The sequence below is a fragment of the Haematobia irritans genome, chromosome 4 (genome assembly GCF_050003625.1).
Source record: "Haematobia irritans isolate KBUSLIRL chromosome 4, ASM5000362v1, whole genome shotgun sequence".
Classification (NCBI taxonomy): domain Eukaryota; kingdom Metazoa; phylum Arthropoda; class Insecta; order Diptera; family Muscidae; genus Haematobia; species Haematobia irritans.
In genome coordinates this window covers 57109097-57181185 of record NC_134400.1, presented here as the reverse complement: position 1 = coordinate 57181185, position 72089 = coordinate 57109097, and the positions used below count along the sequence as shown (strand labels likewise).

Sequence of the window (72089 nt, the reverse complement as noted above, 5' to 3'; positions counted from 1 at the left end):
GTTAGAATATATTATGTTTGAGGCATGAATGTTTCATGAAAATAATGTGTGTGAATGTAAACATATATAAATTTACAAATTTCAAGTACACCGCACACTAGATATGCTAGTGTTCTCGAGACGTCAGATATCATTCCTGATATCTGCTATAACGGGTCGCTGCCTGATAGGCGATTTTGCAAAAACTATAGGCGCGAAGTATAATGACTATTGTATGAGCTGTCATGATGCGGAGGAAAAGGAATCAATTAAACACCTCTTGTGTGAGTGTCCTGCATTTTGTATAAAGCGCAAGCAACTTTTAGGAGCATATAGCTTCAGATTACTGGCGGATCTGGAAAACGTTAACTCAAGCAGTCTGCTAATGTTTTTGGAACAATCTGGTTGGTTCAACAAAGAAAAATAATCAAGAAGGTTCAGCGGTTAAAACTACACCCTCAAAAAAAATCGCCTCTTTAACATATGTTCCAAACATATTTTGCAGGAAGCACATATATTATTGCATACTGCCGAAACATTAATATGTTTGTTTTATGTGAACATATTATATGTTTGGAAGCATTTTGAGCCAAAAATATTATATGCTTGGAAGAATTTTTCCCAAACACGATTGTGCTCATTCCCTAACATACTCGTAATTTTCAAATTTTTTAGTTATTGGCACCTTTTTCTGTAATACAAATAATGTTGAAGAAATTATTCAATTTTATAAATTTTTTAAATTTTACCTTTCGCCTGCACGGAGAATCGAACCGAGGACCATACAGTTTGTAAGCCAACACACTATCCACTGGGCTACGTAGCTGTTATAGTCACCAGTAGATAATTATCGTTTTAAGTTACATTTATATAGCATAGTTTGCAGCGCCCACGAGCCCATGCAAACATTACATTATTTAACAGAAACATACATTTGTTTGCCACGTGGAGCAGTGGTTAGCATGTCTGCCTTGCATGCAAAGGGTCGTGGGTTCAATCCCTGCTCCGACCGAACATTTTTTTTTTTTTTTAATTTACACATTTATATTTATACTATATTAAATTTTTTTAAATGAATCTTCGAAATGTGCGTTATTAAAGATTTATAGTCAGTAACAGTGCTTGATATAAACGAAATTGACTGCTTTTTGGATAAAATATTATTTTTTATTGCAAAAATAACAATATTGTAATAAAAAACTGTTTTTGGACAAAACTTTAAAATTTGGAAGGAATTAAAAAACTAACAAAAGAAGAACGTGGAGTCGAGTATAAACATACATACATAATTTTATAATATAAACATACATTTATTTAGGAGTGAACAGTTTTTTACTAGCATTTAACACCATCGCTCTAAAATTCCTTTTATTTTTCTTTAATAATTCATTTTAAAGAAAATAAACTTTTTAAATTGTTTTAGCTGTAAAACTCGAACTTAATGCCCGCTTTTATATTTAATGGTGTCCGTCAACTCCTCGTGGACTACTAAAGAGGAACTAAAGTTTGTTTTTTTACATTTTACTGTGTAATTTTTCACTATTTCCTCCTTATTTAATTTTACTGTCCCAACTCTAAAAAGTGTATAATGCCCTTTCGCTATTTTTATGAAGACCCCTGATTTCTTTTAACGAACCAAGAAAAAAATTGTGCCCATAATGACAAAATGATAAACAAAACACATGTCCACACATACATAAAATGCTGCTCTCAAGGCGAAAACATATGCTGTTTGTTTTTCAAATGTCTATTCTCTTGGTTCCGAATGTCTATTCTCTTTATTCAAATTAAATAATATATAGACTTAAGCATATCAAATTTTTGGCCTTATCATAAAACAGTTTTCCGAAACAACATACAAGCGGTTTCACAGAAATTGTTCTCTTTTGACTCTTTTGCTGTGTTATATTGATATCTTTCGTCAAGTCTCCCGGTTTCCATCTCTATTTCTCTCTATACTCTCTCTCTGTCGCTTTGAATAAAATATCACAACATACGTATGTTTAGTCGAAATTTGTAAATTTATATATGTTTGTATTCACACATATGATTTTTATGAAACATTCATGCCCCAAACATAATATATTCTAACATATTAACATAGATGTCCCAAACATTTAGTGTTAGTTTAGGAACATTACATGTTCGCACTTAAATATATTGTGGTTTAAAATCGTGCCCGAAACACATTTTGTTTATATCGGAACATATGAAAAACATATTTTTCTAACAGTGTAGAAGTGCCCATATGTAATAGGTACTTTTAGTTAATGTGGTATCACAATGGACTGAATAGTCTAAGTGAGCCTGAATCTTAATCGGGCTGCCACTTTAACCTAACCTAACCTAAGTAAACATATATATGTTGTGATATTTTATTCAGAGAGTGACAGATAGAGAGAGTATAGAGAAACAAATATAGCTGGAAACCGGGAGGGTTGACGAAAGATATCAATATAACACAGCGAGAGAATCAAGAGAGCAATATTTGTGAAACCGCTTGTATGTTGTTTCGAAAAACTGTTTTATGATAAGGCCAAAAATTTGATATGCTTATGTCTAAATATTATTTAATTTGAATATTAGAATGAGTATTTGGAGTATATTTGGAGAATAGACATTCGGAACCAAGAGAATAGACTAAAAAAAAAACTTATTATACCCTGTACCACAGTAGTGGTGAAGGGTATAAAAAACAGCATGTGTTTCGCCTTGAGAGCAGCATTTTATGTATGTGTGGACATGTGTTTTGTTTATCATTTTAGCATTATGGGCACAATTTTTTTTCTTAGTTCGTTAAAAGAAATCGAAACGTACGAGGAATAAGTCAAAATATTCAGGCAAAGGAAATTAAAAAAACCGGTGGAAAATATACCAAAACTAGCGTAACTCGGCCCGCTTCGCTGCGCCTTCCGAAGCGTATTTGTAGGAACATTTTGCGTTAACTTAGTCAACCATATCCTTCGTGCTGAAAACAAATTCGAAAATATTGGAATTCTTTCAAACAAATCGGACTACTTGCTTTTTCGTTTATAGGTACAAATACGACGGATATGCATATGTAAAACGGTTCGTCTTAAAAAATGTCGAGGAAAGGGTGTACCCTTTCCTCCAAATTTTTGAAATAATGTTCTGTATTCAAGTAGTTTGACAATCTTTTATATTTCTTGTGAATTTTAAGTGTGGTTTGTCAAGGAAAGGTATCCTTCTCCTCAACATATCTGAATATTAAGCACTATATTATAATAACATACAAAGTATTACTGTTTCCCATCCAATAAATCGGAAAAAGCAAAAGTAGTAAAAAATTTTACCACATTAACATTTGCTAAAATGACGCACCCTCTACGTTGGCTGCCAATTTCATGTAAATTTAAGTTCTTTACTAAAAAGAAGTCTGGCAGAAGCCTGTGCAAAAATCATACAATTATGTACCGAGTTCCCATTTACGGACAACCCTCTACTTTCAATTTAAGAAAAAATAACGGACAAAAGGGAATCTTCTCCCCACCTTCGCTCCACTCCGACCTGATATCGGACTATCACGTACCCTATATTAATTTCACAACTACTCAATGGTCCCCATAAATTCTATAAATTACAAAGGGGTCTTCATAAAAATAACGAAAGGGCACTATACTCTTTTTAGAGTTGGGACAGTAAAATGAAAAAAGGACAAAATAGTGACAAAAGTAAACAGTAAAATGTATACAAAGTTTAGTTTTTCTTTATTAATAAGTAGTCCAAGAGCAGTTGACGGACAACTTCAAATATAAAAGCGAGCATTAAGTTCGGGTTTTGCAGCTAAAACAATTGAAAAAGTTTATTTTCTTTAAAATGAATTATTAAAGAAAAGTAAAAGGCAAAACAGGGTTATTTTATACCGATAATGCCAACTTAATACCGGCCTTAAAGGTGAAAATGAATTTAAGTACAAACCACGATAAGTTTTAAATGCATTTAAAATGGTGTTAAATGTTAGTTAAAAACTGTTCACGACTAAATAAATTTATGTGTATATTATGAAATTATTTTTGTATGCTTATACTCGACTCCATGTTCTTCTTTTGTCAGAATTCCAAAATTTCAAACTTTTGTTACAGAATTGTTATTTTTGCAATAAAAAATTAATATATTATCCAAAAGCTCAGTCCATTTCGTTTATATCAAGCACAGTTCTTTTCTGACGGTAAATCTTTAATAATCCACATTTCGAAGTTTCATTATAAAAATTTAATATAGTATAAATATAAATGTGTAAATTAAACAAAAAAAAAATGATGTTCGGTCGGAACAGGGATTGAACCCACGACCCTTTGCATGCAAGGCAGACATGCTAACCACTGATCCACGTGGCCAACAAATGTATATTTCTGTTAAATAATGTCATGTTTGCATGGGCTCGTGGGCGCTTCGAACTATGCTATATAAATGTAACTTATAACAATAGTTGTCTACTGGTGACTATAACAGCTACGTGGCCCAGTGGATAGTGTGTTAGCTTACAAACTGTATGGTCCTCGGTTCGATTCTCCGTCCAGGCGAAAGGTGAAATTTAAAAAATTTATAATCTGCCTCATCATAAAACACCCCTGCAGTCGACTGCTTTTTATACCCTCCATCATAGGATGGGGGTATATTAACTTTGTCATTCCGTTTGTAACACATCGAAATATTGCTCTAAGGCACCATAAAGTATATATATTCTGGGTCGTGGTGAAATTCTGAGTCGATCTAAGCATGTCCGTCCGTCCGTCCGTCTGTTGAAATCACGCTAACTTCCGAACGAAACAAGCTATCGACTTGAAACTTGGCACAAGTAGTTGTTATCTATGTAGGTCGGATGGTATTGAAAATGGGCAATATCGGTCCACTTTTACGTATAGCCCCCATATAAAGGGACCCTCAGATTTGGCTTGTGGAGCCTCTAACAGAGGCATATTTCATCCGATCCGGCTGAAATTTGGTTTATGGTGTTGGTATATGGTCTCTAACAACCATGCAAAAATTGGTCCATATCAGTCCTTAATTATATAGCCCCCATATAAACCGATCCCCCGATTTGGCTTACGGAGCCTAAAAGAGAAGAAAATTTCATCCGATCCTGCTGAAATTTGGTACATGATGTTGGTATATGGTCTCTAACAACCATGCAAAAATTGGTCCATATCAGTCGTTAATTATATATAGCCCCCATATAAACCGATCCCCCGATTTGGCTTACGGAGCCTCTAAGAGAAGCATATTTCATCCGATCCGGCTGAAATTTGGTACATGGTGTTGGTATATGGTCTCTAACAATCGTACAAAAATTGGTCCACATCGGTCCATAATTATATATAGCGCCCATATAAACCGATCCCCAGATTTTGCTTGCGGAGCCTCAAAGAGAAGCAAATTTCATCCGATCCGGCTGAAATTCGGTACATGATGTTGGTATATGGTCTCTAATAACCATGCAAAAATTGGTCCACATCCGTCCATAATTATATATGGACCACATATAAACCGATTTCCAGATTTGGCTTGCGCAGCCTCAAAGAGAAGTAAATTGCATCCGATCCGGCTGAAATTTGATACATGGTGTAGGTATATGGACTCTAACAACCATGCAAAAATTGGTCCACATCGGTTCATAATTATATATAGCCCCCATATAAACCGATCCCCAGATTTGGCTTGCGAAGTCTCCAAGAGAAGCAAATTTCATCCAATCCGGTTGTAATTTGGAACATGGTGTTAGTATATGATCTTTAACAAGCGTGCCAGAATTGGTCCATATCGGTCCATAATTATATATAGCTTCCATATAAAACGTTCTCCAGATTTGACCTACGGAGCCTCTTGGAGGAGCAAAATTCATCCGATCCGGTTCAAATTAGGAACGTGGTGTTAGTATATGGTCGCTAACAACCATACCAAAATTGGTCCAATCACACAAAAATTGGTCCATATCGGTTCATAATCATGGTTGCCACTAGAGCCAAAAATAGTCTACCAAAATTTTATTTCTATAGAAAATTTTGTCAAAATTTTATTTCTATAGAAAATTTTGTCAAAAATTTATTTCTAGAGAAAATTTTGTTAAAATTTTATTCGGTTCATAATAAAATTTCCATCATTGTCAAAATTTTATTTCTATAGTAAATTTTGTTTAAATTTTATTCGGTTCATAATCATGATTGCCACTCGAGCCAAAAATAATCTACCAAGATTTTATTTCTATAGAAAATTTTGTCAAAAGTTTATTTCTATAGAAAATTTTATTTCTATAGAAAATTTTGTTAAAATTTTATTTCTGTAGAAAATTTTGTCAAAATTTTATGTCTACTTTGTCAAACTGAATTATATACGTATTGGATCGATCTTTTTTGATTTAATATATACCACGTATGGACTTACATACAATTTAGAAGATGGTGTTAGGAGGTTTTTAGATACCTTGCCATCGGCAAGCGTTACCGCAACTTAAGTAATTCGATTGTGGATGACAGTGTTTAGAAGAAGTTTCTACGCAATCCATGATGGAGGGTACATAAGCTTCGGCCTGGCCGAACTTACGGCCGTATATACTTGTTTAATTTCGGACCTTGAAGGGAACTACGATGTTGGCTGAAGTCATCATACCAACGATAAACACTGGTCCTTGACGGAGTTTCATCGGCAAAAATTGAATTAGTTCGAAAGTTATAAGAAATAATCGCACCAAAATGTTTACGATTTAATTCGACAAAAATGTCAAGCTTTACGATAGAGCTGTCAGTTGGCAGATTGCAGCACTACCCCGCATTTGGACGTGTAAAGATTTGTATCTAGCATTTTTTTTCGATGACTCATTCAATTAAGCGGCTTAATCTCCTTTGTTCAAAAACGCTCGATAACTTGTTGGCATTTTAAAGGTAATTTCATTATTCGCAAAAAATTGAGAACCAAATATTCATGTTCATAATAGAGGTATACATGAATCATATCTTGCTCACGCCCACTCACGATGCAAAGTTTTTAGTCATACGTGGGTTAAGATATTGTGGCAGCACGTTATTTCAGGCTATATTAGACTAATCAGTTCATTGTGACACCAAAATTGGTGATTTTCTCTCTTTTCAATGAGTGCTGCCCGACTCTATGTTTACCTCATTGATCAGGACCTAGTTTTTATAGCCGAGTCAGAACTGCTTTTCACATTACGTTGAGGCCACTTTAGGTTAGGTTAGGTTAGGTTAGGTTAAAGTGGCAGCCCGATTAAGATTCAGGCTCACTTAGACTATTCAGTCCATTGTGATACCACATTAACTAAAAGTACCTATTACATATGGGCACTTCTAGTTTTAACCGCTGAACCTTCTTGATTATTTTTCTTTGTTGAACCAACCAGATTGTTCCAAAAACATTAGCAGACTGCTTAAGTTAACGTTTTCCAGATCCGCCAGTAATCTGAAGCTATATGCTCCTAAAAGTTGCTTGCGCTTTACACAAAATGCAGGACACTCACACAAGAGGTGTTTAATTGATTCTTTTTCCTCCGCATCATGACAGCTCATACAATAGTCATTATGCTTCGCGCCAATAGTTTTTGCAAAATCGCCTATCAGGCAGCGACCCGTTATAGCAGATATCAGGAGTGATATCTGACGTCTCGAGAACATTAGCATATCTAGTGTGCGGTTTAAGTTGAAATGGGGCCATATTTGCTTGGTGTCGTTGCAACCCTTGCAATTCTCCCATCGAATATTTGCCATCATAACAGCCTTCTCACGCAGCATGAGCTTGCAGGTAGCTAGGGGCATACCAACAAATTCTAGTTCCCCTGGAATATGTAAGGTAGTCCCTAGCCTTGCCAACTCATCCGCTTCGCAGTTCCCCGGTATGTTCCTATGGCCAGGCACCCATATTAGGTGAATATTGTACTGCTCAGCCATCTCATTGAGAGATTTGCGGCAGTCGATGGCCGTTTTCGAGTTGAGGAACACAGAGTCCAAGGATTTTATTGCAGGTTGACTGTCTGAGTATATATTAATGCCAATATTTGTTGGAACATTACTTCTCAGCCAATTCGCCACCTCTCTTATTGCTAATATTTCAGCCTGAAAAACACTACAGTGATTAGGTAATCTTTTCGCTATTCGAATTTCCAGATCTTTAGAATATACTCCGAACCCCACTTGTCCATTCAATTTGGAGCCATCAGTATAGAAATCTATATATCTTTTATTCCCCGGGGTCTGTGTACACCACGCCTCACTGTTGGGAATTAGAGTTTCAAACTTTTTGTCGAAAAGTGGTTTTGCCAGGGTGTAATCCACTACGTTAGGCACATCTGGCATTACTTTGAGGACCGAACTATGACCGTACATTTTTTCCGACCACAGCGATAGCTCGCGCAACCGCACAGCCGTTGTTGCAGCTGACTGTTTGGCCAAAATGTCTAAAGGCAATAGATGTAGCATGACATTAAGGGAGTCTGTTCCTGTCTTACTAAATGCGCCTGAGATACATAAGCTCGCCATACGCTGAACTTTATCTAAACAAGTCGGTTTCTGAAGTGCCGGCCACCAGACTACAACACCATATAGCATTATAGGTCTAACTACTGCAGTGTATAGCCAATGCACAATTTTTGGTTTTAGTCCCCACTTTTTCCCTATTGCCTTTTTGCACGAGTACAAAGCTACCGTGGCTTTTCTCGCCCTCTCTTCAATATTAAGCCTAAAATTCAGCTTCCTGTCCAAAATAACGCCAAGGTATTTTGCACACTCACCAAAGGGAATTTCAGTACCCCCTAAGGAAATGGGCCTAACCGTGGGAGTTTTACGATCTTTGCAGTACATGACTAGTTCTGTCTTTGCTGGATTTACACCAAGACCATTATCTTTCGCCCATTTCTCAGTCATCCGGAGAGCTCTCTGTATAATATCTCTGATTGTGGATGGGAATTTTCCCCTGACTGCTAGCGCCACATCATCTGCGTATGCCACCACTTTTATCCTTTCTTTTTCTAGGGAAACCAGAAGGTTGTTTATAGCAACATTCCAAAGAAGAGGTGATAGAACTCCTCCTTGGGGAGTGCCTCTGTTCACATACCTTTGTATGTTTGCTTGCCCTAGTGTGGCTGAAATACGTCTCTTTATTAGAAGTTCGTCTAACAGCCTAAGTATACCTGGATCAACATTCAGAGTTGTCAGTCCATTTAATATCGAGCTCGGATGGACATTATTGAACGCCCCTTCGATGTCTAGAAACGCCACGATTGTGTATTCTTTGACAGATAGTGAGCTTTCAATAAAGCTGACTAGTTCATGCAATGCGGTCTCAGTAGACCTGCCCTTCGAGTATGCATGCTGTCGTTTCGAGAGCAAACTTGAATCCACGCTAGTTCTAAGATACATGTCTATCATCCTCTCCAGGGTCTTAAGTAGGAATGAGGATAAGCTGATTGGTCGGAAATCCTTCGCACTCGAGTGAGAGGCTTTTCCTGCTTTAGGTATGAAGACGACTTTTGTTTCCCTCCACTTTTCTGGAATATATGCTAAGTTTACACATTGTTTATATATCACCGTCAACCAGGGGATAATTCTTCCAGCCACTGCCTGTAACTCCGCCGGAGTAATTCCATCAGGTCCGGGGGATTTGAATGGTCCAAAGCTATTTAAAGCCCATTTTATTCTAGATTCCGACACAATTTCCTCGATAGGAAATGATCGCTGAGCCTCTGTTACACCGCCGGAACATGGTTCAACCGTCTGATTTCCAGGGAAGTGTGTGTCCAAAAGTACCTCCAACGTCTCCTCACTGGACGTTGTCCAATTTCCCTCCGATGTTTTAATGAAACCTGGAGCGGTGTTAGTGGATGCTAGTACCTTCCGTAGTCTGGAAGCCTCTGACGTATTCTCAATACTGCTACAGTAATCATCCCAAGAGTTTTGTTGAGACCTTCTCAGTTCTCGTTTATATTCTCTCAGATTCATCTTGTAAGTGTCCCAATCCTCCGGAGCTCTTGTGGACTTTGCTTTGTTAAAGAGCTTCCTGCAGGATTTCCTCATATTACTTAACTCCGTAGTCCACCATGGCGGCCGATTTTTTCCCCTTGGCTTTCCTCTAGGGCAAGCAGCTTTCAGTGAAATGTTGAAGGCCTTAGTAATCCGCTCCACTGCGTGTTCGATATCTTGCACAGTGCTCATATTTGTCTCCGGCATTTCCGGTATCATCGAATTGAACGATTCCCTATACCTATTCCAATCAGCTTTCCTAACATTTGGCGGAAATATGGTCTTTGAAGTACGAACAGCCAATCTGAAACTGATGTAGCGATGATCTGAGAAGCTATGTTCCCTCAAAACTTGCCACTCAGATATCTTATCATTCAGTTCCGGAGAGGTCAACGTTACGTCCAAAACCTCTTGTCTGTTCCTGGTGACGAAGGTTGGTGCATCTCCCTTATTGCAAACTACCAGGTTAGTACGCAAAATAAACTCTATTAGCGAATCTCCCCTTGCATTAGTATCACTACTTCCCCAAATACTATGATGTGCATTTGCATCGCATCCCATAATGAGTTTTGTCTTTGTTTTTAGTGACTCCTCAACTAAGGTCTTAACGGCACAGGGTGGCATCTCCCTATCATGTCCCATGTAGACCGAAGATACCCAATATTTGCATGTGGATATCTCTAGACTGGCTACGACAGTGTCTGCATTGCTCAATGAAGGAAGCAGAAACAAGTTTAGTTCGTTTTTAGCAATTATACATGCTCGATTTATATCGGTACCGGTATTATGCAAAAGTTTGAAACTCGGAGTGCTTAATTCACAGATCTTGTTCTTATATATGTATGGTTCTTGAATAAGAACTATATCTATGTCTCCTTTCATCAGGAGAACTTTTAAGGCAGCACAAGCGGCCTTACAATGGTGAAGATTTATCTGGAGGAACCGTAGAACCATCCAAATTTTCAACCACCGTCACATCAGCCGCTTCAATTGAGTCATCAAGGGCTTCCTCTTCACAGATCTCGGTGACTCTCGCAACAATCCGCGGTTCAGTTTTGGTGAGGCTTGAGCCTGTAGAAACTTCCCTCATATGATTTTCGCCATAGTCTGCAGGTTTTATGTCTCCTTCGGCTTCGCTAGGAGATTTTTCCACTGCTGACTCTACCGGAGGCTTGTCCGTTTCGGAATCCTTTGGCTGATCGCTTTTGTATACCTTCATATGGATATCATGAAAGCCATAACTTACGCGTCCTTGGGTATGGGCTAGATGTGGCAGCGACTCTATGTTTAATATAAACACCGCATGCCGTCTTGGCCCATCCACCTCATCCAAACGACCAACCTTCCAATCGGCGGTTGGAAGATCTGGGTTACATTCTTTTAGTCTCTCTAGTATTGACTCAGGATCAGGAGGGTTTGCCGGTATCCATGCATGTGCTCTAGGTTTAGCCGGTATGTCTTTTTTATCGACTAACTCCAAAGCGGCTCCTTCCCAAACTTCACCAATTAGCATCAATGCAGCTTTAAAGCAATCCATAGACCTCTGGTCTGCAAAAGCTATTAACTTATATCGTCCTTGATACCATCCAGCATCTTGCCGTCGAGGACTTGGTCCGGGAAACTTTTTTCGCACCTCTGAGTAGACACCAGACATCGCGTTCTCAATTTCCCCCCATTTTTGCCTTGGAATCATACCGTCCAATGCTCCTTTATTAATAATAGCCATCACAAGGCTGTCTTTTGCAACTGAGGCAAACGATCTTTGATCCCGTTTAGAGGATGGCAGCTCATCCGGTGATCGTTCCCTTTTTCCAGCTTCAAGAATTCCTTGAGCCCATTTTAAGGAATCGCTTTGCTTAGCCGACAACGTGCTTGGGTCGACTGATCCTAATTTCTTTAGGATAAACAAAGCATTTCTTCTTTCCTTGAATCTCTTTCGAGAGGGATTGCCTCCTTTTGATGTCGTCACCTTAGAAAAGGTTCGACTTGCCAAAGTGTCACCGCCAGTCGACCCGTCTACAGGTCGACTAATTGGGCCTGACTCTTGGTCGATGCCCAAATTTATAACTTCAGTCGTTACCCGTCCACTGGGCCCTGAAGTTAGCAACCCAGTGGATGACTTTGAATTTCGCTGCATGGTGGTTTATTATTTCCACCACACGTGAAATTCGTAATAAGTACTTATTACGATGAAATACTCCGCTATTAAAAAACACGTCCGTTCAGTTCGACGGTTGAAGAATTAAAGGTCACTTTGAGAATCTGTGAGAAAGATAACTCAACACTTGCACTGGAAAAATATAGTTTTGAGTTATCTTTCCCAATATCTCAGTGGGAAAAAAATATAATTTCACATATTCATGAGTTTAACTTGATGAGGCCTGATGAAGTTGATACTTTTTTGTAGTTATTGAGCACCGTGGCACGTAATCGTAATAAGGCAGGACTGGCACTTTGAGAATCTGTGAGAAAGATAACTCAACACTTGCACTGGAAAAATATAGTTTTGAGTTATCTTTCCCAATATCTCAGTGGGAAAAAAATATAATTTCACATATTCATGAGTTTAACTTGATGAGGCCTGATGAAGTTGATACTTTTTTGTAGTTATTGAGCACCGTGGCACGTAATCGTAATAAGGCTGGACTCGAACCCATCACCATGGTTACAGTACACTAATAGAAAAAGTTTCGTTATATTAACGAAATGTGTCGTTGAAAGTCAGACAATGAAACAAATTCGTTAATACAACGAATTTTTTCGTTAATATAACGAATTTTCTGTCAATCAATGTAACGTTTAGTACTATTAACGAATATTTTCATTATATTAATGAAAATGTCGTTGGCTGACTTTTAATGAAATTTTCTTTGTGTGTAGGCCATGCTAACCAAAAGACCATGACTTCTTAATCTTAACAGTGAAAATAGGCATTGCTTTGCAAAAATGAGCGTAGATAAAGTACCTTTTGAAAATTACCTTCGCGAAGGGGATTTAGTATGATTTCTTTTATACTATTTATCATCCCTGCTCTATTATCTATATATTGCGAAACTTCATACGTTCATTGCTATTGACTATGTTGGCCAAAGAAATTTACACAAGCCCTCATCCCAAAGCGTTATGTGTGGCACATTCATTGAATGTGCTGCAGTTAAAAAGTTATCGCTAATCGTTTATGATCATGTAATTAACAACTTTTCAAAGCCTTGTTAATAAGACTTTTGTTGGCCATTTAAAATCTTTTGTTTGCATTGGAAAACACACAGTTCTTGGAAACCATTCAACATGACCAAAATACCAATTGGCAAACAATCTGTGGTTGTTCTTTTGTTATTGATCCATTTAGCTGTAGTTTCTGGGTCAATAAGGAACAAGCGTTTTCTCATATTCCCTCAGGGAGCACCCACAAGGCATCAGGTTAGTACACAAGGCCAGTTGTAGTTAAAATAACTTGGAGCACTGTTACATCACATTGACAGTTTATTGGTGGCATTGGTATACCTGTGGATTTGGAATATGAATCTTTGACAAGTGGCTATGTGCTGAAAGCTATGTATTGGCTACCCTATAATGAGACACATTTCCGAGAAAATCCTTATTTGCCAGAGTATAAAAATACCTTGACCAATGTCAATAATCGTCAATTTGCCAACCAATATCGGGTGAAACGTTCCACATTACGTTGGGATATCTATGATATTATGATCGAACGCTTGAACAGGTATTTGGAGTTGCTACATATTGGGATCATGGAATTTTAACGAGTTTTTTTTTTCTTTTACAGTTATGGTTACAAGGGACAGGAGTGTGTAATGAAAGCCATATGTGAAGCAAATGCATTAACTTTCATCAGGCGTTATGATGTTTTCGGTGAATTGATGCACATATTATTCAGGTAAAGATACGATAGACATGTGAACAGAGAATGAAGCCGCCGAGTCGCACCGCCGATTTCAGTCGCCGCCGATCATTTTTCGCCAGTCGACGCCGCCGCCGCCGAATATGTCGACTCATCTCGACTCAAATTTAGCCGCCAATTAATCAAAAATATCGATTTAAATCAGAAAAATTTATATATAATTGTCGTATTTTTTCCAAAATTTTGAACACAACCAATCATTTAAGCTGCTATAATAATTTAGCAAAAATTTAGCTCAGAAATTTTTAACGAAAAGTAAATTTGTTTGTAAGATAGGTTGTACAACTAAACTCATTACCATTCAATTAACTTTAAATTGATTTTATAATGGATAATCGTCCGCCGCCGAGTGAACAAATTTGTATCGGCTCAGCCGCCAAGCCGCCGCCGCCGGAGGTAAAAATGGGTCGGCTTCATTCTCTGTTCGGATAACATCAAATTGATTTTATTACGGATAATTGTCCGCCGTCGATAAGACAAATTTATATTATTTTTATTTCAACCGTCGAACGGAACGGACGTGTTTTTTAATAGCGGATAAAATCATCGTAGTAAGTACCTACTACGAATTTCAAGTGTGGTGGGATATTAGGCCACCATGCAGAGAAATTCAAAGACATCCACTGGGTTGCTAACTTCAGGGCCCAGTGGACGGGTATCGACTGAAGTTATAAATTTGGGCAATGACCAAGAGTTAGGCCCAATTAGTCGACCTGTAGACGGGTCGACAGGTGGCGACAATTTGACAAGTCGGACCTTTTCCAAGGTAACGGCATCAAAAGGAGGTAATCCCTCACGAAAGAGATTCAAAGAACGCAGAAATGCTTTGTTTATCCTAAAGAAATTAGGATCAGTCGACCCAAGCACGTTGTCGGCTAAACAAAGCGATTCCTTAAAATGGGCTCAAGGAATTCTTGAGGCTGGAAAAAGGGAACGATCACCGGATGAGCTGCCATCCTCCAAAAGGGATCAACGATCGTTTGCCTCAGTTGCTAAAGACAGCCTTGTGATGGCTATCATAAATAAAGGAGCATTGGACGGTATGGTTCCAAAGCAAAAATGGGGGGAAATTGAGAATGCTTTGTCTGGCGTCTACTCACAGGTGCTGGAAAAGTTTCCCGGCCCAGATCCTCGACACCAAGAGGCTGGTTGGTATCAAGGAAGATTTAAGCTAGTCGCATTTGAGGACCAGAGGTCTATAGAATGTTTTAAAGCTGCTCTGATACTAATTGGTGAAGTTTGGGAAGGAGCTGCTCTAGAGTTAGTCGAGAAGAAAGACATACCGGCTAGACCAAGAACACATGCGTGGATACCTGCAAACCCTCCTGACCCTGAATCTATTTTAAATAGACTGAAACAATGCAATCCAGATCTTCCAACAGCTGATTGGAAGGTTGGCCGTTTGGATGAAGTGGATGGGCCAAGACGGCATGCAGTGTTTATATTGAACACTCAGTCTTTGCCACATCTAGCAAAGTCCCAGGGCCGTGTATGTTATGGCTTTCATTATATCCAAATGAAGGTTTATAAAAACAATCAGCTAAAGGATTCAGAAATGGACAAGCCTCTGTCTGAATCAGAAGTAAGCGGATCCTCTTGCGAAGTCGAGGGGGATACCAAGACATTTGAAGACATGGATAGATACCGTATGCGTGAGGAGGCTTCTACTGCCTCAGAACTCACCAAAGTTGAACCTATGGTTATTGCGAGAGTCACCGATATCTCTGAAGAGGACATTCTTGATGACTCGATTGAAGCGGCTGATGTGACGGTTGTTGAAAATCTCGATGGTCCTACGGATCCTCCAGATAAATCTTCATCATTGTAAGGCTGCATGTGCTGCCTTAAAAGTTCTCCTGATGAAAGGGGACATAGATATAGTTCTTATTCAAGAACCATATGTTTATAAAAACAAAATATGTGAATTAAGTACTCCGGGGTTCAAACTATTGCAGTATACTGGTAATGATGTAAATCGAGCCTGTATAATTGCTAAAAACGAGCTCAATTTGTTTCTGCTTCCTTCAATGTGCAATACAGACACTGTCGTTGCAAGTTTAGAAATAGCCAAATACAAATATTGGGTATCTTCGGTCTACATGGGACATGACAGGGAGATGCCTCCATATGCCGTTAAGACCTTAGTGGAGGAGTCACTGAAAACAAAGACGAAACTCATTATGGGATGCGATGCGAATGCACATCATAGTATATGGGGAAGTAGTGATACTAATGCAAGGGGAGAGTCGCTAATAGAGTTTATTTTGCGTACTAATCTTGTAGTTTGCAACATGGGAGATGTCCCAACCTTTGTCACTAAAAACAGGCAAGAAGTTTTGGACATCACCTTGGCCTCGCAAGAACTGAATGAAATGATATCTGAGTGGCAGGTTTTAAGTGAATACAGCTTCTCAGATCATCGCTACATCAGTTTCAAATTTGATGTTCATATCACCAAGATCATATTTCCGCCAAATGTTAGGAAAGCTGACTGGAATAGGTATAGGGAATCGTTCAATATGATGATACCGGAAATAACAGAGACAAATATGAGAAATGTGCAAGATATCGAACACGCAGTGGAGCGGATTACTAAGGCCTTCAACATCTCACTGAAAGCTGCATGCCCTAGAGGAAAGCCAAGGGGGAAACATCGACCACCATGGTGGTCTACGGAATTAAGTAATATAAGGAAATCCTGCAGGAAGCTCTTTAACAAGGCAAAGTCCACCAGAGCCCCTGAGGACTGGGACGCTTACAAGAAGAATCTGAGAGGATACAAGCGAGAATTGAGAAAGGCTCAGCATAACTCTTGGAATGATTACTGCAGCAGTATTGAGAATACGTCCGAGGCTTCCAGACTACGGAAGGTTCTAGCATCCACCAACTCCGCTCCAGGTTTCATTAAAACATCGGAGGGCAATTGGACAACGTCCAGTGAGGAGACGCTGGAGGTACTATTGGACACACATTTTCCTGGAAATCAGACGGTTGAACCATGTACTGGCGGTGCCACAGTTGCTCAGCGGTCGTTTCCTGTCGAGGAAATTGTATCGGAAACTAGAATAAGATGGGCGCTAAATAGCTTTGGACCATTCAAATCCCCTGGACCTGATGGAATTACTCCGGCGGAGTTACAAGCTGTAACTGACAAAATTATCCCCTGGTTGTCGGTGATATATAAAGGATGTATCAACTTATCATATATCCCAAGAAAGTGGAGGGAAACAAAAGTCGTTTTCATACCTAAAGCGGGAAAAGCCTCTCACTCGAGGGCGAAGGATTTCCGACCAATCAGCTTATCCTCATTCCTACTTAAGACTCTGGAGAGGATGATAGATATTTATCTTAGAACTAGCATCGATTCAAGTTTGTTCTCGAAACGACAGCATGCATACTCGAAGGGCAGGTCTACTGAGACCGCACTACATGAACTAGTCAGCTTTATTGAAAGCTCACTATCTGTCAAAGAATACACAATCGTGGCGTTTCTAGACATCGAAGGGGCGTTCAATAATGTCCATCCGAGCTCGATATTAAATGGACTGACAACTCTGAATGTTGATCCATGTATACTCAGGCTGTTAGACGAACTGCTAATGAAGAGACGTATTTCAGCCACACTAGGACAAGCAAACATACAAAAGTATGTGAACAGAGGCACTCCCCAAGGAGGAGTTCTATCACCTCTTCTTTGGAATGTTGCTATAAACAACCTTCTGGTTTCCCTAGAAAAAGAAAGGATAAAAGTGGTGGCATACGCAGATGATGTGGCGCTAGCAGTCAGGGGAAAATTCCCATCCACAATCAGAGATATTATACAGAGAGCTCTCCGGATGACTGAGAAATGGGCGAAAGATAATGGTCTTGGTGTAAATCCAGCAAAGACAGAACTAGTCATGTACTGCAAAGATCGTAAAACTCCCACGGTTAGGCCCATTTCCTTAGGGGGTACTGAAATTCCCTTTGGTGAGTGTGCAAAATACCTTGGCGTTATTTTGGACAGGAAGCTGAATTTTAGGCTTAATATTGAAGAGAGGGCGAGAAAAGCCACGGTAGCTTTGTACTCGTGCAAAAAGGCAATAGGGAAAAAGTGGGGACTAAAACCAAAAATTGTGCATTGGCTATACACTGCAGTAGTTAGACCTATAATGCTATATGGTGTTGTAGTCTGGTGGCCGGCACTTCAGAAACCGACTTGTTTAGATAAAGTTCAGCGTATGGCGAGCTTATGTATCTCAGGCGCATTTAGTAAGACAGGAACAGACTCCCTTAATGTCATGCTACATCTATTGCCTTTAGACATTTTGGCCAAACAGTCAGCTGCAACAACGGCTGTGCGGTTGCGCGAGCTATCGCTGTGGTCGGAAAAAATGTACGGTCATAGTTCGGTCCTCAAAGTAATGCCAGATGTGCCTAACGTAGTGGATTACACCCTGGCAAAACCACTTTTCGACAAAAAGTTTGAAACTCTAATTCCCAACAGTGAGGCGTGGTGTACACAGACCCCGGGGAATAAAAGATATATAGATTTCTACACTGATGGCTCCAAATTGAATGGACAAGTGGGGTTCGGAGTATATTCTAAAGATCTGGAAATTCGAATAGCGAAAAGATTACCTAATCACTGTAGTGTTTTTCAGGCTGAAATATTAGCAATAAGAGAGGTGGCGAATTGGCTGAGAAGTAATGTTCCAACAAATATTGGCATTAATATATACTCAGACAGTCAACCTGCAATAAAATCCTTGGACTCTGTGTTCCTCAACTCGAAAACGGCCATCGACTGCCGCAAATCTCTCAATGAGATGGCTGAGCAGTACAATATTCACCTAATATGGGTGCCTGGCCATAGGAACATACCGGGGAACTGCGAAGCGGATGAGTTGGCAAGGCTAGGGACTACCTTACATATTCCAGGGGAACTAGAATTTGTTGGTATGCCCCTAGCTACCTGCAAGCTCATGCTGCGTGAGAAGGCTGTTATGATGGCAAATGTTCGATGGGAGAATTGCAAGGGTTGCAACGACACCAAGCAAATATGGCCCCATTTCAACTTAAACCGCACACTAGATATGCTAATGTTCTCGAGACGTCAGATATCACTCCTGATATCTGCTATAACGGGTCGCTGCCTGATAGGCGATTTTGCAAAAACTATTGGCGCGAAGCATAATGACTATTGTATGAGCTGTCATGATGCGGAGGAAAAAGAATCAATTAAACACCTCTTGTGTGAGTGTCCTGCATTTTGTGTAAAGCGCAAGCAACTTTTAGGAGCATATAGCTTCAGATTACTGGCGGATCTGGAAAACGTTAACTTAAGCAGTCTGCTAATATTTTTGGAACAATCTGGTTGGTTCAACAAAGAAAAATAATCAAGAAGGTTCAGCGGTTAAAACTAGAAGTGCCCATATGTAATAGGTACTTTTAGTTAATGTGATATCACAATGGACTGAATAGTCTAAGTGAGCCTGAATCTTAATCGGGCTGCCACTTTAACCTAACCTAACCTATATCGGCTTAGCCATCAAGCCGCCGCCGCCGGAGGCAAAAAATTAGTATTAGCCGCCGCCGACAAAAATGGGTCGGCTTCACTCTCTGCATGTGAAATGTACAGTGATGCCAACACACAGATTAAATATCCATCCCCCAAGGGGGGGGGGGGGGGTATGTGGCTTCTCCACACATGTTCCAATAAGTAATGTTACCTAGCGATTGTAATCAGAATGAAAACGTCGACATTTCGAATCTTTTCTCTAAAATATGGAAAAGTTGGCTTGTTGGGTATTTAAAAAAGTTTCATAATATGAAAAACTCGACATCTCAAAATTTTAGTCCGTTATTTGATATTCAAAAATTAAAAAAAAACCCGACTCGCACTGAAAAAACAGTGAACCTACCAGGAAGAAAACATTTAGTTAATTTTAGAAAATTTTTAATAATTTTAGAAAATTTTAACTAAACAGTATTACAAACGCTGACATCACATAATTATTTTTTTCCAATTGTTAAAGAAAATTTTGTAGTTTCAAAGAAAAAATTGCAATGTCTTTAGTGACATACGAAGTTCATGATGGACGACTTTGTAGTAAAATTTACAAATTTAAAGAAATAATGAACTATTTGGAGAGAAGAACGAATTTAGTAAAACTTTTTACTTCATTTGTGTATAAATTTTTCCCGTTTTTTAGTTCATTTAACTAACGTACGGAAAAAATTATTAGAGTAAACGAGACTTTCTCCATATATAATAATTCCATGAACTAAACCAATGTTAAATTGGCTTTAGTGAAATAGAGAGTTCACTTTTCTTTGAGTGCGACATGTCATATTTTTCCATGATTTTCCATGAATGCCAATAGTTTCTCTTGGGTTTTTTTGTTTTAATTTGACATTCCAAATTTCGACTCTTGACATTCGACATTTGAAACTTTACTATAATTCGAAAGTAGATTTTTCGACTTTCAAAATTTTCCATAATTGGAAAGTCGATATTTTAGTTTTAAACAAATTCGACATTTTTATACCCACCGCAAAACTTATTTAAAACTATTCAAAAGTTTTAAATAAGTTTAATTTTGTATACCCACCACCATAGAATGGTGATGGGGGTATAATAAGTTTGTCATTCCATTTGTAACACATCCTGAAATTTGGTACAGATTCGTCTATTCTATTCGAAGATGGGCAGTATCGGTCCAGGTTTTGATATATTCCGCATATAAACCGACTTCCCGAATTGGGATCTTTGCCTTATAAAAACCGTAGTTTTTATCCAATTTGCCTGAAATTGGAAATCTAGAGGTATTTTAGGACCATAAAAAGATGTGCTGAAAACGGTGAGTATCGGTCCCTGTTTTGACCGATACTCACCGTTTAAATGTTTTGATACTTTCAAAACATTTAACCCCCTAATGCCCAATCCCGCCTATAGGCGGTAGTAAAACACACCTTAGGACAACAAAAATGGGTAAAATAAAAAGAAAACTTATTTAAAACTATTCAAGAGGCTTTACAGCATATACTGAATTTTAGCGTATAATTTTTTATACCAACCACCATAGAATTGTGACGGGGGTATAATAGGTTTGTCATTCCGTTTGTAACACATCGAAATATTGATTTCCGACTATATAAAGTAAATTGGAAATCTGGAGGTATTTTATGACCATAAAGAGGTGTGCCAAAAATGGTGAATATCGGTCCATGTTTTGGTATAGCCCCCATATAGACCGATCTCCCGATTTTATTTCTTGGGCTTCTAGTTTTTCTCCAATTTGCCTGAAATTGAAAATCTATAGGTATTTTAGAACTATAAAGAGGTGTGTCAAAAATAGTGAGTATCAGTCCATGTTTTGGTATAGCCCCCGTTTAGACCGATCTCCCGAATTTACTTCTTGGGCTTTTAGAATCCGTAGTTTTTATTCAATTTGCCTGAAATTGGAAATCTAGAGGTATGTTAGGACTACAAAGAGGTGTTCCGAAAATGGTGAGTGTCGGTCCATGTTTTGGTATAGCCCCCATATAGACCGATCTCAAGATTTTACTTCTTGGGCTTATAGAAACCGTAGTTTTTATCCAATTTGCCTGAAATTGGAAATCTAGAAGTAGTGTAGGCATTAGCGTAGCTAGACAATTTTCCTAGGGGGGCTATAGCCCCCCTAGCTAAAAATTTATAGACTGAACTTATAGGTTCAATTATTGTTTTATTTCATAAAAACAGAATAAAACAAGTAAGGAAAGTCTAAAGTCGGGCGGGGCCGACTATATTATACCCTGCACCACTTTGTGGATCTAAATTTTCGATACCATATCACATCCGTCAAATGTGTTGGGGCTATATATAAAGGTTTGTCCCAAATACATACATTTAAATATCACTCGATCTGGACAGAATTTGATAGACTTCTACAAAATCTATAGACTCAAAATTTAAGTCGGCTAATGCACTAGGGTGGAACACAATGTTAGTACAAACCAGTAAGGAAAGTCTAAAGTCGGGCGGGGCCGACTATATTATACCCTGCACCACTTTGTAGTTCTAAATTTTCGATACCATATCACATCCGTCAAATGTGTTGGGGCTATATATAAAGGTTTGTAACAAATACATACATTTAAATATCACTCGATCTGGACAGAATTTGATAGACTTCTACAAAATCTATAGACTCAAAATTTAAGTCGGCTAATGCACTAGGGTGGAACACAATGTTAGTAAAAAAATATTGGAAACATTTAAATCTGGAGCAATTTTAAGAAAACTTCGCAAAAGTTTATTTATGATTTATCGCTCGATATATATGCATTAGAAGTTTAGGAAAATTAGAGTCATTTTTACAACTTTTCGACTAAGCAGTGGCGATTTTACAAGGAAAATTTTGGTATTTTGACCATTTTTGTCGAAATCAGAAAAACATATATATGGGAGATATATCTAAATCTGAACCGATTTCAACCAAATTTGGCACGCATAGCTACAATGCTAATTCTACTCCCTGTGTAAAATTTCAACTAAATCGGAGTTAAAAATTGGCCTCTACGGTCATATGAGTGTAAATCGGGCGAAAGCTATATATGAGAGATATATCTAAATCTGAACCGATTTCAACCAAATTTGGCACGCATAGCTACAATGCTAATTCTACTCCCTGTGTAAAATTTCAACTAAATCGGAGTTATGAGTGTAAATCGGGCGAAAGCTATATATGAGAGATATATCTAAATCTGAACCGATTTCAACCAAATTTGGCACGCATAGCTACAATGCTAATTCTACTCCCTGTGTAAAATTTCAACTAAATCGGAGTTAAAAATTGGCCTCTACGGTCATATGAGTGTAAATCGGGCGAAAGCTATATATGAGAGATATATCTAAATCTGAACCGATTTCAACCAAATTTGGCACGCATAGCTATAATGCTAATTCTACTCCCTGTGCAAAATTTCAACTAAATCGGAGCAAAAATTGGCCTCTGTGGTCATATGAGTCTAAATCGGGCGAAAGCTATATATGGGAGCTATATCTAAATCTGAACCGATTTCAACCAAATTTGGCACGCATAGCTATAATGCTAATTCTACTCCCTGTGCAAAATTTCAACTAAATCGGAGCAAAAAATTGGCCTCTGTGGGCAAATGAGTGTAAATCGGGCGAAAGCTATATATGGGAGCTATATCTAAATCTGAACCGATTTGGCTGATATTTTGCATGTTTTTCGAGACTCATAAAATATTCGGATGTACGGAATTTGAGGAAGATCGGTTGATATACACGCCAATTATGACCAGATCGGTGAAAAATATATATGGCAGCTATATCTAAATCTGAACCGATTTTTTCCGAAATCAATAGGGATCGTCTTTGAGCCGAAACAGGACCCTATACCAAATTTTAGGACAATCGGACTAAAACTGCGAGCTGTACTTTGCACACAAAAATACATCAACAGACAGACAGACAGACGGACAGACAGACAGACAGACGGACATCGCTAAATAGACTCAGAATTTAATTCTAAGACGATCGGTATACTAAACGATGGGTCTCAGACTTTTCCTTCTTGGCGTTACATACAAATGCACAAACTTATTATACCCTGTACCACAGTAGTGGTGAAGGGTATAAAAATCGATAATTTTTGAAAATATTCAAACAAGCGTTAGAATGCATTAAAAATCATACAAAAATATAAAAATTATTATAAATTAATGTTTCTTGGAGCTCGAGGTCTTTATAAATATTTATATAATTTTAACAAAAGGTCGACCAAAAATCAAATAAAAAACGAATAAATAAAAATTATTTATTTGGGAAAATATCACACAATTTTGTAATTCACATTCAAAACTCTGAATTCGGATCACACCGTAAGAAGTGATGCAAATTTATTGCAACGGCTGTTGAAACGTTGGGCATTCATTATATGACGAGTTCCTATTACATTCATCTCTTCTCCGCCAATTTTGCACCACTTCCGGACCCAAAAAGAACATTTTCACTTCTTTTTTTGGCGGCGCTTTTTTGCAGCATTATTAAGATATTAATTTATGAAAGAATAGTTTTAATACCAATTACTATTTATACCCTTCACCACTACTGTGGTACAGGGTATTATAAGTTTGTGCATTTGTATGTAACGCCAAGAAGGAAAAGTCTGAGACCCATCGTTTAGTATACCGATCGTCTTAGAATTAAATTCTGAGTCGATTTAGCGATGTCCGTCTGTCTGTCTGTCTGTCTGTCTGTCTGTCCGTCTGTCTGTCTGTTGATGTATTTTTGTGTGCAAAGTACAGCTCGCAGTTTTAGTCCGATTGTCCTAAAATTTGGTATAGGGTCCTGTTTCGGCTCAAAGACGATCCCTATTGATTTTGGAAAAAATCGGTTCAGATTTAGATATAGCTGTCATATATATTTTTCACCGATCTGGTCATAATTGGCGTGTATATCAACCGATCTTCCTCAAATTCCGCACATCCGAATATTTTATGAGTCTCAAAAAACTTGCAAAATATCAGCCAAATCGGTTCAGATTTAGATATAGCTCCCATATATAGCTTTCGCCCGATTTACACTCATTTGCCCACAGAGGCCAATTTTTTGCTCCGATTTAGTTGAAATTTTGCACAGGGAGTAGAATTAGCATTGTAGCTATGCGTGTCAAATTTGGTTGAAATCGGTTCAGATTTAGATATAGCTCCCATATATAGCTTTCGCCCGATTTACACTCAAATGACCACAGAGGCCAATTTTTAACTCCGATTTAGTTGAAATTTTGTACAGGGAGTATAATTAGCATTGTAGCTATGCGTGCCAAATTTGGTTGAAATCGGTTCAGATTTAGATATAGCTCCCATATATATGTTTTTCTGATTTCGACAAAAATGGTCAAAATACCAACATTTTCCTTGTAAAATCGCCACTGCTTAGTCGAAAAGTTGTAAAAATGACTCTAATTTTCCAAAACTTCTAATGCATATATATCGAGCGATAAATCATAAATAAACTTTTGCGAAGTTTTCTTAAAATTGCTCCAGATTTAAATGTTTCCCATATTTATACCCTTCACCACTACTGTGGTACAGGGTATTATAAGTTTGTGCATTTGTATGTAACGCCAAGAAGGAAAAGTCTGAGACCCATCGTTTAGTATACCGATCGTCTTAGAATTAAATTCTGAGTCGATTTAGCGATGTCCGTCTGTCTGTCTGTCTGTCTGTCTGTCTGTCTGTCTGTTGATGTATTTTTGTGTGCAAAGTACAGCTCGCAGTTTTAGTCCGATTGTCCTAAAATTTGGTATAGGGTCCTGTTTCGGCTCAAAGACGATCCCTATTGATTTTGGAAAAAATCGGTTCAGATTTAGATATAGCTGTCATATATATTTTTCACCGATCTGGTCATAATTGGCGTGTATATAAACCGATCTTCCTCAAATTCCGTACATCCGAATATTTTATGAGTCTCAAAAAACTTGCAAAATATCAGCCAAATCGGTTCAGATTTAGATATAGCTCCCATATATAGCTTTCGCCCGATTTACACTCATTTGCCCACAGAGGCCAATTTTTTGCCCCGATTTAGTTGAAATTTTGCACAGGGAGTAGAATTAGCATTGTAGCTATGCGTGTCAAATTTGGTTGAAATCGGTTCAGATTTAGATATAGCTCCCATATATAGCTTTCGCCCGATTTACACTCAAATGACCACAGAGGCCAATTTTTAACTCCGATTTAGTTGAAATTTTGTACAGGGAGTATAATTAGCATTGTAGCTATGCGTGCCAAATTTGGTTGAAATCGGTTCAGATTTAGATATATCTCTCATATATAGCTTTCGCCCGATTTACACTCATATGACCGTAGAGGCCAATTTTTAACTCCGATTTAGTTGAAATTTTACACAGGGAGTAGAATTAGCATTGTAGCTATGCGTGCCAAATTTGGTTGAAATCGGTTCAGATTTAGATATATCTCTCATATATCCCTTTCCGACCTATAGCCGATCCACGTGATAGATTTTCCTAAATTTTTGAATTCTGTTATTTATGTGTACATAGAACAATTTAAATTATTAAGTTTGTTCAGTTTGATCCTGTATCCTGTTTTTTCAGGATACGTACAATTGTTGCAGTCCGGTAAATTCCGGTAAAAGTCCGGACGTAAAAATATCAAAAAACACAAAATAATCACGAAGTTACTGTTTGCATACAATATTTAAAATGTTTTCTTATTGAAAACACTTATTTGATGAAATATTCCACAATTTAAAAAATTTTAATATATTTGCAAACTTACATCTTCCACTCATTTTTACAAATGCGCAAAGTACGTTGCTGAAACTACAAAATTAATATGAAAAGCAAATATTTATAACGGTTCTTCACATTCTTAGACAAAGAGAGAGCATACACAATTATTTTTTTGCCGCTCTTATCGCAGTACGTCATATATTAAAGAAATTATAGAGACTTAAAGTTACCCGCACAATTGTGCGTACACGGTCGGAAAGGGATATAGCTTTCGCCCGATTTACACTCATAACTCCGATTTAGTTGAAATTTTACACAGGGAGTAGAATTAGCATTGTAGCTATGCGTGCCAAATTTGGTTGAAATCGGTTCAGATTTAGATATATCTCTCATATATAGCTTTCGCCCGATTTACACTCATATGACCGTAGAGGCCAATTTTTAACTCCGATTTAGTTGAAATTTTACACAGGGAGTAGAATTAGCATTGTTGCTATGCGTGCCAAATTTGGTTGAAATCGGTTCAGATTTAGATATATCTCCCATATATATGTTTTTCTGATTTCGACAAAAATGGTCAAAATACCAAAATTTTCCTTGTAAAATCGCCACTGCTTAGTCGAAAAGTTGTAAAAATGACTCTAATTTTCCAAAACTTCTAATGCATATATATCGAGCGATAAATCATAAATAAACTTTTGAGAAGTTTTCTTAAAATTGCTCCAGATTTAAATGTTTCCCATATTTATACGCTTCACCACTACTGTGGTACAGGGTATTATAAGTTTGTGCATTTGTATGTAACGCCAAGAAGGAAAAGTCTGAGACCCATCGTTTAGTATACCGATCGTCTTAGAATTAAATTCTGAGTCGATTTAGCGATGTCCGTCTGTCTGTCTGTCTGTTGATGTATTTTTGTGTGCAAAGTACAGCTCGCAGTTTTAGTCCGATTGTCCTAAACTTTGGTATAGGGTCCTGTTTCGGCTCAAAGACGATCCCTATTGATTTTGGAAAAAATCGGTTCAGATTTAGATATAGCTGTCATATATATTTTTCACCGATCTGGTCATAATTGGCGTGTATATCAACCGATCTTCCTCAAATTCCGTACATCCGAATATTTTATGAGTCTCAAAAAACTTGCAAAATATCAGCCAAATCGGTTCAGATTTAGATATAGCTCCCATATATAGCTTTCGCCCGATTTACACTCATTTGCCCACAGAGGCCAATTTTTTGCCCCGATTTAGTTGAAATTTTGCACAGGGAGTAGAATTAGCATTGTAGCTATGCGTGTCAAATTTGGTTGAAATCGGTTCAGATTTAGATATAGCTCCCATATATAGCTTTCGCCCGATTTACACTCAAATGACCACAGAGGCCAATTTTTAACTCCGATTTAGTTGAAATTTTGTACAGGGAGTATAATTAGCATTGTAGCTATGCGTGCCAAATTTGGTTGAAATCGGTTCAGATTTAGATATATCTCTCATATATAGCTTTCGCCCGATTTACACTCATATGACCGTAGAGGCCAATTTTTAACTCCGATTTAGTTGAAATTTTACACAGGGAGTAGAATTAGCATTGTTGCTATGCGTGCCAAATTTGGTTGAAATCGGTTCAGATTTAGATATAGCTCCCATATATATGTTTTTCTGATTTCGACAAAAATGGTCAAAATACCAACATTTTCCTTGTAAAATCGCCACTGCTTAGTCGAAAAGTTGTAAAAATGACTCTAATTTTCCAAAACTTCTAATGCATATATATCGAGCGATAAATCATAAATAAACTTTTGCGAAGTTTTCTTAAAATTGCTCCAGATTTAAATGTTTCCCATATTTTTTTACTAACATTATGTTCCACCCTAGTGCATTAGCCGACTTAATTTGTGAGTCTATAGATTTTGTAGAAGTCTATCAAATTCTGTCCAGATCGAGTGATATTTAAATGTATGTATTTGGGACAAACCTTTATATATAGCCCCAACACATTTGACGGATGTGATATTGTATCGAAAATTTAGATCTACAAAGTGGTGCAGGGTATAATATAGTCGGCCCCGCCCGACTTTAGACTTTCCTTACTGGTTTTTAATTAAGATGACTAAACCAGACTAAACAATATAATAAAGGAGCTTTACATCCTGTTTCTGTATGTCGAGTGAGCTCTGTCGATCGACTAAAATGGAAACAAACAGCTGAATTTATAACCAAAAAACAGCTGTTTCTATGCATTTCAGTCGATTGATTGAACTCGTTCGACATATTAAAAGAAACAGGCTGTTAGTTACTCAACTAAACCATAAGTTCAATCACAGCTCTATTTCATAAATATCAGACTTCAAACATTGCCATCGGCAACTGCTACCACAACCCAAGTTATTCGATTGTGCATGAAAGTCTTTAGCGGAACTTTGTGCGGTTGTATATACTTGTTTAATTTTTATAAAAATGTAAAATCGTAAATAGGTTTTCAATTTCTGGGGGGGCTAAATTTTTTCTGGGGGGGTCTAAGCCCCCTCCCCAGAGCCTTCCTACGCTTATGATTGTAGGACCATAAAGAGGTGCGCCAAAAATGGTGAGTATCGGTTAATGTTTTAGTATAGTCCCCACACGCTCACAAAAAATCGCTTCTGTAACATATACTCCCAAACATATTTTGCTTCAAGCATATACATTTTTGGGTATTGCCCAAACATTTATATGTTTGATCTCTTCCAATATATAATATGTTTGAAAGCATATTGGTCTAAACAATATATGTTTGGGTAGTCTAAGTTCCAAACATTTTGTATTTTTGCATCCAAATTCAATAATGTTGTCTTCCAAAAAACAATATGTTATTATGTGAACATATAATATGTTTGGAAGCATTTTGCACCCAAAAATATTATATGCTTAAAAAAAATTCTCCCAAACAATATTGTGCTCAAAATTTTATTTATTTATTTATATATTTACAATCATAATGAATTATGAAAATAAATAGGTAATATAGGTGCTAACAACATAGGTTTTCGACCTGAATGCTCAAAATTTTGTTTCTGCCCAATTGTATATTCCCCCACATCTTTCTCACTTCCACGAGATTTTTTAGTTCTTAGCACCTTTTTCGTAATACAAACATTGTAGAAGAAATTATTCAATTGTATGATTTTTTTTTTTATTTTAATTTTACCTTTTGCCGAACGGGGATTCGAACAGCGGACCACGCAGTTTGTAAGGATCAAAGAAGTAGCTGATCAATTGCCCAAGGAAAAATAAAATGTTAATTTTGTAATAACAAGCAACAACCACCAACTTAATTCAATATCGCTCCCCGTTAAATAGCGCTCCAAGCTACTAAACACATATATGTTTATAGGCTATTTCTAAATTAATATATGTTTGCATCCAAGCATATTATATTTAAAAATATTTTATGTACCAAACATAATATGTTCTAACATATTAACATATATGTCCCAAACATGTTATGCTAGTTTATGAACATTATATGCTTGCACTCAAAAATATTGTGTTTAAAAATTTGTTTTCCAAACATATAATGTTTATAGCCAAACATATGAAAAACAATCTTTTTCATCCGTGCATGTAGACCGATCTTCCAATCTTGTAGAAACCTAGTTGTTGTCCAATTTACCTGAAATTTAGAAGTATTTTAGGACCATAGAGAGCTATCCCGAAAACGGTGAGTATCGGCTCATGCCTTAGTATAGCCCCCCCTAAAACCGATCTCCCGATTTAACTGCTTGGATTTCTAGAAACCGTAGTTTTGATCCGATTTGCTTGAAATTGTAAATATACTAGTATTTTAGACTCACAAACACGTGTATCGGATTTAGTTTTTATCGGTCCATTTGGTAGACCGATTTCACTTTTTGAGGGTATAGAAGGTGCACTGATCATGAAAATTGCTTGAAACTGAACGTAAAATTTACAGATTTTACTTCTCATAGTCATTTAAAAAATGGTTATGAAAATCTGCAAATTTTAGATATCAAATCAAGGCGTTATTTCATAATTTTATTGTACACGTACAAGAGATGTTAATGATTCCTCTAAAACTCAAACAAAAATGGTTCTTATAAATCCAGAATCTGATATAGTCTTCATAGGTAAAATCTTTAAATTTATCTTCGGGAATTGTACTAATTGAACTGCTCTGCTTTGGATAATATCTGTAATCAAAACCCCCTGAAATTTCAAAGGCAACTATAATAGTTGATTCATGGTGGTCAGGTTTGGCCTGTCGCAAACAGTGACTTTTGCGACATTCGTTTACGACGGTATAATACGTATGTCGCAAAACCTAATTTGAAATTAAAGAAATTGTGAATATTTTTTAATATAATTTAGTTAAGCTCCCCGATAAAAGGTATGCAAAAAATGCTTTATATTGTATTTATTCAGAAACAAGTAAGTAAAGTAGAAAGTCGGGCGGGGCCGACTATATCATTCCCTAAACCACCATTACAGAATTAGTAATCATAAGCATTTGTGGGGTAACATATAGGTCTGGGAGATAAACCGCAGTTGCATATTTAAGACAAGTAAATACGGCCGTAAGTTCGGCCAGGCCGAATCTTATGTACCCTCCACCATGGATTGCGTAGGAACTTCTACTAAAGGCTGTCATCCACAATCGAATTACTTGGGTTGCGATAACACTTGCCGATGGCAAGGTATCGTAAAACTTTTTAACACTGTCTTCTAAATTGTAAGTTAGCCCATACGGGGTATATATTAAACAAAAAAAGGCCGATTAAATACGTATATAATCTAGTTTGACAAAATTTTCTATAGAAATAAAATTTTGACAAAATTTTCTATAGAAATGAAACCTTGACAAAATTTTCTATAGAAATAAAATTTTGACAAAATTTTCTATAGAAATAAAAATTTGACAAAATTTTCTATAGAAATAAAAACTTGACAAAATTTTCTATAGAAATAAAATGTTGACAAAATTTTCTATGGAAGTAAAATGTTGACAAAATTTTCTATAGCAATACAATTTTGACAAAAATTTCTATAGAAATAAAATGTTGACAAAATTTTGTATAGAAATGAAATTTTGACAAAATTTTGTATAGAAATAAAATGTTGACAAAATTTTCTACAGAAATAAATTTTTTACAAAATTTTCTATAGAAATAAAATTTTGACAAACATTTCTATAGAAATAAACTTTTGACAAAACTTTCTATAGAAATGAAATTTTAACAAAACTTTCTATAGTAATAAAATTTGACAAAATTTTCTATGGAAATAAAGTTTTGGTAGATTACAAAATTTTCTATAGAAATAAAATTTTGACAAAATTTTCTATGGAAATAAAATTTTGACAAACATTTGTATATAAATAAACTTTTGACAAAACTTTCTATAGAAATGAAATTTTGACAAAACTTTCTATAGTAATAAAATTTGACAAAATTTTCTATGGAAATAAAGTTTTGGTAGATTATTTTTGGCGATATGGACCAATTTTTGTGTAATAAGTCATCGGCTATATATAACTAAAGACCGATATGGACCAATTTTTACATGGCTGTTAGAGGCCATATATTGAGAAAATGTACCAAATTTCAACCGTATCGGATGACGTTTGCTCCTCCAAGAGGTTCCGGACGTCAAATCTGGGGACGGTTTATATGGGAACTATATATAATTATGGACCGATATGGACCAATTTTTGCATGGTTGTTAGAGACCATATACTAACACCATGTACCAAATTTCAACTGGATCGGATGAATTTTGCTCTTCCAAGAGGCTCCGGAGGTCAAATCTGGGGATCGGTTTATATGGGGGCTATATATAATTATGGACCGATATGGACCAATTTTTGCATGGTTATTAGAGGCCGTAAACTAACATCAGGTACCAAATTTCAACCGGATCGGATGAATTTTGCCCCTCCAAGAGGCTCCGGAGGTCAAATCTGGGGATCGGTTTATATGGGGGCTATATATAATTATGGACCGATATGGACCAATTCTTGCATGGTTGTTAAAAACCGTATACTAAGACCACGTACTAAATTTCAACCGGATCGGATGAATTTTGCTCCTCCAAGAGGCTCCGGTGGTCAAATCTGGGGATCGGTTTATATGGGAGCTATATATAATTATGGACCGATATGGACCAATTTTTGCATGGTTGTTAGAGGGCGTATACTAACATCAGGTACCAAATTTCAACCGGATCGGATGAATTTTGCCCCTCCAAAAGTCTCCGGAGGTCAAATCTGGGGATCGGTTTATATGGGGGCTATATATAATTATGGACCGATATGGACCAATTTTTGCATGGTTGTTAGAGACCATATACTAACATCAGGTACCAAATTTCAATCGGATCGGATGAATTTTGCCCCTCCAAGAGGCTCCGGAGGTCAAATCTGGGGATCGGTTTATATGGGGGCTATATATAATTATGGACCGATATGGACCAATTTTTGTATGGTTGTTAGATACCGTATACTAAGACCACGTACCAAATTTCAACCGGATCGGACGAATTTTGCTGCTCCGGGAGGCTCCCCAAACCAAATTTGGGGATCGGTTTATATGGGGGCTACACGTAAACGTGGTCCGATATGGCCCATTTTCAATACCATCCGACCTACATCAATAACAACTACTTGTGCCAAGTATCAAGTCGATAGCTTGTTTCGTTCGGAAGTTAGCGTGATTTCCACAGACGGACGGACAGCCGGACAGACGGACAGACGGACAGACGGACAGACGGACGGACGGACGGACATGCTTAGATCGACTCAGAATTTCACCACGACCCAGAATATATATACTTTATGGGGTCTTAGAGCAATATTTCGATGTGTTACAAACGGAATGACAAAGTTAATATACCCCCATCCTATGGTGGAGGGTATAAAAATTAAGGGGTGCCTATGGGTGCTTTGTGTCTATGGGTGCTTTGTATCAATCTGACTATTGGTCATAGTCAATGTTGCCAGGGAAAATGTTCGGTTAACCTACAAGGACAAAAAAAAAGTTCTAAGTACTTTATTATGTTAAAACATGAATATGCAACGTATATAACTTAGAATATAAATTTGTATTACCACCACGGTTGCCACAGTTGGTAGAATTCTACCCAAATTAGTAATCTTTTTTGTTAAATCTCTTTAAAAATAACATTTTGGAAAAAGTTTCTATAAACAAATTTTTGTGAGAAATTTTTCTATAGAAATAAAATTTTGACAATAAATTCTATAGAAATAAAATTTTGAGAAAAAATTCCACAGAAATAAAATTTTGAGAAAATTTTTTATAGAAATAATATTTTGAAAAAATTTCTATAGAAATACAATTTTGACAAAATGTTCTATAGAAATAAAATGTTGACAAAATTTTCTACAGGAATAAAGTTTACCACACATTGTTAAAGATCAAGCCTTGCCGGCTTCTAATTTCCTCCTCTAGAGCCAACAAAATGTAAAAATTCTTACAAATTGTGTTGAGTGAAAATGTCCTACCTTGTGGCCCTACGTCCCTACAAGACGCTAAATATTAGAAAAACCCTACTTATAGGGAATTTCCCCTACTTATAGCAACACTGGCTGTGTTGATATTGCGCCTACGGAGCTAGTATGCCACTAATATTGAGCCCATTATTAAAAAAGAGAAAATCGTTAAATTAGTGTGGGTAATAAATACAAATTTGTAAAAATCGAGCAATATTCTTATGTAAGAGCTACAAGTACGTATAAGTACGATCGGCTAGTACATCAAAATTTGAAATTTGTGTAACATTGGTTAATAAATAAGAGTACTATGACCAAATTTGGGAAAATCGAGCGATGCATATATATTTTGCGGGTTTGATTAATATCACAAAAGGTTACCTTGTGCAAGATTTGAGTAAGATCAGTTAAGAAATGAGGCCTGTATGGTCAAACATAAGGTTATTAGGGGAGAATTTTCAAAATCGGGTGATACATATATGGGAGCTATATCTACATCTGAACCGATTTCGATGAAATTTTGCACATATAGTTAGTACTATAGAGGACTGGATCTAGCCAACTTGTAGTAAGATCGGTTAATAAATAAGGGTTCTATGGCCAAATTTGGGAAAATCGGGCTATACATATATATGGGAGCTATATCTAAATCGGAACCGATTTCGATGATTTTTTGCACATATAGTTGGTGCTATAGAAGACTACATTTAGCCAAATTTGGGTAAGATCGGTTGATAAATAAGGGTTTTATGGCCAAATTTAGAAAAATCGGGCGGTACATATATATGGGAGCTATAGCTAAATCTGAACCGATTTCGATGATTTTTTGCACATATAGTTAGTGCTATAGAAGATTACATTTAGCCAACTTTGAGTAAGATCGGTTGATAAATAAAGGTTTTGTGGCCAAATTTGAGAAAATCGGGCGATACATATATATGGGAGCTATATCTAAATCTGAACCGATTTGGATGAAATTTTGCAGACTTGAAGGGCGTTGAAAAAGATTACCTTTTGCCAAATTTGGTGACGATCCGTTTGAAAAAAAGCGCAACGTGACCCCATTTGTCGAAATCGGGCGATACATATATATGGGAGCTCTATCTAAATTTCATCCGATTTCTTCCAAATTCAATAGCGTTCGTCCTTGTGCCTAAAAAACTCCCTGTACCAAATTTCATCAAAATCGGTTAATAATTGCGACCGGAATCCTGTGAACAGCAAATACATGGACAGACGGACGGACACCAAGCGCTAGATCGACTCAGGAGGTGATTCTGAGTCGATCGGTATATATTTTATGGGGTCTAAAATCAATATTTCTGGTAGGCACATTTTTTGGCCGATCAAACTTATTATACCCTGACCACTATGTGGTTTAGGGTATAAAAAAAGTGATATAAAATTCTCTCTTAACAGCAGTAATTTGTGAAAGGTTAACCATGAGCGAGTACCGACCGTCACGTTTACTGCACCACCGAGTAGTTTATAGTAATTTTGGCTTCGAGTTTCCAATTGAAGTAACATAACTATATAAGTTTTTTAAGCCCGTTAATAATTTTACAAACATTCCTGAGAATTGAAACTTCTTCGCACGTATCATCATCTTGGATTATCATTCGCTGCCTATCTGAAGGGTCTGAAGTATTTGGATTTTGCGACGTTTGCTACTTTTTCTACATTTACGACGTGTATGTGACGTTTACGGCTTTTACAACTTTACGACAGTCGCAAACCTTAATAGTTTTATACAGACCATCTCTGATGGTGGTGAGTATTTAAGATTCGGCCCGGCCGAACTTACTTCTGTATATACTTGTTTCTTGCTTATGCGTCGAATATTTAATCAGCTGGCGAAAAATGGGGCATTAGAGGCTTTTTCTTACTCGTATTTTTGTTTAAATTTCACACTGTTCTATATTTTCAGCCCATCTACATCGCAGGATTTGGACAATGAACTAAGTCAAAATTTCAAGGTTGCCGAAAAACTGGGTACTTCCCATGGTGACTGTAATATATTTGATTGTAATTTTTCAATACTTAATGTCATATCGAAAATAATTAAAGTAACTTAATGGAGTATCGATGGCATCGCTACAAGCTTCAATAAAATGGTTATGATATTTTAAAAAAGGGTAATGTTTGAGGAGATGTAATATAAAGGGTGATTCTTTTGAGGTTAGGATTTTCATGCATTAGTATTTGACAGATCACGTGGGATTTCAGACATGGTGTCAAAGAGAAAGATGCTCAGTATGCTTTGACATTTCATCATGAATAGACTTACTAACGAGCCACAACGTCGAATTTTCAGTGAATGGGCCCTAGATAAGTTGGCAGAAAATCCGCTTTTTTATCGACAAATTTTGTTCAGCGATGAGGCTCATTTCTGGTTGAATGGCTACGTAAATAAGCAAAATTGCCGCATTTGGAGTGAAGAGCAACCAGAAGCCGTTCAAGAACTGCCCATGCATCCCGAAAAATGCACTGTTTGGTGTGGTTTGTACGCTGGTGGAATCATTGGACCGTATTTTTTCAAAGATGCTGTTGGACGCAACGTTACGGTGAATGGCGATCGCTATCGTTCGATGCTAACAAACTTTTTGTTGCCAAAAATGGAAGAACTGAACTTGGTTGACATGTGGTTTCAACAAGATGGCGCTACATGCCACACAGCTCGCGATTCTATGGCCATTTTGAGGGAAAACTTCGGAGAACAATTCATCTCAAGAAATGGACCGGTAAGTTGGCCACCAAGATCATGCGATTTGACGCCTTTAGACTATTTTTTGTGGGGCTACGTCAAGTCTAAAGTCTACAGAAATAAGCCAGCAACTATTCCAGCTTTGGAAGACAACATTTCCGAAGAAATTCGGGCTATTCCGGCCGAAATGCTCGAAAAAGTTGCCCAAAATTGGACTTTCCGAATGGACCACCTAAGACGCAGCCGCGGTCAACATTTAAATGAAATTATCTTCAAAAAGTAAATGTCATGGACCAATCTAACGTTTCAAATAAAGAACCGATGAGATTTTGCAAATTTTATGCGTTTTTTTTTTAAAAAAAAGTTATCAAGCTCTTAACAAATCACCCTTTACTACCAGAGCTGGGTAATATTTTTATAATATTTTACTTCTTAAGTTACTTTGCTTTTAACTTTCAATCTTTGCTTTTGAATATATATCATTGAATTCTGTTTTTGTTATTCAGATGTTATGCTCATAATTTTATTTAAATATAATAGTTTACTGTGAGAGATAGAGAGAACATTAGGCTTAAGCAATGAAGTGTTGAATAAAGTGAATTATTGTTTGAAAAGAAGTCGATCAAGCCTCATCATTCATTTTAGCGAATTTTTGTATGGGCAAAATTTTGAAACTTTTTTTTAATCAATTTCGTAGAAAATCTTACGAAACATTTGGCGCCCGAGCGAGGACTAATTGTGTCCAAAAATTAAAAAATTAAAAAAAGTTCATCTTATTTTGTTGCGCAATCAATTAATATTCCCGATATAATATTTACATTGATAAACCAAGCAAAAGGGAAAAGGTAATAAGAATCCGTTAAGTGTACATATGTATGTATCATTTCTGACAACCCATGCATACCGTTCGATAATACGCAATCCAATTGGGTCATGTATGTGCATACGTATATAAGTTGGAGCGCACTAATAACCAAAGAAGTACATGCAATTCTTAATTCTGCGTGTCTAAAGGGTGATACGGTCAAAATTTGTTCAATATAAACTTGACGTATTTCCTTCAATTTTGCATTTAAAAAACCTGAACACCCCTCATTTTGAAGGTGTGTGTGTGTAGAATGCTGCTCCTATTTTGATTTTGGAATTCACTCTTCAGTTGTCAAAATACCGTCCAAGCAAGAAGAGCAGTGTATCAAAATTTTGCTCGCGCATCGCGAAAATCCGAGCTACTCGCACGCAAAGCTGGCAAAATCGCTAAAAGTTGCCAAATCAACCGTTACAAATGTAATTAAAATGTTTGGGGAACGTTTGTCGACAGGCAGGAAGTCTGGATCGGGGGGAAATCGAAAACCGGAAGCCGCTGAGACGACAAAGAGAGCGTTGCCGGTAGTTTCAAGCGAAACCCTAACCTCTCTCTCCGAGATGCCGCAAATAAGCTGGGTGTATTCTCTACAACCGTGCATCGAGCCGGACTATCGACTTACAAGAAGGTAGTGACTCCAAATCGCGATGATAAACAAAATACGACGGCCAAAGCGCGATCCCGGAGGCTGTACACGACGATGCTGACGAAGTTTGACTGCGTGGTAATGGACTACGAAACCTACGTCAAAGACGACTACAAGCAGCTTCCGGGACAGGAGTTTTATACGGCAAAAGGAAGGGGAAAGGTAGCAGATATTTTCAAGCACATAAAACTGTCAAAGTTCGCAAAGAAATATCTGGTTTGGCAAGCCATCTGTACCTGTGGCTTGAAAAGCAGCATTTTCATAGCTTCCGGGACTGTCAACCAAGAAATTTACGTGAAAGAGTGTTTGAATAAACGTCTGCTACCTTTCCTGAAGAAACACGGTTGTTCCGTACTGTTTTGGCCGGATATGGCATCTTGCCATTACGGTAAAAAGGCCATGGAGTGGTACGCCGCCAACAACGTGCAGGTGGTTCCCAAGGACAAGAACCCTCCTAACATGCCAGAGCTCCGCCCAATTGAGAAATACTGGGCTATTGTCAAGCGGAACCTAAAGAAGACCAAAAAAACTGCTAAGGACGAGCAGCAGTTCAAGGCAAACTGGCTTTCTGCGGCGAAGAAGGTGGACAAGATGGCTGTACAAAATCTGATGGCAGGTGTCAAGCGTGTGGCCCGGCAATTCCGATTTGGAAAAGCGAAAGCCTAACTGAATATTTTTCCTGAATTTTATACTAATTGAACTTGAAAAAGAAATTTAATTTGATTTTTTAAATAAACGATTTCACCTATTTACTCGCGTTTTCCCTTGACCAAATTTTGACCGTATCACCCTTTATTTTGTTTTGGAATTATATTTACGTCTCTCGCTTTCGTTAAGTTCTCTTTGAAAACACTACTCGTCTCATATATTTGTTAAGAGATTTCGCTGGTGGGTTGGTGCATAGACATTATAATACATACATGAGCCATGGGTGTCAAACTATGTTTGACAGTTCCGAAGATTAAGAATAAACGAGAAAAATAAAAGCACGCTTACAGTGTCTTTCGTTTTCCTTTTTGTAGTTTGCCAATTTTACACAAAATTAGACCGTTTATGATGCACCAGATGATTTATAAATAAATTAATATATTAAAAGTTTATATTTGAACAAAACAATGTGACCGAAACCGCGAAAATACGAAATTTAATTTTGAGTAGTAAATGCACGAAAATTAATGTTTGGGACTGACTCTTTACGAAAAAACCAAAAAGAAATGTCAGAAAATTTATTTTTGGAACTGACATTTTTTTTTAAGAGAATAGTGGCTCATCTATGTATTATAATGTCTATGGGTTGGTGTTTCCCATTAAAGAGTAACGACTGACTATGTCGATGACTTATACTCTTAATGTCTATTATTTAGTCTCTCCTGTTCACTCTCCCATTGCGTGAATATATTTGTTGTTGAGTTTTTTGAATTGCTTCGAAAAATTTAAACTTTTATCACCAAAAAATTCGTTTGTTACAAAATTTTCATTTTTTTTTTTTCAATAAAAAAAAAGTTATTTTTGAAACAACAACACAGTCCATTTCGTTTATGTCAAACACTGTTCTTTTCTGCCTTTAGGTCTTTAATAAGAAACATTTTACAGTTCAAAATTTAATATAGTACAATGTAATGTTGAACATTTTTTGGAATCTTCCGAACATATCTGGTTTTTGAGTTAGTCTTTATGAAATTGTTTTTACATCCTGGAAAAGAATAAACGTTTATCACAAAAAGTATATACTTTTCTTCCAAATACACTTTCTTACAGCGAAAGGCAAATGAGAAACGAACTTAGTTTGTCTAAAATTTCGTTTGGGAGGAAAGAATTATTTTTTTTTGCGTGTAGGGTATTGTTTAGAACCAATTTGGCGCAGGCATACTTATACTCATACCTGGTAATAGGAATTTTTGCTGGAAAATGTCTAGCGACGAGTGCCGAATTTCTGAACTTGATAAAGGTGTAATTAAAAACGTTTGTTTTAAATTAACAAAAGCACTCATAACTGAAATAAAGGGCCTGTTCGAAACCGAAACTTTTTACTATGGTGAGATATCAATTTACTATGGTGAAAACCAATTGCTAATTTGGTGTACACATTTCTTTAAAATATAAAACTAATTTTTGTTTGTTTTGATATAATCAAAACATGCCAAGCCTACACAGAAAAAAAAGTGTCTCGTAAATTTAAGAAGATTTTTACAATAAATTATTACAAGAATTTTCCAGAATTTTAGTTCATTTTTCGTATCTTCAACGAAAATTAGCTACTCGAAAGGAAATTTTACAAATTCTAAGTAGCAATCGTTTAGTTCATGGCCTACAAAATACGATGGAAATTTCCTTAAAAAATTTCTTAACTGGTAGTTAAAAATTCGTTTGTCATGCTAGGTTAGGTTAGGTTAGGTGGCAGCCCGATGTATCAGGCTCACTTAGACTATTCAGTCCATTGTGATACCACATTGGTGAACTTCTCTCTTATCACTGAGTGCTGCCCGATTCCATGTTAAGCTTAATGACAAGGGACCTCCTTTTTATAGCCGAGTCCGAACGGCGTTCCACATTGCAGTGAAACCACTTAGAGAAGCTTTGAAAACCCTCAGAAATGTCACCAGCATTACTGAGGTGGGATAATCCACCGCTGAAAAAATTTTTGGTGTTCGGTCGAAGCAGGAATCGAACCCACGACCTTGTGTATGCAAGGCGGGCATGCTAACCATTGCACTACGGTGGCTCCGTACGGTGGCTCATGCTATAAAACTACTTGTGAAATGTAAAGTATTTTCTAAAAAATAAGTGCAATTTACTATAAGATTTTTTTGTATGAGAAAATATTTTTTTACGAAAAATGAACTTGAAAGTGGATAGCAATTTCTTACTGACAATTCCTATAGTTAATAATTGTTGGTAAAAAATTACCCAATGAAATATTTTTAGTTCACATGTAATTAAAATTATAGACATTTTCGTCAAAAATGGTAGATAACATTTCATGAAAATTTTGCAATTTTTAAGTTAAACGTTTCATCGTTCATAAACTGGTGTGCCTTTACGAAAATTACTCTTAGAGTTAATTGTCAGCAGATGCGATGAACTAATGCATAGTACAGAGATCTTTATCGGCATAGTGGAATGTGATTAATGTAAAGATGATGTTACTTGAGTTTTGTTGTGTATACATGAGCGTGGGGATGTTTTTATACCCTCCACCATAGGATGGGGGTATATTAACTTTGTCATTCCGTTTGTAACACATCGAAATATTGCTCTAAGACCCCATCAAGTATATATATTCTGGGTCGTGGTGAAATTCTGAGTCGATCTAAGCATGTCCGTCCGTCCGTCCGTCTGTCCGTCTGTCCGTCTGTCCGGCTGTCCGTCCGTCTGTGGAAATCACGCTAACTTCCGAACGAAACTAGCTATCGACTTGAAACTTGGCAGAAGTAGTTGTTATTGATGTAGGTCGGATGGTATTGAAAATGGGCCATATCGGCCCACGTTTACGTATAGCCCCCATATAAACCGATCCCCAAATTTGGCTTGCGGAGCCTTCCGGAGCAGCAAAATTCATCCGATCCGGTTGAAATTTGGTACGTGGTCTAAGTATACGGTCTCTAACAACCATGCAAAAATTGGTCCATATCGGTCCATAATTATATATAGCCCCCATATAAACCGATCCCCAGATTTGACCTCCGGAGCCTCTTGGAGGGGCAAAATTCATCCGATCCGGTTGAAATTTGGTACCTGATGTTAGTATACGGTCTCTAACAACCATGCAAAAATTGGTCCATATCGGTCCATAAATATATATAGCTCCCATATAAACCGATCCCCAGATTTGACCTCCGGAGCCTCTTGGAGGAGCAAACTTCATCCTACCCGATTGAAATTTGGTACGTGGTGTTAGTATATGGTCTCTAACAACCATGCAAAAACTGGTCCATATCGGTCCATAATTATATATAGCTCCCATATAAACCGATCCCCAGATTTGACCTCCGGAGCCTCTTGGAGGGGCAAAATTCATCCGATCCGTTTGAAATTGGGTACCTGATGTTAGTATACGGTCTCTAACAAGCATGCAAAAATTGGTCCATATCGGTCCGTAATTATATATAGCTCCCATATAAACCGATCCCCAGATTTGAACTCTGGAGCCTCTTGGATGAGCAAAATTCATCCGATCCAATTGAAATTTAGTACGTGGTGTTAGTATATGGTCTCTAACAACCATGCAAAAATTGGTCCATATCGGTCCATAATTATATATAGCTCCCATATAAACCGATCCCCAGATTTGACCTCCGGAGCCTCTTGGAGGAACAAAAGTCATCCGATGCGGTTGAAATTTGGTACATTTCGTTAGTATATGGCCTCTAACAGCCATGTAAAAATTGTCAAATTTTATTACTATAGAAAGTTTTGTCAAAATTTCATTTCTATAGAAAGTTTTGTAAAAAGTTTATTTCTATAGCAATGTTTGTCAACATTTTATTTCCATAGAAAATTTTGTCAAAATTTTATTTCTATAGAAAATTTTGTAAAAAATTTATTTCTGTAGAAAATTTTGTCAACATTTTATTTCTATAGAACATTTTGTCAACATTTTATTTCTATAGAAAATTTTGTCAACATTTTATTTCTATAGAAAATTTTGTCAAAATTTTATTGCTATAGAAAATTTTGTCAACATTTTACTTCCATAGAAAATTTTGTCAACATTTTATTTCTATAGAAAATTTTGTCAAGTTTTTATTTCTATAGAAAATTTTGTCAAAATTTTATTTCTATAGAAAATTTTGTCAAACTGAATTATATACGTATTTAATCGGCCTTTTTTTGTTTAATATACACCCCTTATGGACTAACTTACAATTTAGAAGACAGTGTTAAAAAGTTTTACGATACCTTGCCATCGGCAAGTGTTATCGCAACCCAAGTAATTCGATTGTGGATGACAGCCTTTAGTAGAAGTTCCTACGCAATCCATGGTGGAGGGTACATAAGATTCGGCCTGGCCGAACTTACGGCCGTATATACTTGTTATTGTTCCTTTTTTTCGGAACACATATTGTTTCGGATAAGTACTTGGTGGTATTTGACAAGCAAGTGTTCTCTTCACTTCACTACTTGCGTTCTGAGAGAAAGACAGTGTATGTACTATATTCGACAGCGAATTGCATACATGTAGTGAAAAGTTATTCGATGCAGACCTCTAGTGGATATTGACACAAAAGCGAAGTGGAATGAAGAGCTTGACTACTCCAATTTGCCCACATGGGAGAAATGTGCAAATATACTCATTCGGAGAAGCCAATCGCTACACCCTCAAAAAAAATCGCTTCTGTAACATATACTCCCAAACATATTTTGCTTCAAGCATATAAATTTTTGGGTATTGCCCAAACATTTATATGTTTGATTTCTTCCAATATATAATATGTTTGAAAGCATATTGGTCTAAACAATAAAATATGTTTGGGTAGTCTACGTTCCAAACATTTTGTATTTTTCCATCCAAATTCAATAATGTTGTCTTCCAAAAAACTATATGTTATTATGTGAACATATAATATGTTTGGAGGCATTTTGGACCCAAAAATATTATATGCTAAGAAGAATTTTCTCCCAAAGAATATTGTGCTCAAAATTTTTTTTCTGCCTAATTGTATATTGCCTCACATTTTTTCATTTCCATGAGTTTTTTTAGTTCTTAGCACCTTTTTCTGTAATACAAACATTGTAGAAGAAATTATTAAATTTTATAATTTTTTTTCAATTTTACCTTTTGCCGGACGGGGATTCGAACAGCGGACCACACAGTTTGTAAGCCAGCACACTAACCACTGGGCTACGTAGCTGTTATGGTCATCAAGAGATAATTATCGTTATAAGTTATATTTATATAGCATAGCTTGCGGCGCCCACGAGCCGATGCAAACATAACATTGTTTAACAACATAATATTGTTAAACATACATTTGTTGGCAGCGTGGAGCAGTGGTTGGTGGTCCTCCTTGCGTGACAGGGGTCCTGGGTTCGATCCCTGCTTCGACCAACACCATTTTTTTTTTAATATATTTTTTAACATATATTCCAGATTCGTTCGGAAGTTCCCGAAAAGATGTTCAGCATTACATACTATTATATTAAATTTTTACTACGAAATTGTAAAGTGTGTTTTATAAAAGACTTAAAGTCAGAAAAGAAAAATGCTTGATATAAACGAAATGGACTGAGTTCAAATCAAATATTATTATACCCTCCATCATAGGATGGGGGTATATTAACTTTGTCATTCCGTTTGTAACACATCGAAATATTGCTCTAAGACCCCATAAAGTATATATATTCTGGGTCGTGGTGAAATTCTGAGTCGATCTAAGCATGTCCGCCCGTCCGTCTGTTGAAATCACGCTAACTTCCGAACGAAGGTTAGGTTAGGTTAGGTTAAAGTGGCAGCCCGATTAAGATTCAGGCTCACTTAGACTATTCAGTCCATTGTGATACCACATTAACTAAAAGTACCTATTACATATGGGCACTTCTAGTTTTAACCGCTGAACCTTCTTGATTATTTTTCTTTGTTGAACCAACCAGATTGTTCCAAAAACATTAGCAGACTGCTTAAGTTAACGTTTTCCAGATCCGCCACTAATCTGAAGCTATATGCTCCTAAAAGTTGCTTGCGCTTTACACAAAATGCAGGACACTCACACAAGAGGTGTTTAATTGATTCTTTTTCCTCCGCATCATGACAGCTCATACAATAGTCATTATACTTCGCGCCAATAGTTTTTGCAAAATCGCCTATCAGGCAGCGACCCGTTATAGCAGATATCAGGAGTGATATCTGACGTCTCGAGAACATTAGCATATCTAGTGTGCGGTTTAAGTTGAAATGGGGCCATATTTGCTTGGTGTCGTTACAACCCTTGCAATTCTCCCATCGAACATTTGCCATCCTAACAGCCTTCTCACGCAGCATGAGCTTGCAGGTAGCTAGGGGCATACCAACAAATTCCAGTTCCCCTGGAATATGTAAGGTAGTCCCTAGCCTTGCCAACTCATCCGCTTCGCAGTTCCCCGGTATGTTACTATGGCCAGGCACCCATATTAGGTGAATATTGTACTGCTCAGCCATCTCATTGAGAGATTTGCGGCAGTCGATGGCCGTTTTCGAGTTGAGGAACACAGAGTCCAAGGATTTTATTGCAGGTTGACTGTCTGAGTATATATTAATGCCAATATTTGTTGGAACATTACTTCTCAGCCAATTCGCCACCTCTCTTATTGCTAATATTTCAGCCTGAAAAACACTACAGTGATTAGGTAATCTTTTCGCTATTCGAATTTCCAGATCTTTAGAATATACTCCGAACCCCACTTGTCCATTCAATTTGGAGCCATCAGTATAAAAATCTATATATCTTTTATTCCCCGGGGTCTGTGTACACCACGCCTCACTGTTGGGAATTAGAGTTTCAAACTTTTTGTCGAAAAGTGGTTTTGCCAGGGTATAATCCACTACGTTAGGCACATCTGGCATTATTTTGAGGACCGAACTATGACCGTACATTTTTTCCGACCACAGCGATAGCTCGCGCAACCGTACAGCCGTTGTTGCAGCTGACTGTTTGGCCAAAATGTCTAAAGGCAATAGATGTAGCATGACATTAAGGGAGTCTGTTCCTGTCTTACTAAATGCGCCTGAGATACATAAGCTCGCCATACGCTGAACTTTATCTAAACAAGTCGGTTTCTGAAGTGCCGGCCACCAGACTACAACACCATATAGCATTATAGGTCTAACTACTGCAGTGTATAGCCAATGCACAATTTTTGGTTTTAGTCCCCACTTTTTCCCTATTGCCTTTTTGCACGAGTACAAAGCTACCGTGGCTTTTCTCGCCCTCTCTTCAATATTAAGCCTAAAATTCAGCTTCCTGTCCAAAATAACGCCAAGGTATTTTGCACACTCACCAAAGGGAATTTCAGTACCCCCTAAGGAAATGGGCCTAACCGTGGGAGTTTTACGATCTTTGCAGTACATGACTAGTTCTGTCTTTGCTGGATTTACACCAAGACCATTATCTTTCGCCCATTTCTCAGTCATCCGGAGAGCTCTCTGTATAATATCTCTGATTGTGGATGGGAATTTTCCCCCGACTGCTAGCGCCACATCATCTGCGTATGCCACCACTTTTATCCTTTCTTTTTCTAGGGAAACCAGAAGGTTGTTTATAGCAACATTCCAAAGAAGAGGTGATAGAACTCCTCCTTGGGGAGTGCCTCTGTTCACATACCTTTGTATGTTTGCTTGCCCTAGTGTGGCTGAAATACGTCTCTTTATTAGAAGTTCGTCTAACAGCCTAAGTATACCTGGATCAACATTCAGAGTTGTCAGTCCATTTAATATCGAGCTCGGATGGACGTTATTGAACGCCCCTTCGATGTTTAGAAACGCCACGATTGTGTATTCTTTGACAGATAGTGAGCTTTCAAAAAAGCTGACTAGTTTATGTAATGCGGTCTCAGTAGACCTGCCCTTCGAGTATGCATGCTGTCGTTTCGAGAGCAAACTTGAATCCACGCTAGTTCTAAGATACATGTCTATCATCCTCTCCAGGGTCTTAAGTAGGAATGAGGATAAGCTGATTGGTCGGAAATCCTTCGCACTCGAGTGAGAGGCTTTTCCTGCTTTAGGTATGAAGACGACTTTTGTTTCCCTCCACTTTTCTGGAATATATGCTAAGTTTACACATCGTTTATATATCACCGTCAACCAGGGGATAACTCTTTCAGCCACTGCCTGTAACTCCGCCGGAGTAATTCCATCAGGTCCGGGGGATTTGAATGGTCCAAAGCTATTTAAAGCCCATTTTATTCTAGATTCCGACACAATTTCCTCGATAGGAAATGATCGCTGAGCCTCTGTTACACCGCCGGAACATGGTTCAACCGTCTGATTTCCAGGGAAGTGTGTGTCCAAAAGTACCTCCAACGTCTCCTCACTGGACGTTGTCCAATTTCCCTCCGATGTTTTAATGAAACCTGGAGCGGTGTTAGTGGATGCTAGTACCTTCCGTAGTCTGGAAGCCTCTGACGTATTCTCAATACTGCTACAGTAATCATCCCAAGAGTTTTGTTGAGACCTTCTCAGTTCTCGTTTATATTCTCTCAGATTCATCTTGTAAGTGTCCCAATCCTCCGGAGCTCTTGTGGACTTTGCTTTGTTAAAGAGCTTCCTGCAGGATTTCCTCATATTACTTAACTCCGTAGTCCACCATGGCGGCCGATTTTTTCCCCTTGGCTTTCCTCTAGGGCAAGCAGCTTTCAGTGAAATGTTGAAGGCCTTAGTAATCCGCTCCACTGCGTGTTCGATATCTTGCACAGTGCTCATATTTGTCTCCGGCATTTCCGGTATCATCGAATTGAACGATTCCCTATACCTATTCCAATCAGCTTTCCTAACATTTGGCGGAAATATGGTCTTTGAAGTACGAAGAGCCAATCTGAAACTGATGTAGCGATGATCTGAGAAGCTATGTTCCCTCAAAACTTGCCACTCAGATATCTTATCATTCAGTTCCGGAGAGGTCCACGTTACGTCCAAAACCTCTTGTCTGTTCCTGGTGACGAAGGTTGGTGCATCTCCCTTATTGCAAACTACCAGGTTAGTACGCAAAATAAACTCTATTAGCGACTCTCCCCTTGCATTAGTATCACTACTTCCCCAAATACTATGATGTGCATTTGCATCGCATCCCATAATGAGTTTTGTCTTTGTTTTTAGTGACTCCTCAACTAAGGTCTTAACGGCACAGGGTGGCATCTCCCTATCATGTCCCATGTAGACCGAAGATACCCAATATTTGCATGTGGATATCTCTAGACTGGCTACGACAGTGTCTGCATTGCTCAATGAAGGAAGCAGAAACAAGTTTAGTTCGTTTTTAGCAATTATACATGCTCGATTTATATCGTTACCGGTATTATGCAAAAGTTTGAAACCCGGAGTGCTTAATTCACAGATCTTGTTCTTATATATGTATGGTTCTTGAATAAGAACTATATCAATGTCTCCTTTCATCAGGAGAACTTTTAAGGCAGCACAAGCGGCCTTACAATGGTGAAGATTTATCTGGAGGAACCGTAGAACCATCCAAATTTTCAACCACCGTCACATCAGCCGCTTCAATTGAGTCATCAAGGGCTTCCTCTTCACAGATCTCGGTGACTCTCGCAACAATCCGAGGTTCAGCTTTGGTGAGGCTTGAGCCTGTAGAAACTTCCCGCATATGATTTTCGCCATAGTCTGTAGGTTTTATGTCTCCTTCGGCTTCGCTAGGAGATTTTTTCACTGCTGACTCTACCGGAGGCATATCCGTTTCGGTATCCTTTGGCTGATCGCTTTTGTATACCTTCATATGGATATCATGAAAGCCATAACTTACGCGTCCTTGGGTCTGGGCTAGATGTGGCAGCGACTCTATGTTTAATATAAACACCGCATGTCGTCTTGGTCCATCCACCTCATCCAAACGACCAACCTTCCAATCGGCGGTTGGAAGATCTGGGTTACATTCTTTTAGTCTCTCTAGTATTGACTCAGGATCAGGAGGGTTTGCCGGTATCCATGCATGTGCTCTAGGTTTAGCCGGTATGTCTTTTTTATCGACTAACTCCAAAGCGGCTCCTTCCCAAACTTCACCAATTAGCATCAATGCAGCTTTAAAGCAATCCATAGACCTCTGGTCCGCAAAAGCTATTAACTTATATCGTCCTTGATACCATCCAGCATCTTGCCGTCGAGGACTTGGTCCGGGAAACTTTTTTCGCACCTCTGAGTAGACACCAGACATCGCGTTCTCAATTTCCCCCCATTTTTGCCTTGGAATCATACCGTCCAATGCTCCTTTATTAATAATAGCCATCACAAGGCTGTCTTTTGCAACTGAGGCGAACGATCTTTGATCCCGTTTAGAGGATGGTAGCTCATCCGGTGATCGTTCCCTTTTTCCAGCTTCAAGAATTCCTTGAGCCCATTTTAAGGAATCGCTTTGCTTAGCCGACAACGTGCTTGGGTCGACTGATCCTAATTTCTTTAGGATAAACAAAACATTTCTTCGTTCCTTGAATCTCTTTCGAGAGGGATTGCCTCCTTTTGATGTCGTCACCTTAGAAAAGGTTCGACTTGCCAAAGTGTCACCGCCAGTCGACCCGTCTACAGGTCGATTAATTGGGCCTGACTCTTGGTCGCTGCCCAAATTTATAACTTCAGTCGTTACCCGTCCACTGGGCCCTGAAGTTAGCAACCCAGTGGATGACTTTGAATTTCGCTGCATGGTGGTTTATTATTTCCACCACACGTGAAATTCGTAATAAGTACTTATTACGATGAAATACTCCGCTATTAGAAAACACGTCCGTTCAGTTCCACGGTTGAATAATAATGGTGGTTCTTAATCATTTCGTTTTGTGTGAAGATATATTTTAAATTTATTAATTTTCGGATGTAAATAACTGAAGAGTACTAAATAAGCATAAAATGTATGCAATTGCGATACACATATTGCATTTCTTTTTTTTTACAAAAAAATCTACATTATGATGTACCACATTACCTGCACATTTTATGAATCCGTGCTTAATGAGTTTTTTAAAAAATTCGCAAATATATCCGATATTATGGGTTTATAAATTTTCGCTCATAGTTGCGTGGATGGCTAACACTAGTAAAATGAATGTGGTAAAATCTTAGCCTCGTCGAAGAAAAATAAAAAAATTGGCTTTCGAAATGGGTATACCACATTTGCTGCACTTACCCTATATATACGGATCGAATTGTTTGGGGACACATTTTTTTATACCCTAAACCACATAGTGGTCAGGGTATAATAAGTTTGATCGGCCAAAATATGTGCCTACCAGAAATATTGATTTTATACCCCATAAAATATATACCGATCGAATCAGAATCACCTCCTTATTCGATCTAGCGCTTGGTGTCCGTCCGTCCGTCCGTCTGTCCATGTATTTGTTGTTCACAGGATTCCGGTCGCAATTATTAACCGATTTTGATGAAATTTGCTACAGGGAGTTTTTTGGGCACAAGGACGAACGATATTGAATTTGGAAGAAATCGGATCAAATTTAGATATAGCTCCCATATATATGTATCGCCCGATTTCGACAAATGGGGTCACGTTGCGCGTTTTTTCAAACGAATCGTCACCAAATTTTGGCAAAAGGTAATCTTTTCCATCGCCCTTCAAGTCTGCAAAATTTCATCCAAATCGGTTCAGATTTATATATAGCTCTCATATATATGTATCGCCCGATTTTCCCAAATTTGGCCACAAACCCTTTATTTATCAACCGATCTTACTCATAGTTGGCTAAATATAATCTTCTATAACACTAACTATATGTGCAAAAAATCATCGAAATCGGTTCAGATTTAGCTATAGCTCCCATATATATGTACCGCCCTATTTTTCTAAATTTGGCCATAAAACCCTTATTTATCGACTGATGTTACCCAAATTTGGCTAAATGTAGTCTTCTATAGCACTAACTATATGTGCAAAAAGTCATTGAAATCGGTTAAGATTTTGATATAGCTCCCATATATATGTATAGCCCGATTTTCCCAAATTTGGCCATAGAACCCACATTTATTAACCGATCTTACTAAAAGTTGGCTAGATCCAGTCCTCTATAGTACTAACTATATGTGCAAAATTTCATAGAAATCGGTTCAAATTTAGATATAGCTCCCATATATGTATCGCCCGATTTTGAAAAATTCGCCCTTATAACCTTATGTTTGACCATACAGGCCTCATTTCGTAACTGATCTTTCTCAAATCTTGCACAAGGTAACCTTTTGTGGTATCAATCAAACCCGCAAAATATTATGCAAATTGGTTCAGATTTAGATATAGCTTCCATATATATGCATCACTCGATTTTCCCAAATTTGGCCATAGTACTCTTATTTATTAACCAATGTTCAGCGTTGCCAATTTAGCTTTTTTCCCGCTAGATTTGGCTTTTTTTTTGAAGACGTTTAGCGGGAAAAAAATGCAGTTAGCTTTTAGCTTTTTTTCTGGCTTTTTTTCATGACCCTTTTTGCTATTTTTGGCTTTTTATACCCTTCACCACTACTGTGGTACAGGGTATAATAAGTTTGTGCATTTGTATGTAACGCCAAGAAGGAAAAGTCTGAGACCCATCGTTTAGTATACCGATCGTCTTAGAATTAAATTCTGAGTCGATTTAGCGATGTCCGTCTGTCTGTCTGTCCGTCTGTCTGTCTGTCTGTTGATGTATTTTTGTGTGCAAAGTACAGCTCGCAGTTTTAGTCCGATTGTCCTAAAATTTGGTATAGGGTCCTGTTTCGGCTCAAAGACGATCCCTATTGATTTTGGAAAAAATCGGTTCAGATTTAGATATAGCTGCCATATATATTTTTCACCGATCTGGTCATAATTGGCGTGTATATCAACCGATCTTCCTCAAATTCCGTACATCCGAATATTTTATGAGTCTCGAAAAACTTGCAAAATATCAGCGAAATCGGTTCAGATTTAGATATAGCTCCCATATATAGCTGTCGCCCGATTTACACTCATTTGCCCACAGAGGCCAAGTTTTTGCTCCGATTTAGTTGAAATTTTTCACAGGGAGTAGAATTAGCATTGTAACTATGCGTGTCAAATTTGGTTGAAATCGGTTCAGATTTAGATATAGCTCCCATATATAGCTTTCGCTCGATTTACACTCAAATGACCACAGAGGCCAATTTTTTGCTCCGATTTAGCTGAAATTTTGCACAAGGAGTATAATTAGCATTGTAGCTATACGTGCCAAATTTGGTTGAAATCGGTTCAGATTTAGATATAGCTCCCACATATAGCTTTCGCCCGATTTACACTCATTTGCCCACAGAGGCCAATTTTTTGCTCCGATTTAGTTGAAATTTTGCATAGGGAGTAGAATTAGCATTGTAGCTATACGTGCCAAATTTGGTTGAAATCGGTTCAGATTTGGATATATCTCCCATATATAGCTTTCGCCCGATTTACACTCATTTGCCCACAGAAGCCAATTTTTTGCTCCGATTTAGTTGAAATTTTGCATAGGGAGTAGAATTAGCATTGTAACTATGCGTGCCAAATTTGGTTGAAATCGGTTCAGATTTGGATATATCTCCCATATATAGCTTTCGCCCGATTTACACTCATACGACCACAGAGGCCAATTTTTTGCTCCGATTTAGTTGAAATTGTGCACAGGGAGTAGAATTAGGATTGTAGCTATGCGTGCCAAATTTGGTTGAAATCGGTTCAGATTTAGATATATCTCCCATATATAGCTTTCGCCCGATTTACACTCATATGACCACAGAGGCCAATTTTTAACTCCGATTTAGTTGAAATTTTGCACAGAGAGTAGAATTAGCATTGTTGCTATGCGTGCCAAATTTGGTTGAAATCGGTTCAGATTTAGATATAGCTCCCATATATATGTTTTCCTGATTTCGACAAAAATGGCCAAAATACCAACATTTTCCTTGTAAAATCGCCACTGCTTAGTCGAAAAGTTGTAAAAATGACTCTAATTTTCCTAAACTTCCAATACATATATATCGAGCGATAAATCATAAATAAACTTTTGCAAAGTTTCCTTAAGATTGCTTCAGATTTAAATGTTTCCCATATTTTTTTACTAACATTGTATTCAACCCTAGTGCATTAGCCGACTTAAATTTTGAGTCTATAGATTTTGTAGAAGTCTATCTAATTCGGTCCAGATCGAGTGATATTTAAATGTATGTATTTGGGACAAACCTTTATATATAGCCCCAAACACATTTGACGGATGTGATATGGTATCGAAAATTTAGATCTACAAAGTGGTGCAGGGTATAATATAGTCGGCCCCGCCCGACTTTAGACTTTCCTTACTTGTTTTTATTTTCGACATGTTTCTATTGAAATATGGATAAGTCGGCTTTTTTATCTAAGCCTTGCTGCAAGTAAAGGGTGATTTGTTAAGAGCTTGATAACTTTTTTAAAAAAAAAAACGCATAAAATTTGCAAAATCTCATCGGTTCTTTATTTGAAACGTTAGATTGGTCCATGACATTTATTTTTTGAAGATAATTTCATTTAAATGTTGACCGCGGCTGCGTCTTAGGTGGTCCATTCGGAAAGTCCAATTTTGGGCAACTTTTTCGAGCATTTCGGCCGGAATAGCCCGAATTTCTTCGGAAATGTTGTCTTCCAAAGCTGGAATAGTTGCTGGCTTATTTCTGTAGACTTTAGACTTGACGTAGCCCCACAAAAAATAGTCTAAAGGCGTCAAATCGCATGATCTTGGTGGCCAACTTACCGGTCCATTTCTTGAGATGAATTGTTCTCCGAAGTTTTCCCTCAAAATGGCCATAGAATCGCGAGCTGTGTGGCATGTAGCGCCATCTTGTTGAAACCACATGTCAACCAAGTTCAGTTCTTCCATTTTTGGCAACAAAAAGTTTGTTAGCATCGAACGATAGCGATCGCCATTCACCGTAACGTTGCGTCCAACAGCATCTTTGAAAAAATACGGTCCAATGATTCCACCAGCGTACAAACCACACCAAACAGTGCATTTTTCGGGATGCATGGGCAGTTCTTGAACGGCTTCTGGTTGCTCTTCACTCCAAATGCGGCAATTTTGCTTATTTACGTAGCCATTCAACCAGAAATGAGCCTCATCGCTGAACAAAATTTGTCGATAAAAAAGCGGATTTTCTGCCAACTTTTCTAGGGCCCATTCACTGAAAATTCGACGTTGTGGCTCGTTAGTAAGTCTATTCATGATGAAATGTCAAAGCATACTGAACATCTTTCTCTTTGACACCATGTCTGAAATCCCACGTGATCTGTCAAATACTAATGCATGAAAATCCTAACCTCAAAAGAATCACCCTTTATAAGGGTTTCCACATATTTCAAAGCTCAGTTGAAACATTAATAATGAGTCCAGCCATTATGCGGGCATTTTTGTAGCAAATACACCTTGTTGTAAAGTTTTTTCATTATATACATAAAAGCTATCGTAAACTTTAAATCTACTATTACCATACAAATTTGTTAGATAAACTGCCAGTAAATTATTGGGAATATTATCATTTGACTCGTTTATCCTTTTCATGTTATTATAATATTCTAAATTTATTACGATATTACTAAATTAAAATAGTAGATGTGAATAGCTTTGTGCACTGAAAAAATATTGTCGTCTCCTTAAAATACGAACGCGAATTTTGGTTATAATAGCATTTGTGAATTTCTTCTATATAAACTGTTTTCCTTGTCCAAAAGACGATAAAGTCGTTTTGTCCTTATAATTAAGTGATTCAACTTAAAAATGGGTATGTTTTCATGAAAGAAAGAAGAATTAATGAAATAGTCTTTAAATGTGAGGAGTTTTTGCATCTTAACCACAAACCAAAATAGCGTTCAAAAATAGAAGATGTTTTTCAACACTTTATTTTAAAAACGTATATATACAATAATTTCTACTTGAAGTCGTGTCTGAATTTGGAAATTTAAGTTGGCGTTAGCACGTTTTTAAAGCACTTTGAAAGCTCATGAAGAAAAGGAAAATGTTTTTACTGGGAAATGTAAACTATAGGTATTTTCTACAATTTAAATAAAAGTAATGTATTTCGAATTTTTCACAATTTCAAAACCAAACTAAAATTTTATTTAAAAAAATTACAAATCATTTTTTTACCAAATCCAAAGCATGCTTAGCTCATTTAATACTTTAAAATAACAAGTAAATAAAATAGAGGTGTTGGGAAGGTAAAAATTTGTGATAGTAATCAAAATGTATCGAATACGCAAACAGAGCTAATATGCCTTAGATATTGTTACAGTCTCACAGAAGTGGAATTAAAATGAAAATAATATGCATTGTAAGTGAAATAAAGCCTTTAAGTTTGTTAAATTTCAATCAAAAATGTGACTTTTGATACAAAAAATTTAACTTTTTTTCTAGCTATTTTTTTAGCATTTTTTAGCTTTTTTTAGCTATTTTTTTGGGCAAATCTAGCGGTTTTTGGTGAAACAATTCTGGCAACGCTGCCAATGTTACTCAAATTTCAAATTTTGATGTACTAGCCGATCGTACTTATAGGTACTTGTAGCTCTTACATAAGAATATTGCTCGATTTTTACAAATTTTTATTTATTACCCACATTAATTTAACGATTTTCTCTTTTTTATACCCTAAACCACATAGTGGTCAGGGTATAATAAGTTTGATCTGCCAAAATATGTGCCTACCAGAAATATTGATTTTAGACCCCATAAAATATATACCGATCGAATCAGAATCACTTCCTGAGTCGATCTAGCGCTTGGTGTCCGTCCGTCCGTCCATTTATTTGTTGTTCACAGGATTCCGGTCGCAATTATTAACCGATTTTGATGAAATTTGGTACAGGGAGTTTTTTGGACAGAAATCGGATCAAATTTAGATATAGCTCCCATATATATGTATCGCCCGATTTCGACAAATGGGGTCACGTTGCGCGTTTTTTCAAACGGATCGTCACCAAATTTGGCAAAAGGTAATCTTTTCCATCGCCCTTCAAGTCTGCAAAATTTCATCCAAATCGGTTCAGATTTAGATATAGCTCTCATATATATGTATCGCCCGATTTTCCCAAATTTGGCCACAAACCCTTTACTTATCAACCGATCTTACTCATAGTTGGCTAAATATAATCTTCCATAGCACTAACTATATGTGCAAAAAATCATCGAAATCGGTTCAGATTTAGCTATAGCTCCCATATATATGTACCGCCCTATTTTTCTAAATTTGGCCATAAAACCCTTATTTATCGACTGATGTTACCCAAATTTGGCTAAATGTAGTCTTCTATAGCACTAACTATATGTGCAAAAAGTCATTGAAATCGGTTAAGATTTTGATATAGCTCCCATATATATGTATAGCCCGATTTTCCCAAATTTGGCCATAGAACCCACATTTATTAACCGATCTTACTAAAAGTTGGCTAGATCCAGTCCTCTATAGTACTAACTATATGTGCAAAATTTCATAGAAATCAGTTCAAATTTAGATATAGCTCCCATATATGTATCGCCCGATTTTGAAAAATTCGCCCTTATAACCTTATGTTTGACCATACAGGCCTCATTTCGTAACTGATCTTTCTCAAATCTTGCACAAGGTAACCTTTTGTGGTATCAATCAAACCCGCAAAATATTATGCAAATTGGTTCAGATTTAGATATAGCTTCCATATATATGCATCACTCGATTTTCCCAAATTTGGCCATAGTACTCTTATTTATTAACCAATGTTACTCAAATTTCAAATTTTGATGTACTAGCCGATCGTACTTATACGTACTTGTAGCTCTTACATAAGAATATTGCTCGATTTTTACAAATTTTTATTTATTACCCACACTAATTTAACGATTTTCTCTTTTTTAATAATGGGTTCAATATTAGTGGCATACTAACTCCGTACGCCCAATATCAACACAGCCAGTGTTGCTAGAAGTAGGGGAAATTCCCTATATGTAAGGTTTTTCTAATATTTAGCGTCTTGTAGGGACGAAGGGCCACAAAGTAGGACATTTTCACTCAACACAATTTGTAATAATTTTTACATTGTGGTGGCTCTAGAGGAGGAAATTATAGGCCGGAAAGGCTTGATCTTTAACAATGTGTGGTAAACTTTATTCCTGTAGAAAATTTTGTCAACATTTTAATTATATTGAACATTTTGTCAAAGTTGTATTTCTATAGAAATTTTTTTCAAAATATTATTTCTATAAAAAATTTTCTCAAAATTTTATTTCTGTGGAATTTTTTCTCAAAATTTTATTTCTATAGAATTTATTGTCAAAATTTTATTTCTATAGAAAAATTTCTCACAAAAATTTGTTTATAGAAACTTCTTCCAAAGTTTTATTTTTATAAAGATTTAACAAAAAAGAGTACTAATTTGGGTAGAATTCTACCAACTGCGGCAACCTTGGTCGTAATACAAATTTATATTCTAAGTTATATACTTTGCATATTCATGTTTTAAGATAATAAAGTACTTAGAACCATTTTTGTTCTGTTCGAATCCCCGTCCGGCAAAAGGTAAAATTAAAATAAACAAGTAAGGAAAGTCTAAAGTCGGGCGGGGCCGACTATATTATACCCTGCACCACTTTATAGATCTAAATTTACGATACCATATCACATCGGCCAAATGTGTTGGGTGCTATATATAAAGGTTTGTCCCAAATATATACATTTAAATATCACTCGATTTGGACAGAATTTGATAGACTTTTACAAAATCTATAGACTCAAAATTTAAGTCGGCTAATGGACTAGGGTGGAACACAATGTTAGTAAAAAACAAGTAAGGAAAGTCTAAAGTCGGGCGGGGCCGACTATATTATACCCTGCACTACCTTGTAGATCTAAATTTTCGATACCGTATCACATCCGTCAAATATGTTGGGTGTTATACATAAAGGTTTGTCCCAAATACATACATTTAAATATCACTCGATCTGGACAAAATCTATAGACTAAAAATTTAAGTCGGCTAATGCACTAGGGTGGAACACAATGTTAGTAAAAAAAAGAAAGGAAAGTCTAAAGTCGGGCGGGGCCGACTATATGATTTTTTTCGATACCATATCACATCCGTCATATGTCTTTGGGGCTATATAAAGGGTGATTCTTTTGAGGTTAGGATTTTCATGCATTAGTATTTGACAGATCACGTGGGATTTCAGACATGGTGTCAAAGAGAAAGATGCTCAGTATGCTTTGACATTTCATCATGAATAGACTTACGATCTGCCACAACGTCGAATTTTCAGTGAATGGGCCCTAGAAAAGTTGGCAGAAAATCCGCTTTTTTATCGACAAATTTTGTTCAGCGATGAGGCTCATTTCTGGTTGAATGGCTACGTAAATAAGCAAAATTGCCGCATTTGGAGTGAAGAGCAACCAGAAGCCGTTCAAGAACTGCCCATGCATCCCGAAAAATGCACTGTTTGGTGTGGTTTGTACGCTGGTGGAATCATTGGACCGTATTTTTTCAAAGATGCTGTTGGACGCAACGTTACGGTGAATGGCGATCGCTATCGTTCGATGCTAACAAACTTTTTGTTGCCAAAAATGGAAGAACTGAACTTGGTTGACATGTGGTTTCAACAAGATGGCGCTACATGCCACACAGCTCGCGATTCTATGGCCATTTTGAGGGAAAACTTCGGAGAACAATTCATCTCAAGAAATGGACCTGTAAGTTGGCCACCAAGATCATGCGATTTGACGCCTTTAGACTATTTTTTGTGGGGCTACGTCAAGTCTAAAGTCTACAGAAATAAGCCAGCAACTATTCCAGCTTTGGAAGACAACATTTCCGAAGAAATTCGGGCTATTCCGGCCGAAATGCTCGAAAAAGTTGCCCAAAATTGGACTTTCCGAATGGACCACCTAAGACGCAGCCGCGGTCAACATTTAAATGAAATTATCTTCAAAAAGTAAATGTCATGGACCAATCTAACGTTTCAAATAAAGAACCGATGAGATTTTGCAAATTTTATGCGTTTTTTTAAAAAAAAAAGTTATCAAGCTCTTAACAAATCACCCTTTATAAAGTTTTGTCCCAAATGCACACATTTAAGTATCACTCGATCTGGACAGAATTTGATAGGCTTCTCCAAAATCTATACACTCAAAATTTAAGTCGGCTAATGCACTAGGGTGGAACACAATGTTAGTAAAAAACAAGTAAGGAAAGTCTAAAGTCGGGCGGGGCCGACTATATTATATCCTGCACCACTTTATAGATCTAAATTTTCGATACCATATCACATCTGTCAAATGTGTTGGGTGCTATATATAAAGGTTTGTCCCAAATACATACATTTAAATATCACTCGATTTGGACAGAATTTGATAGACTTTTACAAAATCTATACACGCTCACAAAAAATCGCTTCTGTAACATATACTCCCAAACATATTTTGCTTCAAGCATATACATTTTTGGGTATTGCCCAAACATTTATATGTTTGATCTCTTCCAATATATAATATGTTTGAAAGCATATTGGTCTAAACAATATATGTTTGGGTAGTTTAAGTTCCAAACATTTTGTATTTTTGCATCCAAATTCAATAATGTTGTCTTCCAAAAAACAATATGTTATTATGTGACCATATAATATGTTTGGAAGCATTTTGCACCCAAAAATATTATATGCTTAAAAAAAATTCTCCCAAACAATATTGTGCTCAAATTTTTATTTATTTATTTATATATTTACAATCATAATGAATTATGAAAATAAACAGGTAATATAGGTGTTAACAACATAGGTTTTCGACCTGAATGCTCAAAATTTATTTTCTGCCCAATTGTATATTCCCCCACATCTTTCTCACTTCCACGAGATTTTTTAGTTCTTAGCACCTTTTTCTGTAATACAAACATTGTAGAAGAAATTATTCATTTTTTTTTAATTTTAATTTTACCTTTTGCCGGACGGGGATTCGAACAGCGGACCACACAGTTTGTAAGGATCAAAGAAGTAGCTGATCAATTGCCCAAGGAAAAATAAAATGTTAATTTTGTAATAACAAGCAACAACCACCAACTTAATTCAATATCGCTCCCTGTTAAATAGCGCTCCTAGCTACTAAACACATATATGTTTATAGGCTATTTCTAAATTAATATATGTTTGCATCCAAGCATATTATATTTACAAACATTTTATGTCCCAAACATAATATGTTCCAACATATTAACATATATGTCCCAAACATGTTATGCTAGTTTATGAACATTATATGCTTGCACTCAAAAATATTGTGTTTAAAAATTTGTGTTCCAAACATATAATGTTTATAGCCAAACATATGAAAAACAGTCTTTTTCATCCGTGTAGACTCAAAATTTAAGTCGGCTAATGGACTAGGGTGGAACACAATGTTAGTAAAAAAATATGGGAAACATTTAAATCTGAAGCAATTTTAAGGAAACTTCGCAAAAGTTTATTTATGATTTATCGCTCGATATATATGTATTAGAAGTTTAGAAAAATTAGAGTCATTTTTACAACTTTTCGACTAAGCAGTGGCGATTTTACAAGAAAAATGTTGCTATTTTGACCATTTTTGTCGAAATCAGAAAAACATATATATGGGAGCTATATCTAAATCTGAACCGATTTCAATCAAATTTAGCACACATGACTATACTACCAATTGTACTCCTTGTGCAAAATTTCAAGCTAATCGGGATAAAACTCTGGCTTCTGGGTCCATGTAAGTGCATATCGGGCGAAAGATATATATGGGAGCTATATCTAAATCTGAATCGATTTCAACCAAATTTAGCACGCATAGCTACAATGCTAAATCTACTCCCTGTGCAAAATTTCAACCAAATTGGGCCAAAACTCTGGCTTTTAGGACCATATTAGTCCATATCGGGCGAAAGATATATATGGGAGCTATATCTAAATCTGAACCGATTTCAATCAAAATTTTGCACACTTGACTATACTACTAATTGTACTCCTAGTGCAAAATTTCAACCAAATTTGGCCAAAAATCTGGCTTCTGGGGCCATATAAGTTCATATCGGGCGAAAGATATATATTGGAGCTATATCTAAATCTGAACCGATTTCAATCAAATTTTGCACACTTAACTATACTACTAATTGTACTCCTAGTGCAAAATTTCAACCAAATTCGGCCAAAACTCTGGCTGCTGGGTCCATATTAGTGCATATCGGGCGAAAGATATATATGGGAGCTATATCTAAATCTGAACCGATTTCTTCCAAAATCAATAGGGTTCTATTCTGACCCAAATTAGGAACATGTGCCACATTTGAAGGCGATTGGGCTTCAATTGCGACCTAGACTTTGATCACACAAATGTGTTCACAGACAGACGGACGGACGGACGGACAGACGGACAGACGGACATGGTTATATCGACTCAGGGACCCACCTTGAGCATTATTGCCAAAGACACCATGTGTCTATCTCGTCTCCTTCTGGGTGTTACAAACATATGCACTAACTTATAATACCCTGTTCCACAGTATGGCGCAGGGTATAAAAAAAATCATACAATTGAATAATTTCTTCTACAATGTTTGTATTACAGAAAAAGGTGCTAAGAACTAAAAAATCTCGTGGAAGTGAGAAAGATGTGGGGGAATATACAATTGGGCAGAAACAAAATTTTGAGCATTCAGGTCGAAAACCTATGTTGTTAGCACCTATATTACCTGTTTATTTTCATAATTCATTATGATTGTAAATATATAAATAAATAAATAAAATTTTGAGCACAATATTGTTTGGGAGAATTTTTTTTAAGCATATAATATTTTTGGGTGCAAAATGCTTCCAAACATATTATATGTTCACATAATAACATATTGTTTTTTGGAAGACAACATTATTGACTTTGGATGCAAAAATACAAAATGTTTGGAACTTAAACTACCCAAACATATATTGTTTAGACCAATATGCTTTCAAACATATTATATATTGGAAGAGATCAAACATATAAATGTTTGGGCAATACCCAAAAATGTATATGCTTGAAGCAAAATATGTTTGGGAGTATATGTTACAGAAGCGATTTTTTGTGAGCGTGTATATGTTACCCCACAAATGCTTATGATTACTAATTCTGTAATGGTGGTTTAGGGTATGATATAGTCGGCCCCGCCCGACTTTCTACTTTACTTACTTGTTTTTAATTTATAATAGATATTTAAAATAATTACTTCATTCCAATGCCATCCCTCTTGGTTTTAAAGTTTTTCTTTTCCAAAAAACCTTACAAAAGCGGTTTAACTATGTATTGCATTGTTTGAGGTCTTAAAATCAGTATATTGCTTCGTTTGAGGTCATGTCCTCATATTACTCGTTATATAAAGTAGTGAATGGTGTTGCCATATTTTTTTGCATTCTTCACTTTTCTTCCGCTCTAAATATGCCGGCTCTGACTTTTTAAATGTCATTTCTATTTCTATGTATACAACGTACTCACATAGAAATCAGTATTCCATCGCATATGTATTTGTTTGTTATGAAAGACGATGAGTGGCTCTCATGAAAAATAAAGAACAATTATAATTTTAGATGGTTGCTTTGAATTTTAAAGATATGCCTTCAGGACGCTAAAAATATAAATCTGGAAATCAGTCCATACATGTATCTAATTATGGGCCAACACAAACAAACCTCCAGGAGACTAAAAAAGTCAAATATGGAACGAGCTGGTGAACCGATGTGAACCACTTCTTAAATGCTTGGGGGTGAATACCGAATTTCAGATGGATCGTGATACCAAAAGCCTTCACGATGCTCAATATACCTCCTTCCAAATGGTCTATTTTCAATATCTGGCGACGAATAACAAAACGAAAGTCTTTATGTAAAATCACGATACCTGTATTCATTTCAACGTTAGCTTGTCGGTTTAATGAACTCACATACATGGTTAGATAGACTCAGATTTTAACAACGAACTACACTTTATGGAGTCACATTTTTTCTGTGAACGATTGAAAGGGTATCATTCTTCCTTATCTGCCTATGTCTGTCAGTGTGTAGTGCCACCCGAAAAACAAATATATTTTGTGAAAATAAGAATTTTTACCCATAAAACAAGTAAGCAATATCTAAAATAGAGCGGGACACTAATGTCCTGTCCCAGTATATCGAACGAAAGCTTTCTTTCGAATTCCAAACGAAATAAAATTGAGTTTGGTTCCTCAATTTCGAAGGTTAGGTTATGTGGCAGCCCGATGTATCAGGCTCACTTAGACTATTCAGTCCATTGTGATACCACATTGGTGAACTTCTCTCTTATCACTGAGTGCTACCCGATTCCATGTTAAGCTCAATAACAAGGGACGTCCTTTTTATAGCCGAGTCCGAACGGCGTTCCACATTGCAGTGAAACCACTTAGAGAAGCTTTGAAACCCTCAGAAATGTCACCAGCATTACTGAGGTGGGATAATCCACCGCTGAAAAACTTTTTGGTGTTCGGTCGAAGCAGGAATCGAACCCACGACCTTGTGTATGCAAGGTGGGCATGCTAAACATTGCACCACTGTGGCTCCCTCCTCAATTTCGAAAGGCAAGTCACTTTACATTTTGTTGTCGAGAAATAAACCATCATATACAAAATGTGTCAAGGAAAAAGCAAAAACATTGTTAACATTTGAATGAATTCTCAGGCCAAAAATTTTAAAATACTTTTTTTTTGATAATCAATGTATCTAACAAATCGAATTTTGTAAAACCAAATTCATGTGACTTCGAGTGACTGTGTGTTCTTTCGAATGGGTTTTCGGCAGGGCAAAAGACAAAATTATCCACTATTATCTGGAAGTACTTTTCTGTCTCAGCAAAATTTTGCTGTAATTTTGTTTGTTTGTAATCAAATAAATGATTGTCAGATAAAATATGAATACGAACATTAATCTAAAATGAGTTTAAACTCTTTCGGAAGTTATAGAGAAAACATTAATCAACAATTATATAAGCATCATAAAATCGATTCAGCTACGGTAAAGGTATTTTTGAAAATGTTTTTGGGTTGATTGTTAAAATTATTCGCGCTTTTGGTTTACCGAACGAGGATCGGAATTGTCCGTGATTTTTTGAAAAATAGAAAGCACTTATATTCGATGCTTGTTTATGGAAAGCAAATCGCATATTACCGTTTGTATCTTTTTCCTTATTTATTTTATTCCAAATCATTTGCATTATAAACAAATCATATTCACTTATATATACATATAAAATAGGTATAAAAAACCGATAAAGTTCTGTGTCGTATGATGACAGGCGATGAGAAGAGAATCTAGTGGTAAACTCGGCGGCACCTGAAGACCATATTGTGCGAAGGCGGAAACTGTTACATCGGCCGGGACGTGATTGCCACCGATAAGTGCGAGTCACTATTCCAAAGTATTGATTCCAAAAAGTGTAAATTTTCCATGATAAGTCATCCTCTGCTCGTCTTTGGTTGAATTGGGCGGCAAACTGCAGCCTCATCTCCAGATTTGAATTTTTTTCTAAAATTTCTCGCTGACCACAAACACCAATCGATGTATGGAGAGCGTGTAAGAAAATAAACCACCAACATGTTTTCTTCAAAACTTAATATAAAACTAAAATGGAACAACGTAATGTAATGGATTGTTGTGTTTCTTTCCTTGTTTCCTTGTTTATTTTTTTTTTGTATTTCACGTTAACGTTGTTGATTAATTGGATAGTATTTTAGAGTTCAAGTAATAGGTCTATTCGCGTACTTTTTTTATTTTATCAATAATGACACAGTAAAAACTAGCAAGAGTGTAAAGGCCGACACACATTGAACCCGCCGCTTAGTTCTTCGCTTTGCTTTGAAAAGAGTTGAAGCACACGTAATTATATGAGCCTACACATAATAAATGTAAGCTACACGCAAAGAAAAAAAAAACGTTTGGAAAACGTGTACCGAAAACGTTTTTCTTTTGTTAGAGTTTTTTGAATTGCTTCGAAAATTTTAAACTTTTATCACCAAAAAAATTCGTTTGTTACAAAATTTTTATTTTTTCAATAAAAAACATTATTTTTGAAAAAACAACACAGTCCATTTCGTTTATATCAAACACTGTTCTTTTGTGACTTTAGGTCTTTAATAAGACACATTTTACAGTTCAAAATTTAATATAGTACAATGTAATGTTCAACATTTTTTCGGAATCTTCCGAACATATCTGGAATATACATATGTAAAAAAAAAACAAAAAAACAAAAAAAAAACTTTGGTCGAAGCAGGGATCGAACCCACGACCCTTGGCATGCAAGTCAGACGTAGCAACCACTGCTCCACGGTGCCAAACTAACTGTTTGTTTCTGTTAAATAAACTTTGTTTATTTGGCTCGTGGGCGCCGCAAGCTATGCTATATATATATATATATATATATATATAACTTATATGGATAATTATCTATTGATGACCATAACAGGTACATAACTCAGTGGTTAGTGTGTTGGCTTACAAAGTGCATGGTCCGCGGTTCGATTCTCCGTCCAGGCAAAAGGTAAAAAAAAAAATTTAAAATTTATAAAATCGTATAATTTCTTCTACATTGTTGGTATTACAGGAAAAGGTGTTAAGAACTAAAAATCCTCGTGGATGTGAGAAAGATGTGAGGGAAAATGCAATTAGCAAGAAAACAATTTTTTTTGAGTTAGTCTTTATGAAATTGTTTTTACATCCTGGAAAAGAATAAACGTTTATCACAAAAAGTACATACTTTTCTTCCAAATACACTTCCTTACAGCGAAAAGCAAATGAGAAACGAACTTTGTTTGTCTAAAATTTCGTTTGGGAGGAAAGAATTATTTTTTTGCGTGTAGGCGTCGAAGCTTCACAAAAAGTTTAAAATATTTTAACTTTTTGGGCTTTGGCAGGCTGTATTGTTTTTGACGGTAAAAACATTTGTTGCTTCCAGGTTTGTAATTGAAAATATAAATTTGTTTATGTTTATGAAGCGAGCATTTCTAAGTGTTTTGGAAAAACTAAAGCCGCTTTAAAGTAAAGAAAAAAACTAAAGCATACGCCTGCTTAAAAGAGTGTATTTTTCATACTGTGGGCCTGTTCGACACCGAAACTTTTTACTAGCATTGGAAACATTTGACGTAAATCGAGGTGAGTATAATTTCACTAGCCCAGGGGGCATGGCATGTTTTGATTATATCAAGAAGAACAAAAACCAGCCGGCGGGTTATGCTATTTTTTTGCAAAATTTTACTGGGAAAAATATATAGCATTGCTACCTTTTTGGGGTAAACAAACGACTCCCACTAAAAATGTATGACAATTATCCAAAATTATTGGGTGCGCGAACGGAACTAATTGTTCACAAATTTTTTGACATAGCACTAACATGATTGCACAGCTTGTTTGTCTGTAAAGGCCGGTACTATGTTCATTCTTGCGATAAATTTTATAGAAATCGTTATTTCGCACATAATAAGCGGTATTTATTTAGGTAACTAGGAGCGCTATTTAACAAGGAGCGTTATTGAATTAAGTATTTACACCCAAACACACACATAATCCTAGCCCTTTATTAGAACAAGAAGAAGAATGTGCATTTATTTATTTTAGAAGAAATGTTGTTAGTGAAAAAATACCATACAAATCTAACAAATAAGCTTCACACTATCAAACCAATTCGAGTTTAGCCTCTAAAGCTGAGTACTATGTTCAGTTTTCAAGCTGAAAATCAGCTTGTTTTCACGGTTACTTTTTATACCCTCCATCATAGGATGGGGGTATATTAACTTTGTCATTCCGTTTGTAACACATCGAAATATTGCTTTAAGACCCCATAAAGTATATATATTCTGGGTCGTGGTGAAATTCTGAGTCGATCTAAGCATGTCCGTCCGTCCGTCCGTCCGTCCGTCTGTTGAAATCACGCTAACTTCCGAACGAAACAAGCTATCGACTTGAAACTTGGCACAAGTAGTTGTTATCGATGTAGGTCGGATGGTATTGAAAATGGGCCATATCGGTCCACTTTTACGTATAGCCCCCATATAAAAGGACCCTCAGATTTGGCTTGTGGAGCCTCTAACAGAAGCATATTTCATCCGATCCGGCTGAAATTTGGTATATGGTGTTGGTATATGGTCTCCAACAACCATGCAAAAATTGGTCCACATCGGTCCATAATTATATATAGCCCCCATATAAACCGATCCCCAGATTTGGCTTGCCGAGCCTCAAATAGAAGAAAATTTCATCCGATCCGGCTGAAATTTGGTACATGATGTTGGTATATGGTCTCTAACAACCATGCAAAAATTGGTCCATATCGGTCCTTATTATATATAGTCCCCATATAAACCGATCCCCAGATTTGGCTTGTGGAGCCTCTAAGAGAAGCATATTTCATCCGATCCGGCTGAAATTTGGTACATGGTGTTAGTATATGGTCTCTAACAATCATGCAAAAATTGGTCCACATCGGTCCATAATTATATGGTTGCCACTAGAGCCAAAAATAATCTACCAAAATTTTATTTCTATAGAAAATTTTGTCAAAATTTTATTTCTAGAGAAAATTTTGTCAAAATTTTATTCGGTTCATAATAAAATTTTCATCATTGTCAGAATTTTATTTCTATAGAAAATTTTGTCAAAATTTTATTTCTGTAGAAAATTTCGTTCAAATTTTATTCGGTTCATAATCATGGTTGCCACTCGAGCCAAAAATAATCTACCACGATTTTATTTCTATAGAAAATTTTGTCAAAAGTTTATTTCTATAGAAAATTTTGTTAGAATTTTATTTCTGTAGAAATTTTTGTCAAAATTTTCTTTTTATAGAAAATTTTGTCAAAATTTTTATTTCTATAGAAAATTTTGTGAAAATTTTATTTCTATAGAAAATTTTGTTAAAATTTTATTTCTGTAGAAAATTTTGTAAACATTTTATGTCTACTTTGTCAAACTGAATTATATACGTATTGGATCGATCTTTTTTGATTTAATATATACCACGTATGGACTTACATACAATTTAGAAGATGGTGTTAGGAGGTTTGAAGATACCTTGCCATCGGCAAGCGTTACCGCAACTTAAGTAATTCGATTGTGGATGGCAGTGTTTAGAAGAAGTTTCTACGCAATCCATGATGGAGGGTACATAAGCTTCGGCCTGGCCGAACTTACGGCCGTATATACTTGTTTAAATTAATTAGTTCAGAAATATAAAATGATTCGCAATTAATTCCTTGTATATTTTCCATCCACTATTTGACAAGACTTGATACAAATATAATCGTCTTCATATATATTTTTGTATTTTAATTTAGTGTTTTGGTGAAAAATACGAACATAGTACTCACCTTTAAGGTGGGTATTAAGTTTGAGTTTAGCCGCTAAAATCGTCATGTTTTCACGATTACTTTTCTTTAATAATCCATTTTAAGGAATATAAACTTTGTGAAAATTTGCTTTGGGATATTCCCCATCAAGTTATAATGAAATCTGCGGCAAATATGTATAATTTTATGACGTTTTTTACCCATTTAGTTTTCACTTTAGTGAAAATTAGCGGCTAAACTCGAACTTAATACCCACCTTTAAATCGTAATTTTTTCACGATTACTTTTCTTTAATAATCCATTTTAAGTAATACAAACTTTGTGAAAATTTGCTTTGGGATATTCCCCATCAAGTTATAATGAAATCTGCGACGAATATGTATAATTTTATGAAATTTGTTACTCATTTAGTTTTCTCTTTAGTGAAAATTAGCGGCTAAAGCAGAGTACTATGTTCAGTTTTCAAGCTAAAAACCAGCTTGTTTTCACGGTTACTTTTTTAAATTAATTTAATTATAAATATAAAATAGTTCACAATCAATTCCTTAGATCTTTTCCATTCATTATTTCACAAGACTTTATAAAAATATAATCGTCTTCATATAGATTTTTGTACTTTTAATTTAGTGTTTTGGTGAAAAATACGAACATAGTACTCACCTTAAACTCGAACTTAATACCTACCTTTAGCCGCTAAAGTGAAAACTAAATCAGTAAAAAAGGCATAAAAATATGCATATTTGTTGCAAATTTTATTATAACTTGATGGGGAATAGCACAAAGTAAATTTTCACAAAGTTTGTATTCCTTAAAATGGATTATTAAAGAAAAGTAATCGTGAAAAATGGCGATTTTAGCGGCTAAAATCGATCTAAATAACCACCTTAAAGCAGAGAAATTAACTCAAATGATTCGAGTTTAGCTAGTACTATGTTCGGTTTTCGCGTTGAAATTTTCGCGGTTGCTTTATTAAAAAGTTCAATATAAACAAAATGTATTAATTCAAATGATGCGAAGTTTCTTGTGCCTATAGATTTTAGCAAGACTTTACAAGTATATTTTTGTTTTCATTTATAGTTTTGGTTATTTAAGGAAAAGTAATCGCGGAAATAAAGTGGTTTCCAACTCGAAAACCGAACATAGTACCCACCTTAAGGTAAGTACTATGTTCGCTTTCCGCGATGAATTTTTGCGGTTACTTTATTAAAACATTGCAATATAAAGCAGATAAATTAACTCATTTGGTGTACAATTTCTTGTTCCTCTAGATTTCGTCAAGACTTTACAGGAATATTTTCTGTTTTCATATATAATGGTGATTATTTCAGGAAAAGTAATCGCGCAAATAAAGTGATTTACACTTCGAAAACAGATCATAGTACACACACACACGAACATAATGCTTTTTTAATTTTTCTAAAACAAACAATTATAAATGAAAACTCGTATGTTCTTGTTAAAATCTATATGAAAAAGACAATGCGCACCAATTGAATTAAATCATCTGATTTTAATTATACTATTTTAATAAAGTAACCGCGGAAATTTCAACGCGATAAGCGAACATAATACCGCCCTTTAACAGTGAAAATAATCTGGTTGAAATCTGGTTGGTAAGTTTAGATTTCTTAAGTAAGATTTTTTTATTAATGTAATGTTTCCTTTATCTACTTGATTATTAAGGTGGGTATTAAGTTCTTGTCTTGCCGCTAAAATCGAAAATAAATCATTAAAAATAATATAAAATTATATCTCTTTGATGTCAATGTTGTTGAGTAAAACTTGGTGGGGAATACCCCAAAGCAACTTTTCACAAAGTTTATATTATTTATAATGTATTACACTAGGTAACAAATAACAAAATTTTCTCTGTGATTTGTTTCTAGCATATTTTTATACCCTTCACCACTACTGTGGTACAGGGTATAATAAGTTTGTGCATTTGTATGTAACGCCAAGAAGGAGTAATCACAGACCAATTCTGAGTCGATTTAGCGATGTCCGTCTGTCTGTCTGTCCGTCTGTCTGTCCGTCTGTCTGTCCGTCTGTCTGTCCGTCTGTCTGTCCGTCTGTCTGTCTGTCTGTCTGTTGATGTATTTTTGTGTGCAAAGTACAGCTCGCAGTTTTAGTCCGATTGTCCTAAAATTTGGTATAGGGTCCTGTTTCGGCTCAAAGACGATCCCTATTGATCGGTTCAGATTTAGATATAGCTGCCATATATATTTTTCACCGATCTGGTCATAATTGGCGTGTATATCAACCGATCTTCCTCAAATTCCGTACATCCGAATATTTTATGAGTCTCGAAAAACTTGCAAAATATCAGCAAAATCGGTTCAGATTTAGATATAGCTCCCATATATAGCTTTCGCCCGATTTACACTCATTTGCCCACAGAGGCCAATTTTTAACTCCGATTTAATTGAAATTTTGCACAGGGAGTAGAATTAGCATTGTAGCTATGCGTGCCAAATTTGGTTGAAATCGGTTCAGATTTAGATATAGCTCCCATATATATGTTTTTCTGATTTCGACAAAAATGGTCAAAATACCAACATTTTCCTTGTAAAATCGCCACTGCTTAGTCGAAAAGTTGTAAAAATGACTCTAATTTTCCTAAACTTCTAATACATATATATCGAGCGATAAATCATAAATAAACTTTTTCGAAGTTTCCTTAAAATTGCTTCAGATTTAAACGTTTCCCATATTTTTTTACTAACATTGTGTTCCACCCTAGTGCATTAGCCACTTAAATTTTGAGTCTATAGATTTTGTAGAAGGCTATCAAATTCTTCAAGATCGAGTGATATTTAAATTTATGTATTTGGGACAAACCTTTATATATAGCCCCAACACATTTGACGGATGTGATATGGTATCGAAAATTTAGATCAACAAAGTGGTGCAGGGTATAATATAGTCGGCCCCGCCCGACTTTAGACTTTCCTTACTGGTTTCTTATTGATTTTGACCTACGAAACACGAAAATGAGTTTTAAAAAATTTTCTGTCGATTGGTTTTAGAGATACTTTTTTTTATTTTTGGAGGTACACTTACAATTTTGAGCATATCTTTCGTCTTCTTTGGCCTATTTGATCCTACTACTACTCAAATTAAAGAAAATTGAGCCGTCTACAACTCATTCTCAGAAAATTTTCAAATCGGGTAAGTAGTTTGGATGTTGGCGGCTTAAAAAAGTTCAAAAACGGCGTTTTTTTAGTAAAAATGTGGCAGAAAAAACCATATAAAAATTCATATAAAATATAAAACACGATGCTAACAGCAATTTTGGTTTTTTTACGTATAGCTGAAATTTTTACAAAGAAAATAAGCCCTTACTTAACAAAATCTAACAACAAATTTATAAGTCCGCTATAATTTTGGTAAAGTAAAGTGGTAAAAGACCGAAAAGATCAAATCAACGCCCAAAACAAAATGAGTAGAAACAAAGATATAACTGTACATTTTATGCTATGTGGAAAACAGCGTTGATGCGTTGATTTGGTCTTTTCGGTCTTTTACCAAAAAAATTATAAGTCCGCTATTTGTTGTAAGATACTAAATCAGTATAAGAAGGCATACAATTATACATGTTTGTTGCAGATTTCATTAAAACTTGATGGGGAATAGCCCAAAGCAAATTTTCACAAAGTGTGTATTCCATAAAATGGATTATTAAAGAAAAGTAATCGTGAAAAAATGACGATTTTAGCGACTAAACTCGAACTTAATACCCACCTTAAAAGTGAGTATTAAGTTCGAGTTTAAAGTGAGTACTATGTTCGCATTTTTCAGCTTGAAAACTGAACATAGTACTAAGCTTTAGCCGCTAAAACCGCTAAATTGAAAACTAAATCAGTAAGAAAAAGGCATAAAATTTTACATATTTGTTGCAAATTTTATTATAACTTGGTAGGGAAAAGCTTAAAGCAAATTTTCCCAAAAGGTGGGTATTAAGTTCGAGTTTAGCCGCTAAAATCGCTAAAGTGAAAACTAAATCAGTAAAAAAAGTCATACAATTATACAAATTTTGTTGCAAATTTTATTATAACTTGATTGGGAATAGCCCAAAGAAAATTTTCACAAAGTTTGTATTCCTTAAAGTGGATTAATTAAGAAAAGTAATCGTGAAAAAATAGCAATTTTAGCTGCTAAACTCGAACTTAATACCCACCTAAAGTGTGTATTCCTTAAAGTGGATTATAAAAGAAAAGTAATCGTGAAGAAATGACGATTTTAGCGGCTA

The 72089-nt window shown here is 36.4% G+C and overlaps 1 protein-coding gene across 1 annotated transcript; it reads left to right on the top strand.

Moving 5' to 3' along the window:
• The first annotated feature begins 13141 nt into the window (after positions 1-13141).
• LOC142234889 (uncharacterized) lies at positions 13142-35777 on the top strand. Its single transcript, XM_075306095.1, has 4 exons — positions 13142-13385; positions 13448-13689; positions 13753-13863; positions 35566-35777. The coding sequence occupies exons 1-4, from the start codon at positions 13254-13256 to the stop codon at positions 35711-35713; spliced, it is 633 nt and encodes a 210-aa protein (XP_075162210.1). The 5' UTR covers positions 13142-13253; the 3' UTR covers positions 35714-35777.
• Positions 35778-72089: the final 36312 nt, after the last annotated feature.

What these genes read in the sequence shown, in the direction of transcription:
- LOC142234889 (XM_075306095.1), top strand. Translation starts at nt 13,254, where the DNA reads ATGACCAAAATACCAATTGGCAAACAATCTGTGGTTGTTCTTTTGTTA. An exon ending in GAGCACCCACAAGGCATCAG is followed by an intron (nt 13,386 to 13,447) that starts GTTAGTACACAA and finishes TCACATTGACAG; the next exon opens with TTTATTGGTGGCATTGGTAT. An exon ending in TTGATGCACATATTATTCAG is followed by an intron (nt 13,864 to 35,565) that starts GTAAAGATACGA and finishes CTATATTTTCAG; the next exon opens with CCCATCTACATCGCAGGATT.